Source organism: Leucoraja erinacea, unplaced genomic scaffold (genome assembly GCF_028641065.1).
Source record: "Leucoraja erinacea ecotype New England unplaced genomic scaffold, Leri_hhj_1 Leri_174S, whole genome shotgun sequence".
NCBI lineage: Eukaryota > Metazoa > Chordata > Chondrichthyes > Rajiformes > Rajidae > Leucoraja > Leucoraja erinaceus.
Genome location: NW_026576056.1, coordinates 130,802 through 197,500, shown reverse-complemented (window position 1 = coordinate 197,500; position 66,699 = coordinate 130,802). Strand labels below are relative to the sequence as shown.

General features: G+C 46.0%; 1 long non-coding RNA gene across 3 annotated transcripts; it reads left to right on the top strand.

Moving 5' to 3' along the window:
* Positions 1 to 8,739: 8,739 nt before the first annotated feature.
* LOC129716148 (uncharacterized) lies at positions 8,740 to 41,034 on the top strand. 3 transcript variants are annotated; one of them, XR_008726594.1, is made up of 5 exons: positions 8,740 to 9,096; positions 35,244 to 35,546; positions 36,142 to 36,198; positions 37,656 to 37,766; positions 39,446 to 41,034. It is a non-coding gene; the product is annotated as an uncharacterized LOC129716148 (long non-coding RNA). The 3 variants fall into 3 exon arrangements; XR_008726596.1 differs by lacking the exon at positions 8,740 to 9,096 and adding an exon at positions 11,307 to 11,471; XR_008726595.1 differs by lacking the exon at positions 8,740 to 9,096 and adding an exon at positions 30,275 to 30,377.
* Positions 41,035 to 66,699: the final 25,665 nt, after the last annotated feature.

Sequence of the window (66,699 nt, the reverse complement as noted above, 5' to 3'; positions counted from 1 at the left end):
CCAACTCGAATATATACCTGCACGTAAACCCCGTCCGGGTGGAAGACCTTGCCGTATATTACTGCGCTGCTGCCACAGCCGTATGATCGGCGGCTGTGCTGGTGAAAAACACCCGTGTGCAGTAACCGCTAGGAAAACCCAGAGGCAGAACAGCCAACATCACTTTTCCGCCAACAACAGCTCAAACTGTCGAAGCGCCAGCCGTCCCCTCTCACAAAAGGATCGCGTCAACGCAGCAGCAGAAGTGATAGAAACATAGAAATATAGAAATTAGGTGCAGGAGTAGAGGCCATTCGGCCCTTCGAGCCAGCACCGCCATTCAATATGATCATGGCTGATCATCCAACTCAGTATCCTGTACCTGCCTTCTCTCCATACCCCCTGATGCCTTTAGCCACAAGGGCCACATCTAACTCCCTCTTAAATATAGCCAATGAACTGGCCTCAACTACATTCTGTGGCAGAGAGTTCCCCAGATTCACCACTCTCTGTGTAAAAAATGTTTTTTGTCATCTCGGTCCTAAAAGACTTCCCTCTTATCCATAAACTGTGACCCCTTTTTCTGGACTTCCCCAACATCGGGAACAATCTTCCTGCATCTAGCCTGTCCAATCCCTTAAGAATGTTGTAAGTTTCTATAAGATCCCCCCCCTCAATCTTCGAAATTGTAGCGAGTACAAGCCGAGTCTATCCAGTCTTTCTTCATATGAAAGCCCTGACATCCCAGGAATCAGTCTGGTGAACCTTCTCTGTACTCCCTCTATGGCAGGGATGTCCATCCTCAGATTATGAGAGCAAAACTGTACGCAATACTCCAGGTGTGGTCTCACCAAGACCCTGTACAACTGCAGTAGAACCTCCCTGCTCCGCCGCTCGGCCGCAGATCTACCCACTTCATAGGTTCATATGTTCATAAATTATAGGAACAGAATTGGGTCGTTCGGCCCATCGAATCTACTCTGCCCTTCAGCCATGGTTGATCTAGCACTCCCTCCTAACCCAATTCACCTGCCTTCTCCCCATAACCATTGGCAACCGTTCCTAGAAATTGGCGGAACGTTCTCTTAGAGTCACAAGGTCACGGGGTCATGGGGTACTCTACCACGAATTATGCCCTTGGGTCCACCCTGTCCATGCCGAACAAGATGTCTAATCTTTGCAAATTCCAAAGTCCCGCAGTTGGCCCATTTCCCTCTAAGCCTTTCCGATACATGCACCAGTCCAAATGTCTTGTAGTTGTCGGTTAATAAGTCACATTCCTTCCAAGCAACTGGCAGTCAGCTCCTCTGGGTTTGGCATTGCCCATGGCGGAGGCCTATTCGTCCTGTCGCCCGTAAACACAGGGGCGACACAATGGCGCGGCGCATTCCACGCCGGGATATCTCATTCTGTTCGCAAATTCACTCAAATCTACACACACGCAAGGAGCATATTTACTTCATCGCACTAACTGCATATTTCAACATTTGTTATCAATCTGCGTTTAATTTATTTCCAATTTTGTTTTTATTTTTTAAATATTTTATTTTATTAGAAGTAAGTACAGTCATATGGCACCAAAGTGCCTAATATATATTTTCATAATACGTTTTATGTACAACTTCTTTTTTTTTGTTACATTGAAAAAAGATGAGAATAAGAAAAATAAGTTAGATAGTAAAGGATAGAAAGATGTGAAATGTATAGTGTGTGAAGAAAGAAAACGAGTAAATGAAGGAAGTTGAGAGAGAAAATAGAGAAAATAAAATAAAATAAAAAAGAAAGGGAGATCATTATTTATAATCTTGACCAACCCTCGTCCAGTCCTGAAACCGTTATTTTTTACAATTGTGTTGCACCACATGATTCCAAAAACACGACGAATGGAGACCAACTCGTTATGAATTGGTCTGATTTATCCATTAGGAGGAATCGCATTTCCTCAAGATGGGCGGTGTCCAACATACTTGCAATCCACATTTTAAGGGTTGGTATTGATGTACCCTTCCAAAATTTAAGTATTAATTTTTTTGCTATTATTAAACCATAGTTAAGGAATAGATTTTGAGATGTGTTCAATTTATTCCCATCTTCCATTACACCAAATATAATCATTTCAGTATTAGGTTCCATTCTTGTCTTGAATAATTTTGTAAATATTTCAAAAATATAATTCCAAAATCTATATCGTTTTATGCAGGAAACTAAGGAGTGTGTTATAGTTGCATTTTGGGCTAGACATCTGTCACAAGTGGCGGATATATTTGGATAAAATGTGTTCAATCTTGTTTTTGAATAATATAATCTATGTACAATTTTAAATTGAATTAGATTATGTCTTCCATTAATTGAACATTTGTGAATATATAGCAGATATTTTTCCCATTTAACCTTCGGAATTTTTATCATTAATTCCCGTTCCCACTCTTCTCTAAGTACCTCTGTCGATGGTAGGTCTATATTTAGAATACTATTATATCAATAGGATATTAATTTTTGTGAGTCAGCTTCAATATTCATTGCTTCTTCCAATAAGTCAGGAGTTACTTTTTGATATCCTTTTAATTTATTTCCAATTTTTAAGCTAAGCAATTCCAATTTCTCCTGCCTCATTCAAGTCCCATCCTGGGAAGGAACGTGTAATGAAAACTCTTGATTCGATCATGGTGTATGGTATAGAGCAGTTTGTTTGTGTACTTGACACACTGTCAGTTCCATGTAGGTATCCCAGGGCTTGAAATGGTTTATAGTAAAGATGCGATACTGAGGGGCCAGGACAACGGACGTCGTTAAAGGGTCTTGACCCGAAATGTCACCCATTTCTTTTATCCAGAGATGCTGCTTGCCAGAGATGCTGCTGAGTAATAACCATATAACCATATAACAATTACAGCACGGAAACAGGCCATCTCGGTCCTACAAGTCCGTGCCGAATAACTTTTTTCCCTTAGTCCCACCTGCCTGCACTCATACCATAACCCTCCATTCCCTTCTCATCCATATGCCTATCCAATATATTTTTAAATGATACCAACGAACCTGCCTCCACGAGTAATTTACTCTCTAGAATTTAGGAGATTGAGAGGGGATCTTATAGAAACTTACAAAATTCTTAAGGGGTTGGACAGGCTAGATACAGGAAGATTGTTCCTGATGTTGGGGAAGTCCAGGACAAGGTGTCACAGCTTAAGGATAAGTGGGAAATCCTTTAAAACCGAGATGAGAAGAACTTTTTTGCACACAGAGAGTGGTGAATCTCTGGAACTCTCTGCCACAGAGGGTAGTTGAGGCCAGTTCATTGGCTATATTTAAGAGGGAGTTAGATGTGGCCCTTGTGGCTAAGGGGATCAGGGGGTATGGAGAGAAGGCAGGTACGGGATACTGAGTTGGATGATGAGCCATGATCATATTGAATGGCGGTGCAGGCTCGAGGGGCCGAATGACCTACTCCTGCACCTAATTTCTATGTTTATATGTTTCGAATATGGGGTGCTGTTCCTCTAGTTCGCCAACACTTTCACTCTGGCTGTGGAAAGAAGGCCAGGACAGAAAAGTCAGTACGAGAATGGGAATGGAAGTCAAAATGGTTAGCAAACGATATATCCAACACGCCCTGGCCTACCGACCCCAAGCGTTTAGTGAATTATTCGTCTAGTCTATGCTTGGTCTCGCCGACGTAAAGGAAGGACATAGTCGTACCCCCGAAGGCAGTAAACTAGTGGCGTGGATCTCAATGTGAAGCTATATATCACCTGGAAGGGCTACTGGAGTATTGGACGGATCTGATGGTGGAGGTGGCGGGACAGATGTTACATCTCCAACGGTTGATAGGTAAAGTATCTGGGGAGAGAATGGTTAGAGCGTGAAGAGATGGATGCACCGAGGCGTTGCGGATTGGGTCTTCGCCGTGGAAAGCGGAAAGGATTACAGGTTACAGAGAAAGGTTGAACAAGTTAGGGCTTTATTCTTTGGAGCGCAGAAGGTTAAGGGGGGACTTGATAGAGGTTTTTAAAATGATGAGAGGGATAGACAGAGTTGACGTGGATAAGCTTTTCCCACTGAGAGTAGGGAAGATTCAAACAAGTGGACATGACTTGAGAATTAAGGGACTGAAGTTTAGGGGTAACATGAGGGGGAACTTCTTTACTCAGAGAGTGGTAGCTGTGTGGAATGAGCTTCCAGTGAAGGTGGTGGAGGCAGGTTCGTTTTTATCATTTAAAAATAAATTGGATAGTTATATGGATAGGAAGGGAATGGAGGGTTATGGTCAGAGCGCAGGTATATGGGACTAGGGGAGATTATATGTTCGGCACGGACTAGAAGGGTCGAGATGGCCTGTTTCCGTGCTGTAATTGTTATATGGTTATATGGTTATATAGGATTGGAGATGGGAAGATGTGATTGTTGGTGGGTTCACTCTGGACGGGGGGGAGGGGGAATGTTGGAGAACCGTGCTTTGAATGCGAAAACTGGTCGGGTGAAAGATAAGCACGAATGTTAGCCCTGCATAGATTGCCAATCTAATCACGATTGAACAATCTAATTTAGATGTGTCATTTCCGGGAGGCTGTGGACTTGGACATCAAGATCCCTCTGTTGATGCTGGTGATGGTACTGCCATTACCTATACACGTTCCGCGTAAACTCGACGTCGCAATGTGCCATGCCTCATCGGATTAAACCTCACCTGCCACTTCTCCGTCCATTTCTGTAATTGTTCTAGATAATAAAGACGCTGTCTCTGATTGAGAATTTATTTGTTCATGTTTAAAAATTGTTTGCGGCGAATTATTAATTCTGAAAATTCTGCAGACGTGAAGGCGTGAGTATTAAGGGCCTGTCCCACGAGCATGCTACTCCATGCGGCGAGCGCGACCTAACGTGATCGCTTGAGCCGTGCGGCCTCGCCGGGCCGGTCCCACTTCGATCGCCGGAGTCGTAGGGAGTTGTGCGGAGCTCGTCCCGACATCGCGCGGGGCTCCGAAAAACTGACAAGAGTTCAACAATTCCGCGCGGCGACGGCCTGCCGGCCCGCAGCCGCCTCAACGCCGTACGCCACACACTCGACGGGCGTGCGCAGCGTCTTGGCGCCGTACGCAGCGTCTTGACGCGCGGACTTCGCTCGAACTTCACGTCACTCACTCGACCTCCGCGCGCCCCCCGCTTCCGGTTCCGTCGCGCTCGCCGCATGCAGGTCGCATGCTCGTGGGACAGGCCCTTAATAAGTGTTTATAAGGGCAGAGCTGTAGATGCTGTATACTAGGACTTCAGCAAAGCATTCGACAATGTCCCACATGGTAGGCTGCTGTGGAAGGTTAGAGCGCGTGGAATTCAGGGAGAGAGAGAGCTGTATGGATAGAACATTAGCTTAATGGCAGGAAGCAGAGGGTGATGGTGAAAGGTTGCTTCCCGCAATGGAGGCCTGTGATTAATGGTGTGCCTCGGGATTCGCAGCTGGACCCACTACTGTTTGTCATCTACATCAATGATTCGGCTGAGAACATACATGGAAAGGTGACCAAGTTTGCAGAGGACACAAAAACTGGGCGGTTCTGCAGATAGTGAAGATGGGTGTGAACATTTCCAGCAGGATCTTGATCGATTTTGCCAGGTGGGCTTGAGGAATGGTCAATGCAACTTAATACAGAGAAATGTGAGGTGTTCCATTTTGCGAAGTCTAACATGGGCAAGATCTACAGAGTGAATGGTAGGGCTTTAGGGAGTGTCGTGGAGCAGAGGGATCTCGGAGTGCGGGTGCATGGATCCTTGAAGTTGGAGTCGCAGGTCGATAAGGTGGTCAAAAAGGTTTTTGGCACATTCGCCGTCATCAGTCAGAGAACTGAATATTGAATATTGGGAGGTCGTTGCAGTTGTATCACGAGGATGTCGCCAGGATGAGATGGTCTGGGCTACATGGAGAGAATTAGGCTGTAACTACATTCCTTGGAGCGCAGGAGGATGAAGGGTGATCTTATAGAGGCGTGAGATGAATAGGTCGGGTAAATGCACAGAGTATCTTAATAGTCTAACATGGGGCAAGATCTATAGAGTGAATGGTAGAGTGAATGGTAGGGCGTTAGGAAGTGTCGGAGAGCAGAGAGATCTCGGAGTGCGGGAGCATGGTTCCTTGAGTAGCTGGTGGTCAAAAAGGCTTTTGGCACATAAGCCTTCTTCAGTCAGAGAACTGAATATTGAATTTTGGGAGGTCATGTTGCAGTTGTATCACGAGGATGTTGCCAGGATGAGAAGGTTTGAGCTATAAGGAGAGGTTTAGGCTGTAACTATATTCCTTGGAGCGCAGGAGGATGAAGGGTGTGATCTTATAGAGGTGTATACAATTATGAGAGGAATAGATCGGGTAGATACTCAGAGTCTCTTGCCCAGAGTACGGGAGTCGAGGACCAGAAGACATCATCATCATCGGCGGTCACTGGAAACCAGTACGATTGGCCTCGCATGTAGGACGCCTGTGTGTGACTTTGTTTAACGTGGGGAGACTGGTGCACAGCCAACCAGCAAACGGTCCTTTGACAGGTCTGGGTCAGAATCCAGTGGTATGGAGTCCAAGACGACCGGGGACCCTTTTCTGCTTCAGCCTTCATCCGCCTTCCCAGCCGTTGTGATACTTCCCTAAATTCAGCCATCATCCCCCGCCTGTGCCAGCGGACATAGGTTTAAAGTGAAGGGGAAAATATTTTATAGGAGTCTGAGGGCAGCTTTTTTACCCAAAGAGTGGTGGCTGTAGTTAATGGCCTACCAGGGGAGGCGTTTGAGGCAGGGACTATCCCAGTTTTTAAGAAACAGTGAGGCAAGTACGTGGTTAGGCCAAGTTTAGAGAGATATGGGCCAACCGCGGGCAGATGGGACCAGTGTGTCTGGGACACGTGGGCAGCCAAAAGGGCTGTGTTCACGCTGTATCACTCTATGACTTCATGTGGATTGTGTCTGAGAATGTCCCTGCCGGAATTTGTAGGCACACCCACGAAATCGATGGATGAATAAAATTGTTGATGTGGACTGGACGATCGCATCGCACATAGAAATATAGAATCACGAAAATAGGTGCAGCAGTAGGCCATTCGGCCCTTAGAACCTGCACCGCCATTCAATATGATAAGGGCTGATCATCCAACTCAGTATCCCGTACCTGCCTTCTCTCCATACCCCTCTGATCCCTTTAGGCACAAGGGCCACATCTAACTCCCTCTTAAATATAGTCAATGAACTGGCCTCAACTATCCTCTGCGGCAGAGAGTTCCAGAGATTCACCACTCTCTGTGTGAAAAAAGTTCTTCTCATCTCGGTTTTAAAGGATACTCAGGACACAGCGTGCTGCTGCTTCGCCTTTGCACGCCCCAATCTCATTGATCGCACCTCTGGTCAGTAGTTTTCACAACCGCCCCCCCCCCCCCCCCCCCCCCCCCCCCCCTCCTTCGCTCATGCGTACAACTCCAGGATGTTTCCACTGCCTTGAGAGCACTGCGCATGTCCTCGTGTGAGTCTGTGGGCAGCTGCGAGAGAAGAGTTTTTGTATTGAGATGTTTCACTGTGGGACTGGGGTACGCACAGTGACTAAAATGCCCCGAGCCGCCGTACATAAACCTCCCTACTGCAGTGCATTGACAGCTCCACCACATCAGTTCCAATTCCGCTTGCAAGCGGAAACCTTGCGGTGTGCTACTCTTGTTCTCGCTCTGCACGGTTCCGGCTGCCTGGATATTGATGTGGGGTTTTCCCAGTGCTGAAACATTTCCGCCGGATGGAAGAACGAAGAAGAGTTGGAGCCTCTTCCACCCATTACAAACATAGAAACATAGACATTAGGTGCAGGAGTAGAGGCCATTCGGCCCTTCGAGCCTGCACCGCCATTCAATATGATCATGGCTGATCATCCAACTCAGTATCATGTACCTGCCTTCTCTCCACACCCCCTGATCCCTTTAGCCACAAGGGCCACATCTAACTCCCTCTTAAATATAGCCAATGAACTGTGGCCTCAACTACCTTCTGCGGCAGAGAATTCCAGAGATTCACCACTCTCTGTGTGAAAAGTGTTTTTCTCATCTCGGTCCAGAAAGATCTCCCCCTTATCCTTAAACTGTGACCCCTTGCTCTGGACTTCCCCAACATCGGGAACAATCTTCCTGCATCTAGCCTGTCCACCCCTTAAGAATTTTGTATGTTTCTATAAGACCCCCCCCCCCCCCCCCCCCCTCAATCTCCTAAATTCTAGAGAGTATAAACCAAGTCTATCCAGTCTTTCTTCATAAGACAGTCCTGACATCCCAGGAATCAGTCTGGTGAACCTTCTCTGTACTCCCTCTATGGCAAGAATGTGTTTCCTCAGATTAGGAGACCAAAACTGTACGCAATACTCCAGGTGTGGTCTCACGAGGGCCCTGTACAACTGCAGTACTTAAAGGGGCTGTCCCACTGCGGCGACCTAATCTGCGAGTTTAGAAGAACGTGTTCTCTTGTTTTCGCTCCGCACTGTTCCGGCTGCCTGGACATTGATGTGGGGTTTTTTCCCCAATGCTGAAACACTTCCGCCGGATGTAAGCTTCCTTGCCTCCTCCGCCCATTGGTCGCATCCCCCTCTCGCGCGGTTTAGCGTCTGGTTACTTTGCCCGTCGCTCAAGTTAAAGGTTCTGGGAAGTTTCTCTCCGTTCAATGCACTGCGCAGTGGAGCGTTCCGTCACGCGATGTTGCGGTCAGCAGCGAGGTGGAGGTTTTTGTATTGCTTTGTAACACCGTGGGTGGGATACGCACAGTAATACAAGTGCTATCAGCCGCCATACATTAACCTCTCCACTGCAGAGCCTCGCCTTCCAGTCGGTAACTTGGTTCATATTCAGCGGTATTACCAACATTAGACTTAAAGTTCCATTTAACGTTTATTTTGGGGGTTTTTTAACCATTCGTTGTCTGCGAGCGCACAGGAATCGCATGATGGTAGAGATAAACTCTCTTCCCAGACTAGTCTTATCATGGAGAAAGCAACACACACGGTTACCGGGAGATGTGGATGGAATCCGGACCGATCTACTTAAACTGAATGCAACAGGAGTGGTGCCAAGCTCACTTTTGGGGAAGGAACAACACTGTTCGTTGAACCGAGTAAGTATTTAACCTTCAACACACCCGTCTGTTATTTAATGAAAGTGGGACCACGCAGCATCATCGATCGGGTATTTGACCAGTCGTACTTGTTTGGATGAAGAAGAGTTGAGCACGGGAGTGGGGGTTGGGAGGTATCGCCGGGGAGCCGAGTACATCGTCCCAGTCTCCTGGTTACCGAGTCAAGTTGGTTCGGTGAATGTCGTGGGATGTTTTCTAATGCAGGTCTTCAACTACATTTACATGTACAGTCGAGTGACGTTTGACCAACAAGTAAACTAAAGCATGGATGGCAATTTAGAAATACATCCCAAACGCCCAATTCATGAAACAGCAGATTGCCCGTAGTCCCTTCCACCTTCTTCCAAGCCGTTGCATAGCATTGCAGTTATTAACCCGTCAAGAACCGGGCTGCCCTCTCTGCATATGATACATTGGCAACAGTAAACTGAAGGTGATCAGAGCAAACCCTGGAGACGCAAGGAGCTGTAACTGTTGAAGTTTTGAGCAAAACGCAAAGTGCTAGGGTAATTCGGCCAGTCAGGTAGTATCAGTAGACAGACTACGGTTCGGGTCGGGACCCTCATTCGGTCAGCCTGAACGTTTTTGTTTCTGGTCTGCTCTCGTTGGATCAAATGCACAAAGAAATGGCATTTAAACATGTTGCTTCTAATGAAGTTGAAAATTGTGGGTGATTGTTTAATGCAAGTTGTCTCGAAGTCCTACTGAATACTAAAATCCGACAATGTTGGGCACCAGTTCACAAATTATCGTTCTGGTTCTGCAAATTTGTCTTTTTTTACAGTAGTTTGCTTGCTACAGTGATGCATTATTCAGTTAGAAACATAGAAACATAGAAATTAGGTGCAGGAGTAGGCCATTTGGCCCTTCGAGCCTGCACCGCCATTCAATATGATCATAGCTGATCATCCAACTCAGTATCCCGTACCTGCCTTCTCTCCATACCCCCTGATCCCCTTAGCCACAAGGGCCACATCTAACTCCCTCTTAAATATAGCCAATGAACTGGCCTCAACTACCCTCTGTGGCAGTGAGTTCCAGAGATTCACCACTCTCTGTGTGGAAAAAGTTCTTCTCATCTCGGTTTTAAAGGATTTCCCCCTTATCCTTAAGCTGTGACCCCTTGTCCTGGACTTCCCCAACATCGGGAACAATCTTCCTGCATCTAGCCTGTCCAACCCCTTAAGAATTTTGTAAGTTTCTATAAGATCCCCTCTCAATCTCCTAAATTCTAGAGAGTATAAACCAAGACTTTAAGAATTCATACTGAAATGTGGGGATTGCTTTTGCAAAATACGACACTGCCTCGCACAATCTTCCTTGAACGTAGCTGCTTCGCTCAGAACCATAATTATAGGACTAGGATGTCCCTAGTTCCACTGACAAGTGCGAGGTTTATGGAAGGTTGAGGTATTTCATTGGAAAGAAACTACCATAGAAACATAGAAACGTAGAAAATAGGTGCAGGAGTAGGCCATTCGGCCCTTCGATCCTGCACCGCCATTCAATATGATCATGGCTGATCATCCAACTGAGTATCCTGTACCTGCCTTCTCTCCATACCCCCTGATCCCTTTAGCCGCAAGGGCCACATCTAACTCCCTCTTAAATATAGCCAATGAACTGGCCTCAACTACATTCTGTGGCAGAGAATTCCAGATATTCACCACTCTCTGAGTGAAAAATGTTTTTCTCATCTCAGTCCTAAAAGATTTCCCCTTTATCCTTAAACTGTGACCCCTTGTTCTGGACTTCCACAACATCGGGAATAATCTTCCTGCATCTAGCCTGTGCAACCCCTTAAGAAGTTTCTATAAGATCCCCCCTCAATCTCCTAAACCGCTTTCCAACAGCTTTCATAGAAACGTAGAAACATAGAAATTAGGTGCAGGAGTAGGCCATTCGGCCCTTCGAGCCTGCACCGCCATTCAATATGATCATGGCAGATCATCCAACTCAGTATCTCTCCATACCCCCTGATCCCTTTAGCCACAAGGGCCACATCTAACTCTCTCTTAAATATAGCCAATGAACTGTGGCCTCCACTACCCTCTGTGGCAGAGAGTTCCAGAGATTCACCACTCTCACCACATCACCATTTTCCCTTTGATATCCATGCTGATTCGTCTCTGAATTGTGATGTATGTAGCGAATGAAAACTAATCGCTTATATTGACCTTTCCTGCTATGATCTTCATACATTGTTTCATATTGGATGCAACGTGGCTCTGGGGCCTTCATGACACTGGCGTTATGAGTCTCTGCTTTGGAATAGGTTTTGTGGTGGGGGTTTAATGTAGTGCAAAGAGAAAAATTAACATTCGGCGCTGGGACTGAACTCAAGGTGCAACCAAGTGAGTAAATCAATATCAATTTCACCCTACAAACAGCTTGCAATGTTGACCGTAACATCGTTACTTGTTGTGTCATTCATTGTCCTTTACCTCTCCACATCATCGTCCCTATCTCTCCTATCCCTTATCCCCTAACCAGTCTGATAAAGGGTCTCGACCCGAAACGCCACCCGTTCCTTCTCTCCAGAGATGCTGCCTGTCCCGCTGAGTTGCATAGAAACATGGAAACATAGAAAACAGGTGCAGGGGTAGGCCATTCGGCCCTTCGAGCCTGCGCCGCCATTCAATGTGATCGTGGCTGATCATCCAACTCAGTATCATGTACCTGCCTTCTCTCCATGCCCCCTGATCCCCTTAGACACAAGGGCCACATCTAACTCCCTCTTAAATGTATGTTGGCGTGGACATGGTGATCAAAAGGCCTGATTTCTGCAATAGAATCGTACCTGCCTTCTCTCCATACCCTCTGATCCCCTTGGCCACAAGGGCCACATCTAACTCCCTCTTAAATATAGCCAATGAACTGGCCTCAACTACCCTATGTGGCAGAGAGTTCCAGAGATTCACCACTCTCTGTGTGAAAAAATGATTCCCTAAAGCAACGTATTCACTCTCATGTACCCCTCGTGTGCCGGGTGGTACATGAAGCATGCGAAAGTTAAAGGGCATGTGGCGGGGGGGGGTATAGAACTGGCCTCAACTACCTTCTGTGGCAGAGAATTCCACAGATTCACCACTCTCTGTGTACAAAATGTTTTTCTAATCTCGGTCCTAAAAGATTTCCCCCCTTATCCTTACTCCAGCATTTTGTATCTATCTTCAATTTCACTGCAATTAATGTACTTGTGCGTGTTCCCCTATTGAGAGAGGAGAAACATTGTTCGTAGGGCATCATGGAAGATTTATTTTGCTCATCACAGAAATGGTATACAGAGGAAGGATCGCATTAAACTAAGACCTTACGTCTAGGTCCAACTGTTACCCACTTGATTCCATTGGCCTTTACTCCATCTACCGCTTCCACAATCTAAGACCCATGACCTTCCAACAGCTATTCATTGCCCTTGTTAAAAATCTCCATTCCCATCCCCTTGGTAAAATCTCGCCAGCTCCCAGTCAATGGCTCTCCCATGCGTCCTGCAATGTTCAGAAGCATTTTCGGTCCATGGAATCACTTTTGACTCGGACTAATCCCATCACCCCCCCCCCCCCCCCCCCCCCCCCCCCCCCCTCCCACATGCCCTTTAACCTTCGCATGCTTCATGTACCACCCGGTACACCAGGGGTACATGAGAGTGAATACGTTGCTTTAGCGAATCATTGCAGAGCACAGATATCAGGCCTTCTGATCACCATGTCCACGCCAACATTTTTGCTGTGTGTACATCCCATTTTCCCGCCATTTGCCCGCCATAGCACCGCGTCCTTCTACGCCCTGTCCTTTCAAATGCCTACCCTGCAATAGACACGCACGAGAGGCATAAGTGGTGAATGCACCTGATTCTCCCACCTCCTCTGGCTTCGTGTTCCAGATATAAACCATCCTCTATCTCTAAAAGAAACTTACACCCCCTTCATATCTCCTTACTCTCACATTAAATCGATACCGCGGAGAATTCTACAGAGATCCGACTCTGTGGAATTCTCTGCCACAGAAGGCAGTGGAGCCCAATTTGCTGGATGTTTTCAAGAGATAGATTTATTTCTTAAGGCTAACGGAATCAGGGGATATGGGGAAAAAACAGGAACTGATTTTGGATGATCAGCCATGAGCATATTGATTGGCGGTGCTGACTCGAAGGGCCCAATGGCCTACTCCTGCATCTATTTTATTTTTTTCTATGTTTGTATTGCCTCTTTCTTGATACTCTTACATGGGTAAAATTCTCCCAGAGTCTCAATATTCGACCAAGAATCATGTGTTCCCGATGTTGGGTGAGTGCAGAACCGAGGGGCACAGTTTAAGAATAAGGGGTAAGCCATTGAGAACGGAGATGAGGAAAAACGTTTTCACCCAGAGAGTTGTGAATCTGTGGAATTCTCTAACTGAGAAGGCAATGGAGGCCGATTATCTGAATGCTTTCAAGAGAGTCAGATAGAGCTTTTAAAGATAGCGGAGTCAAAGGATATGGGGAGAAGGCGGGAACGGGGTACTGATTGTGGATGATCAGCCATGATTAAGGCAAGGCAAGGCAAGGCAACTTTATTTATATAGCACATTTCATACACGAGGCAGACTCAAAGTGCTTCACATAAAAACATGTCATACAATAAAATGAAATAATAAAATGAAATAAAATAGAACTAAAAGAAAAGAAAAGCAAAATTAAAAATGCATTATAAAAAGGGCAAAAGTTAAGAGTGCAATGTAGTTAAGATTTAGCTGAAAGCTAAAGTAAACATAAAAGTTTTCAGCCTTGTTTTAAAAGTGGTCAAAGTTGAGGCAAGTCTTAAATCTTCAGGAAGTTTATTCCAGCTATTTGCTGCATAGTAACTAAATCCTGCTTTCCCATGTTTTGTATTTACTCTGGGAATCACTAACAGATTGGTCTCAGAAGATCTTAGCGGTCTAGAAGTGATCACAGTGAATGGCGGTGCTGGCTCCAATGGCCAAATGGCTTTGTCTAGTGTCTATTGTCTATCTGTGCATGGAATTACTGCATGGAACACAACCAAGCCGACCTTTCCTGATACCCAAACTATTCGAATACAGGTAAAAGCCTGTGAAATGCTCAATCTTTCAGGGAAACCAATCTATCAGCGTTATTTCCCTGCTTCTCTTTCTATTGTAGCAAAAAATCAATGGCTGCTGACATTTATACTGACGCTCTTCAGAAATGGAAACCTGAATGGTCTACGAGACCATGGTGGGAAATTGGGACTAGCTCTGATGTGGCATCTCGGTCGTTATGGGGCCTAAGGACCTGTTTCCACGCTTTAGGATTCTAACTTCTGAATCAGAATGCTCTAAATCTTCAATACAAATCTCGCCTATCGTCATTTGGGATGAAGTTCATCAACGTGGTCACTAAAACATATCCATATTGCCAACGATAGTGCAATGCAATAGACGCGACACGTTTGCTTATTCACGCTCATTTCGTCCTTTGGGCTGGCTTCATAAGAGGTCGTAAGTGAATCATTCACTGGAGTTTAGAAGGATGGGGGGGGGGTCTTATAGAAACATATAAAATTATAAAAGGACTGGACAATCTAGATGCAGGAACAATGTTCCCAATGTTGGGCGAGTCCAGAACCAGGGGCCACAGCCTTAGAATAAAGGGGAGGTAATTTAAGACTGAGGTGAGAAAAAACCGTTTTCGCCCAGAGAGTTGTGAATTTATGGAATTCCCTGCCACAGAGAGCAGTGAGGCCAATTCACTGGATGGATTTAAGCGAGAGTTAGATAGAGCTCTAGGGGCTAGTGGAATCAAGGGATATGGGGAGAAGGCAGGCACGGGTTATCGATAGGCGACGATCAGCCATGATCACAATGAATGGCGGTGCTGGCTCGAAGCGCCGAATGGCCTCCTTCTGCACCTATATTCTATGTTCCTATGTTTCTATGTGGACTCGGTGGGCTGAAGGGCCTGTTTCCAAAAAAAGTATATTTCAATTAGTCAATGTAGTTGTGTTTAGTTGGACAGTGTCAGGGTGTAACATTCATCGTGGAGGTTACAATACACAGCAGAGGAGATACTTTGTTTAATGGCTGGTAGCCGGGCCCATTAATCCCATTTCAAGTTAATGTGTGGGCCATTAACACTGTGTCGAGCTAAGCTGATCTTCGCCGGCGGCACAAAGCTGACAGTTCTGCCAAGTAAGTGAGTTTAGCTTCCTTCAGGTCTGTGTCGTTTTCTGCTCTGTGATGTATTTTGCTTGTGGTCAGAGAAGAAGGGGGCGATCGCACAGCCGTCGTGGAACGTTAAACAGATGCTAGAATCCTGGGTTACAGTGAGAAAATGTGGCAGCAACAGGTACGAGTTCTGCATTAGCTTCCTGACAAGCGACCTATGATTGTATTCAGTCATCGAACAGGGAACGTGGAAGGGTACAGTAATGGAGCAGGCCGTTCGGCCCACAATGTCCGCGCCGCACATAATGCCATGTTCAACTAACCCACTCTCCCTGAACCTGATCAATGCCCCTCCATGTCCTGCTGATCCATTTACCTATGCAGCCTCGTATATAGAAAGCATAGAAACATAGAAAATAGGTGCAGGAGTAGGCAATTCGGCCCTTCGAGCCTGCACCGCCATTCAATATGATCATGGCTGATCATCCAACTCAGTATCTCGTACCTGCCTTCTCTCCATACCCCGTGATCCCCTTAGCCACAAGGGCCACATCTAACTCCCTCTTAAATATAGCCAATGAACTACCTTCTGTGGCAGAGAATTCCAGAGAATCACCACTCTCTGTGTGAAAATTGCCACTATCGTTTCTGCTCCTCTGACAGTGAATCCCAGGAAACCAGCAATATTGGTGTAAAAAAGCAGCTGCCCACATCTCCTTTAAATGTAGCCCCTCTCACCTTAAAGCTGTGCCTTCGGTTCAGGAGACTCGCTCAACTCTTAATTCGTGCCTTAGGTTCACAGAGCCAGTGTGTCACCGCGCGGTAACAGTACAAATAGGTAGCCCATTCTCAGAGCAGACACACTCAACGCACACTAGTATGCACACTAAGGGTACACTAATTTTCCCCATCCAGGCAAGGGGACAGTACTCCACCCATACGTGTGTGCTAAAGGGTACAAGACCAGACGGCTCTTGATTTAGCAATAACTTGATGTCAATAAATTCCCGCTCTGCTTGTTGTCAGGTAGATGCTAATTCAATCTAAACGACAAGGTGAGCATTAGGCTTAAGATAGTAGATCACTGTAAGGTGTCGTGGCTGGAGAGGGCAAAGGCACAGAGATGGGTTGCAGTCATAAGTCATAGCAGAATTAGATCCTTAAGCCCATCAAATCTACTCCACCATTCATTCTAATGGCTGATCTATCTCTTTCTGCTAACCCCATTCTGCTGTTTTCTCCCTATAACCCCTAATTAATCAAGAATCTATCTATCTATGCCTTCAATATGCCCATTGACTTGGCCTCCACATGCTACGGTTGCAAAGAATTCCACAGATTCACGGCGCTCTGCCGAAAGGCATTCCTCCTCAACTTCCCAAAGGAATGCCTTTAATTCTGAGACCATGACCTCCAGTCCCAGACTCTCCCATTAGTGGAAATATCGGTCAAATCTGTGGAAAGGGTTGCAAGTTAATGTTACAGTTCTCAGGCTCTTCGCTAGGCCCAGACACTGCCTGTTCTGCTAACTGCTTCGAGAAAGATTCAATCCAGAGCAAACAACAGTATTCATAAAGCGGCTACAGGAACATAAGGTTCACACGTGGAACGGGAGCTATGGCAGTTGGTTCATAAAGCAAGTGGGTTGTTGGGATTCCCGTGGTGTGTAAAAACATGGACGTTGTGTTGCTCTTACAAATGATTACTTAGGCCATCGTGAAGTCTCAGAGCCATTCAGCACAGCCTCATTCACGCTAGACCCACTTCGACAGAGCTGACAGATGCATTATGAGGGGCAGTGATAGGGTGGATAATTAGGACCTTTCCCCGGGATGGAAACATCAAATGACAGAGGATACAAATGTAAGGTACAAAGTTTAAAGGGAGTACAGGGAAGGTTCACCAGACTGATTCCTGGGATGTCAGGACTTTCATATGAAGAAAGACTGGATAGACTCGGCTTGTACTCACTAGAATTTAGAAGATTGACGGGGGATCTTATAGAAACTTACAAAATTCCTAAGGGGTTGGACAGGCTAGATGCAGGAAGATTGTTCCCGATGTTGGGGAAGTCCAGAACAAGGGGTCACAGTTTAAGGATAAGGGGGAAGTATTTTAGGACCGAGATGAGAAAAACATTTTGCTGAATTGGAAAACAGTCCTGGGATATAGTAATGTTTGCACCAGAACTCGTCTCAACGCCTCCAATTTGCGAGGCGCTCCCTCTCCGCACCTTGACCCAGAGTAGACCAGAGAATGCTCCACAATATTTGTGCATTATCACTTTCGAATATCTGTCGGCCCACATTGTCGACGAGGAATATGATGCTAGGTTAAAGTAATCTCGGCCTGCACGTGATCCATATTCCACCATTCCCTGTATATCACATTGCCTATCTAAGAGTCTCAAGCACCACTATCGTATCTGCCTCCTCCGTGACCGCTTGCAGAGAATTCAACGCATCCACCACTCGCTCAGTTTATAAAACGTTACCCGCTCATTCCCTTTCAGTTTGGCCCCTCTCACCTTCGAGCTGTGCCTTCTAGCCTTTGTCATTTCCACCCTGGGGAAAACTGCTTCTGACTGTCAACCTGTTCGCGCCGCTCATAATTGTTTGTTAAAACCTATCGGCCTTCATCCGATACATCTCCAGTGAAATCAACGTTCATGCAAACCATCACCTGTGGACCAGGGCAACATCCCAGCGTGTGACACTCGTAAACATAGAAACATAGACGATAGGTGCAGGAGGAGGCCATTCGGTCCTTCGAGTCAGCACCGCCATTCATTGTGATCATGGCTGATCATCCCCTATCAATAACCCGTGCCTGCCTTCTCCCCATATCCCTTGACTCCACTAGCCCCTAGAGCTCTATCTAACTCTCTCTTGAATCCATCCAGTGACTTGGCCTCCACTGTGCCCTCTGCGGCAGGGAATTCCACAAATTCACAACTCTCTGGGTGAAAACGTTTTTTTTCTCACCTCAGTCTTAAATGACCACCCCTTTATTCTAAGACTGTGTGTGGCCCCTGGTTCTGGACTCGCCCAACATTGGGAAGATTTTTTCCTGCATCCAGCTTGTCCAGTCCTTTTATAATTTTATATGTTGCTATAAGATCCTCGTGATGCAAATTCCTACAAGGTCTACACTGTCATGCCTCAACCCATCTCTTCTCCACCACCACCCGCCGAGTATGGACTGCATGTACATGTCATTGTTTAGCTGACGGGGCAGTGATACCCTCGGAACAAAGGAGCTACTCTGCCACGGTAGAAAGGAGAAGATGGCGGAGGAAGGGCAATATATTCGATTAGAAAGGAGATGAGGAGGAATGTATTTAGTCCAAAGGTGGTGAATCTGTGGTATTCCTTGCCGCAGACGGCTATCGAGGTCCAGGCAATGGATAGTTTTAAAAATGTATATTGACAGATTCTTAATGATTGAGGGTGTCAAGGGTTTTGGGGTAAACGCAGGAGAATTGGGTTGAATGGTATGTTAGCTTTCATAGCGAAAGGATTTGTGTATAGGAGCAGGGAGGTTCTACTGCAGTTGTACGGGGTCTTGGTGAGACCACACCTGGAGTATTGCGTACAGTTTTGGTCTCCAAATCTGAGTAAGGCCATTATTGCCATAGAGGGAGTGCAGAGAAGGTTCACCAGACTGATTCCTGGGATGTCAGGACTGTCTTATGAAGAAAGACTGGATAGACTTGGTTTATACTCTCTAGAATTTAGGAGATTGAGAGGGGATCTTATAGAAACTTACAACATTCTTAAGGGGATGGACAGGCTAGATGCAGGAAGATTGCTCCCGATGTTTGGGAAGTCCAGGACAAGGGGTCACAGCTTAAGGATAAGGGGGAAATCCTTTAAAACCGAGATGAGGAGAACTTTTTTCACACAGAGAGTGGTGAATCTCTGGAACTCTCTGCCACAGAGGGTAGTTGAGGCCAGTTCATTGGCTATATTTAAGAGGGAGTTAGATGTGGCCCTTGTGGCTAAGGGGATCAGAGGGTATGGAGAGAAGGCAGGTACGGGATACTGAGTTGGATGATCAGCCATGATCATATTGAATGGCGGTGCAGGCTCGAAGGGCCGAATGGCCTACTCCTGCACCTAATTTCTATGTTTCTATGTTTCTATGTTTCTATGAGAGGGGAATAGATCAGCCACGATAGAATGGCGGACCCAATTGATGGCCCGAATGGCCTAAGTCCACTCCAAGAACTGATGAGCATGAATCGCTGTCGCTTTCCAAGTAAATGGAGTGCACGTCAATGTGCACTCAAAATGAATTGCTCAGCAAACCTTTAAGAAGGAACTGCAGATGCTGGAAAATTGATGGTACACAAAAAATGCTGGAGAAAGTCAGCGGGTGCAGCCGCGTCTAAAGATGCTGCTGCACCCGCTGAGTTTCTCCAGCATTTTTGTGTACGCTCAGCAAACGTTGATGGGCCTGCTCGTGTGGGAATATATGTATTTGTAGCACCTGGTACCACAGTGTTTCGTAAGCTTGTCTTTGGTGGCGGAACTACCCTCACCGTGGAACCAAGTAAGTCATCACCTCCCCCCCTCTCTTCACATGTATGTATTTAACAGCCTCGTGTGCTAGAAGGAAATAGGTCCTTGCCTGCTCAACCTCCCCTGTAGCTCAGCCACTCGAGTCTCGTAAATATTCACTGTACTCCTTCCAGTTTCATGACATCAATTCCAAAGTTCCCCAGCGTTTTAATTGAAGCTTTCTGCACGTTGAATGTCACTCAATAAGTTGGCTTCACTGCAGCTTGCCACATTTACTCCTTGAAGGCCGCTTAACAGCCCCAAAGCGGGAGAGACACGGGTTCGAGCCGATCTCCTGGCGGTGCTCTCTGGGTTGAGTAATGCCCCTGTCCCACTTAGGAAACGTGAACGGAATCCTCCGGAGACTTTGTGCCCCTCCCAAGGTTTCCGTGCGGTTCCCGGAGGTTTTCGTCAGTCTCCCTACCTGCTTCCACTACCTGCAACCTCCGGCAACCACCTGCAACCTCTGGGAACCTTGGGTGGGGCGCAAAGTCTCCAGAGGTTTCCGTTCAGGTTTCCTAAGTGGGACAGGGGCATTAGTCAACCCAGAGAGTGACTCCAAGGATGGACATATTTCCTTGGAGCACTCGAGGCTGAGGGATGATCTTGTAGAAGAAACTAAAAGTATGTGGGAATCGATAGTCTGGGTTTACAGAGCCTTTTCCCTGGGCAGAAAAATTAAGAACTAGATGGTCTGGGATTAAGGAGAGAGGGGAACGTGTAATTGGAACTTGAGGAACAACGGTTTCAGACCGAGGTTGGTGGATATATACAATAAGCTTTGCAGATGAAGTGGCTTGTGCCTGGGACAAGATCAATGTATAAAATACATGTTACATGTTAAGACAAGTAAACGCTTTTACATAGAAACATAGAAACATAGAAATTAGGTGCAGGAGTAGAGGCCATTCGGCCCTTCGAGCCTGCACCGCCATTCAATATGATCATGGCCGATCATCCAATTCAGTATCCTGTACCTGCCTTCTCTCCATAACCTCTGATCCCCATAGCCACAAGGGCCACATCTAACTCCCTCTTAAATATAGCCAATGAACTGGCCTCGACTACCCTCTGTGGCAGAGAGTTCCAGAGATTCACCACTCTCTGTGTGAAAAAAAGTTCTTCTCATCTCAGTTTTAAAGTATTTCCCCCTTATCCTTAAGCTGTGACCCCTTGTCCTGGACATCCCCAACATCGGGAACAATCTTCCTGCATCTAGCCTGTCCAACCCCTTAAGAATTTTGTAAGTTTCTATAAGATCCCCTCTCAATCTCCTAAATTCTAGAGAGTATAAACCAAGTATATCCAGTCTTTCTTCATAAGACAGTCCTGACATCCCAGGAATCAGTCTGGTGAACATTCTCTGCACTCCCTCTATGGCAAGAATGTCCTTCCTCAGGTTTGGAGACCAAAACTGTACGCAATACTCCAGGTGTGGTCTCACCAAGACCCTGTACAACTGCAGTAGAACCTCGCTGCTCCTATACTCAAATCCTTTTGCTATGAAAGGTAACATACCATTCGCTTTCTTCACTGCCTGCTGCACCTTCATGCCTACTTTCAATGACTGGTGTACCATGACACCCAGGTCTCGCTGCATCTCCCCTTTTCCTAGTCGGCCACCGACTTTTACATGAAGTGGGAGAATGGAGAGCCAGGTGGCATGTTTAAGATGAATGGCGAAAGAAGATCTAATTGGAACCTGAGGGGCACCTCATTTACACGGACGGTGGCAGGCACAAGGAACGAGCTGCCGGAGTTAGTTGAGGCAGGCACTATCGCAACGTGTACGGAACATTTCGGGAGGCAGGTGGATAGCAACGATTTACAGGGATTTGGGCCAAACCTCAGACAGGTGGGACTAGTGTAGATTGAATATGTTGGTCGGTGGGGGCAAGTTGAGCCGAAGGGCCTGTTTCCACATTGCATAACTCTATGGCGCTACGACATTTGAGCAGGAATGTGGATAGCAAAATATTGATGGGCCGAATGGCCTAAATCCACTCCAAGAACATATGAGCATGAATGAATGAATGATATCTTTATTTCGAACGATTAAAAAAAAAGAAGAAAAGAAAAGATAAAAATGTATAAATAGAATGAAAATTATATATATACATATATATATATATATACATAAATACATACACACATACATACATATACATGTACATATATATATAACATACATATACACATATACACACATACTTCAGAGTCTGAAGAAGGGTTTCGGCCCGAAACGTTGCCTATTTCCTTCGCTCCATAGATGCTGCTGCACCCGCTGAGTTTCTCCAGCATGTTTGTGTACCTACACACATACACATATACATAACATATATGTACATACATAAATTAAAAAATCAAAAGCCAATTTCAACATAATACACATTAGACTCGTTCGAAAAGGGACCGGAGGAAGCCTATGCTTGTCAAGTCCTACCCCCCATTCTTCGCCATTAACAAATGCAAAATTCAATAAACTAAAACAGACAATTCAAATAAAATTACTCCAATCAAGCTATTAAGAAAAAAAGAACAAAAAAATAAAAGAACAATAAGAACAATCACCAATAATTACATCTGTGAGATTTACATTCTCCTTCCTCATTACTGGACTTTTCAAAGATATATCTGTTGTACATTTTTTAAAATTGCATTATATTCAGACTTTGTTTAATCGTTTCGTCACGACCATTCCACAAAACCACCCCACAAATGGAAATACACATACTTTTTAAATTGGTCCGAGCATAATGCTGTTTTAAGTTTAGTTTTCCTCTAAAGTTGTAACCCCCCTCTCTGTCTTGGAACAGTTTTTGTACGTTTACAGGTAGCAATTTATTTTTTGCTCTATAAATTATTTGTGCAGTCTTAAATTCTACCAGATCCTTAATCTTTAAGTTGTGTAATTTTAAATACAGTATATTGGTGTGTTCATGATATCCTACATTGTTTCAAGTTCAAGTTCAAGTGAGTTTATTGTCATGTGTCCCTGTATAGGACAATGACATTCTTGCTTTGCTTAAGCACACAGAAAATAGTAGGCATTGACTACAAAACAGATCAGTGTGTCCATATACCCTGATCTAAATATAAACACACATGAATAAATAACTGGTAAAGTGCAAATAACAGAAAGTGGTTGTTAATAAAAACAAATCAGTGTGTCCACATACCACAATATTAATATATACACACATAAACAAATAAAAGTGCAAATAGCAGATAATGGGCCACCAATAATCAAAGAGTTTTGTCCGAGCCTGGTTTAATAGCCTGATGGCTGAGGGGAAGTAGCTATTCCTGAACCTGGTTGTTGCAGCTTCAGGCTCCTGTACCTTCTACCTGAACGTAGCAGGGAGATGAGTGTGTGGCCAGGATGGTGTGGGTCTTTGATGATACTGCCAGCCTTTTTGAGGCAGCGGCTGCGATAAATCCCCTCGATGGAAGGAAGGTCAGAGCCGATGATGGACTGGGCAGTGTTTACTACTTTTTACTATACGAATACTACGTTTTACTATACGCAGTGTTTACTATACGAATAGCTCTTTTTTGTAATGTGCTTAGTGGTTGTAAGGTGGTTTTGTAGGTGGTGCCCCATACTTCCACACAGTAATTTAAATACGGTAACACAAGTGAGCTGTACAGAATATACAGTGCTCTCTCATTCATAGAAACATAGAAACATAGAAATTAGGTGCAGGAGTAGGCCATTCGGCCCTTCGAGCCTGCACCGCCATTCAATATGATCATGGCTGATCATCCAACTCAGTATCCCGTACCTGCCTTCTCTCCATACCCTCTGATCCCCTTAGCCACAAGGGCCACATCTAACTCCCTCTTAAATATAGCCAATGAACTGGCCTCGACTACCCCCTGTGGCAGTGAGTTCCAGAGATTCACCACTCTCTGTGTGAAAAAAGTTCTTCTCATCTCGGTTTTAAAGGATTTCCCCCTTATCCTTAAGCTGTGACCCCTTGTCCTGGACTTCCCCAACATCGGGAACAATCTTCCTGCATCTAGCCTGTCCAATCCCTTAAGAATTTTGTAAGTTTCTATAAGATCCCCTCTCAATCTCCTAAATTCTAGAGAGTGTAAACCAAGTCTGTCTAGTCTTTCATCATAAGACAGTCCTGACATTCCAGGAATCAGTCCGCTGAACCTTCTCTGCAGTCCCTCTATGGCAATAATGTCCTTCCTCAGATTTGGAGACCAAAACTGTACGCAATACTCCAGGTGTGGTCTCACCAAGACCCTGTACAACTGCAGTAGGACCTCCCTGCTCCTATACTCAAATCATTTTGCTATGAAAGCCAACATACCATTCGCTTTCTTTACTGCCTGCTGCACCTGCATGCCTACCTTCAATGACTGGTGTACCATGACACCCAGGTCGCGCTGCATCTCCCCCTTTCCCAATCGGCCACCATTTAGATAATAGTCTGCTTTCCTGTTTTTGCCACCAAAATGGATAACCTCACATTTATCCACATTATACTGCATCTGCCAAACATTTGCCCACTCACCCAGCCTATCCAAGTCACCTTGCAGTCTCCTAGCATCCTCCTCACAGCTAACACTGCCCCCCAGCTTAGTGTCATCCGCAAACTTGGAGATATTGCCTTCAATTCCCTCATCCAGCTCATTAATATATATTGTAAATAGCTGGGGTCCCAGCACTGAGCCTTGTGGTACCCCACTAGTCACTGCCTGCCATTGTGAAAAGGACCCGTTTACTCCTACTCTTTGCTTCCTGTTTGCCAGCCAGTTCTCTATCCACATCAATACTGAACCCCCAATGCCGTGTGCTTTAAGTTTGTATACTAATCTCTTATGTGGGACCTTGTCGAAAGCCTTCTGGAAGTCCAGATACACCACATCCACTGGTTCTCCCCTATCCACGCTACTAGTTACATCCTCGAAAAATTCTATAAGATTCGTCAGACATGATTTACCTTTCGTAAATCCATGCTGACTTTGTCCAATGATTTCACCACTTTCCAAATGTGCTGCTATGCCATCTTTAATAACTGACACGAGCAGTTTCCCCACTACCGGTGTTAGACTAACTGGTCTGTAATTCCCCGTTTTCTCTCTCCCTCCCTTCTTAAAAAGTGGGGTTACGATTGCTACCCGACAAAACATGCCTTGCTTTCCCCATCACTCCAATACTCCGTGCTACTTTTGCTCTCACATGTTTTATATGGGTTTTCCAGCAGATTTTGTGATCAAGAATCGCACCCAGAAACTTATTTTCGTACACTCTTTCTATTTCAACATTATTTGTCATTACTTTTACTTGTGTATTTATTTTGCGTTTTCCAAACAGCATAAGTTTGGTTTTGTTTAAATTTAATGATAATTTATTCAAATCAAACCATGTTTTTAGTTTACTCATCTCTACTGTGACCACCTCCAAAAGCTGCTGCAAATTGACCCCATCACAGAAAATATTAGTGTCATCTGCAAATAACACAAATCTCAAGAGGTTTGACACCCTACATATATCATTAATATACAAAATAAATAATTTGGGGCCCAAACCCGACCGCTGTGGGACTCCACAAGTTATTTCTAAGCATGTTGATTTGCAGTCCCCTATTTGCACAAACTGATGTCTTTTACTTATGTTGTACAGTTGTACAGGGTCTTGGTGAGACCACACCTGGAGTATTGCGACCAGTTTTGGTCTCCAAATCTGAGGAAGGACATTATTGCCATACAGGGAGTGCAGAGAAGGTTCACCAGACTGATTCCTGGGATGTCAGGACTGTCTTATGAAGAAAGACTGGATAGACTTGGTTTATACTCTCTAGAATTTAGGAGATTGAGAGGGGATCTTATAGAAACTTACAAAATTCTTAAGGGGTTGGACATGCTAGATGCAGGAAGATTGCTCCCGATGTTGGGGAAGTCCAGGACAAGCGGTCACAGCTTAAGGATAAGGGGAAATCCTTTAAAACCGAGATGAAAAGAACTTTTTTCACACAGACAGTGGTGAATCTCTGGAACTCTCTGCCACCGAGGGTAGTTGAGGCCACAGTTCATTGGCTATATTTAAGGGGGAGTTAGATGTGGCTCTTGTGGCTAAAGGGGATCAGAGGGTATGGAGAGGAGGCAGGTACGGGATACTGAGTTGGATGATCAGCCATGATCATATTGAATGGCGGTGCAGGCTCGAAGGGCCGAATGGCCTACTCCTGCACCTAATTTCTATGTTTCTATGTCTATGTGTCTAACCCCTCTGATTCCATACTTTTCCAGTTTTTTGATTAGCAAATGATGATCAATTGTATCGAATGCATGTTTTTTTCAAATCTATAAATACACCCACTGCATATTTCTTTTTATCTATAGAACTGGTAATGTCTTTAATTTACTCCATTAATGCCACGGATGTCGACCTGTTTGACCTGAATCCATGTTGACTATCAACTAGCAATCCGTGCATCTCGATAAAGTTATCTAATCTACTTACATACAGTTTTTATAATATTTTTTTTGAGAACTGAGCGAGTAACGACAGTAATGAATCGCTGTCACATTCCAAGTAAATGGAGTTGACCTCAAAGCGCGCTCAAAATTAAATGCTCAGCAAACGTTGACGGGCCTCTTCGTGTGGGAATACATGTATTTGTAGCACCTGGTACCACAGTGCCTATGATAAGCTTGTCTTTGGTGGCGGCACTACCCTCACCGTGGAACCAAGTAAGTCACCACCTCCCCCCCCAAGCTTTACATGTATGTATATGAATGATCATCGTAAATTCCTCTCAGCTTTTACGCGTGAAGTACTGCTATGATATAAGATATTGTTTGTGGAAGGTTGTGGTTGTTGGAAGTGGGATGAAGTGGGACCGGAGGCCACAGCCTCAGAATAAAATAACGTACCTTTAGAAAGATGAGGAGGACTTTATTTGGTCCCGATGTTGGGGAAGTCCAGGATAAGGGGTCACGGTTTAAGGATAAAGGGGATATCCTTTATGACCGAGATGAGAAAACATTTTTCACACGAGAGAGTGGTGAATCTCTGGAACTCCCTGCCGCAGAGGGTAGTTGAGGCCACACAGTTCATTGGCTATATTTAAGAGGGAGTTAGATGTGTCCCTTGTGGCTAAAGGGATCAAGGGGTATGGAGAGAAGGCAGGTATGGGATACTGAGTTGGATGATCGGCCATGATCATATTGAATGGCGGTGCAGGCTCGAAGGGCCGAATGGCCTACTCCTGCACCTATTTTCTATGTTTCTATGTTTCTATGTCAGAGGGTGGTGAATCTGTGAAATCCATTGCCAGAGAAGGCTGTGGAGGCCGGCAATGGATATAGTTAAGGCAGAGATGGATACATTGTTGATTAGTGCGGTGGAGATGTGGGGAGAAGGCAGGAGAATGGGCTTAAGGGCGAAATATAGGTCAGCCGTGATAGACTGGCGTAGTAGACTTCATGGGCCGAATAGCCTAATCTTGCTTCGGCAACTTATGAAGTTATGAATCACCTGCCATACAGCTGAACCCACCAAGAAAGGCGAAATTCCCAATAGAACCATTTGCAAATTGACAAATATTCCCCCTCGTCCATGAAGATTTTGACTTTGAGCGGAAGACACTGACTTTGGTGCCTTCCCTCACAGTGGGAAACGTTTGATTCTGCAGTGTGGGGATGTTTTATGTTGAACTCTATCATGTGCTGTGTTCTTTATTTTAATGTATAGCTGTATGGTGATCACATTTCACTCTGCCAACAGGCACATGTGACAAATAAATGTGTCATGTATCTTGATCTTGTAGATTCCATATATAACTTTTTCTTGCTGTTGCCAGAAAGGGAATGGGGTGTTCTTTAAATCAGGACGGCTTGAATGCAAGGGGGTCCCTCAGTGGAATATTTTAATTCTGGGTTTGTTTGGATCGGTGGAGGTCTGTGTCTCTGCCATTGTTGGCGTGAATTTACAATCCTGTGAAATTAACTTTCGGCGGCGGAAAGCAGCTAACAGTTAGAAACGTAGAAACATAGACAATAGGTGCAGGAGTAGAGGCCATTCGACCCTTCGAGCCTGCACCGCCATTCAATATGATCATGGCTGATCATCCAACTCAGTACCCTGTACCTGCCTTCTCTCCATACCCCCTGATCCATTTAGCCACAAGGGCCACATCTAACTCCCTCTTAAATATAGCCAATAAACTGTGGTCTCAACTGCCTTCTGTGGCAGGGAGTTCCATAGATTCACCACTCTCTGTGTGAAAAATGTTTTTCTAATCTCGGTCCTAAAATATTTCCCCCTTATCTTTAAACTGTGACCCCTTGTTCTGGACTTCCCCAACATCGGGAACAATCTTCTAAATTCTAGCGAGTACAAGCCGAGTCTATCCGGTCTTTCACATATGAAAGTCCTGACATCCCACGAATCAGTCTGGCGAACCTTCTCTGTAAGCCCTCTATGGCAAGAGTGTCTTTCCTCAGATTAGGAGACCAAAACTGTACGCAATACTCGAGGTGTGGTCCCACCAAGACCCTGTACAACTGCAGATGCTGGAAAAGTGAAGGTACACAAAAATGCTGGAGAAACTCAGCGGGTGCAGCAGCATCTACAGATGCTGCTGCACCCGCTGAGTTTCTCCAGCATTTTTGTGTACGCTGAGCAAACATTGACAGGCCTCTTCGTGCGGGAATACATGTATTTGTAACACCTGGTACCACAGTGTCTACGAAAAGCTTGTCTTTGGTGGCGGCACTACCCTCACCGTGGAACCAAGTAAGTCACCACCCCCCCCCCCCCCCCCCCCCCCCCCCCCTCGCTTTACATGTATGTATATGAACAATAATCGTACATTCCTCTCAGCTTTTACGCGTGAAGCGCTGAAATGATACACAATATTGTTTGTGGAAGGTTGTGGCGGTGGAAGTGGGATGAAGTGGGACCACAGGCCACAGCCTCAGAATAAAAGAACGTACCTTTAGAAAGTTGAGGAGGGGTTTATTTGGCCAGCGGGTGGTGAATCTGTGAAATCCATTGCCAAAGAAGGCTGTGGAGGCCGACAATGGATATAGTTAAGGCAGAGATGGATACATTGTTGATCAGTGCGAGGGGGGGGGTTATGGGGAGAAGGCAGGAGAATGGGATTAAGAGGTCAGCCATGATTGACAGGCGGAGTAGACTTCATGGGCCGAATAGCCTAATCTTGCGGCTGCAATTTATGAAGTTATGAATCACCTGCCATTCAGCTGAACCCACCAAGAAAGGCGAAATTCCCAATAGAACCACTTGCAAATTGACAAATATTCCCCCTCGTCCATGAAGATTCTGACTTTGAGCGGAAGACACTGACTTTGGTGCCTTCCCTCACAGTGGGAAACGTTTGATTCTGCAATGTGGGGATGTTTTATGTTGAACTCTATCACGTGTTGTGTTCTTTATTTTAATGTATAGCTGTAGGGTGATCACATTTCACTCTGCCAACAGGCACATGTGACAAAAAAATGTGTCATGTATCTTGATCTTGTATCTTGTAGATTCCATATATAACTTTTTCTTGCTGTTGTCAGAAAGGGAATGGGGTGTTCCTTAAATCAGGACGGCTTGAATGCATGGGGGTCCCTCAGTGGAATATTTTAATTCTGGGTTTGTTTGGATCGGTGGAGGTCTGTGTCTCTGCCATTGTTGGCGTGAATTTACAATCCTGTGAAATTAACTTTCGGCGGCGGAAAGCAGCTAACAGTTAGAAACATAGTCATAGAAAATATGTGCAGGAGTAGAGGCCATTCGACCTTTCGAGCCTGCGCACCGCCATTCAATATGATCATGGCTGATCATCCAACTCAATATCCTGTACCTGCCTTCTCTCCGTACCCCCTGATCCCTTTAGCCACAAGGGCCACATCTAACTCCATCTTAAATATAGCCAATAAACTGGCCTGAACTACCTTCTGTGACGGGGAGTTCCAGAGATTCACCACTCTCTGTGTGAAAAATGTTTTTCTCATCTCGGTCTTAAAAGATTTCCCCCTTATCTTTAAACTGTGACCCCTTGTTCTGGACTTCCCCAACATCGAGAACAATCTTCCTGCATCTAGCCTGTCCAACCCCTTAAGAATGTTGTAAGTTTCTATAAGATCCCCCCTCAATCTTCCAAATTCTAGCGAGTACAAGCCGAGTCTATCCGGTCTTTCTTCATATGAAAGTCCTGACATCCCAGGAATCAGTCTGGTGAACCTTCTCTGTAAGCCCTCTATGGCAAGAGTGTCTTTCCTCAGATTAGGAGACCAAAACTGTACGCAATACTCCAGGTGTGGTCTCACCACACTGGTCTCAACTGCAGATGCTGGAAAAGTGAAGGTACACAAAAATGCTGGAGAAACTCAGCGGGTGCAGCAGCATCTATAGATGCTGCTGCACCCGCTGAGTTTCTCCAGCATTTTTGTGTACGCTGAGCAAACATTGACGGGCCTTTTCGTGTGGGAGTATATATATTTGTAACACCTGGTACCACAGTGTCTACGAAAAGCTTGTCTTTGGTGGCGGCACTACCCTCACCGTGGAACCAAGTAAGTCACCACCTCCCCCCCTCGCTTTACATGTATGTATATGAACAATAATCGTACATTCCTCTCAGCTTTTACGCGTGAAGCGCTGAAATGATACACAATATTGTTTGTGGAAGGTTGTGGCGGTGGAAGTGGGATGAAGTGGGACCACAGGCCACAGCCTCAGAATAAAAGAACGTACCTTTAGAAAGTTAAGGAGGGGTTTATTTGGCCAGCGGGTGTTGAATCTGTGAAATCCATTGCCAAAGAAGGCTGTGGAGGTCGGCAATGGATATAGTTAAGGCAGAGATGGATACATTGTTGATTAGTGCGGGGGGGGGGGGGGTGGGTGGGGGGGGGGGGGGTTATGGGGAGAAGGCAGGAGAATGGGATTAAATGGTCAGCCATGAGTGACAGGCGGAGTAGACTTCATGGGCCGAATAGCCCAATCTTGCTTCGGCAACTTATGAAGTTATGAATCACCTGCCATTCAGCTGAACCCACCAAGAAAGGCGAAATTCCCAATAGAACCACTTGCAAATTGACAAATATTCCCTACTCGTTCATGAAGATTTTGTGACTGACTTTGAGCGGAAGACACTGACTTTGGTGTCTTCCCTCACAGTGGGAAACGTTTGATTGTGCTGTGCGGGTATGTTTTATGTTGAACTCTATCATGTGCTGTGTTCTTTATTTTAATGTATAGCTGTATGGTGATCACATTTCACTCTGCCAACAGGCACATGTGACAAATAAATGTATCATTTATCTTGATCTTGTATCTTGTAGATTCCATATATAACTTGTTCTTGCTGTTGCCAGAAAGGGAATGGGGTGTTCCTTAAATCAGGACGGCTTGAATGCATGGGGGTCGCTCAGTGGAATATTTTAATTCTGGGTTTGTTTGGATCGGTGGATGTCTGTGTCTCTGCCATTGTTGGCGTGAATTTACAATCCTGTGAAATTAACATTCGGCGGCGGAAAGCAGCTAACAGCTAGAAACATAGAAACATAGACAATAGATGCAAGAGTAGAGGCCATTCGGCCCTTCGAGCCTGCACCGCCATTCAATATGATCATGGCTGATCTACCAACTCAGTATCCTGCACCTGCCTTCTCTCCATACCCCCTGATCCCTTTAGCCACAAGGGCCACATCTAATTCCATCTTAAATATAGCCAATGAACAGGCCTGAACTACCTTCTGTGACAGGGAGTGCCAGAGATTCACCACTCTCTGTGTGAAAAAAAAAATTTCTCCTCTCGGTCCTAAAAGATTTCCCCCTTATCCTTAAATTGTGACCCCTTGTTCTGGACTTCCACAACATCGGGAACAATCTTCCTGCATCTAGCCTGTCCAACCCCTTAAGAAGGTTGTAAGTTTCTATAAGATCCCCCCTCAATCTTCTAAATTCTAGCGTACAAGCCGAGTCTATCCAGTCTTTCTCCATATGAAAGTCCTGACATCCCACGAATCAGTCTGGTGAACCTTCTCTGTAAGCCCTCTATGGCAATAATGTCCTTCCTCAGATAGGAAACCAAAACTGTACGCAATACTCCAGGTGTGGTCCCACCAAGACCCTGTACAGCTGCAGATGCTGGAAAAGTGAATGTATATAGATCTATAGATGCTGCTGCACCCGCTGGTTGATCATCCAACTCAGGTATCCCGTACCTGCCTTCTCTACCATACCCCCTGATCCGTTTAGCCACAAAGGGCACATCTAACTCCTTCTTAAATATAGCCAATGAACTGTGGCCTCAACTACTTTCTGTGGCAGAGAATTCCACAGATTCACCACTCTCTGTGTGGGGGAAAAAATGCTCATCTCTGTCCAGAAATATTCCCCCTTATCCTTTAACGATGTGACCCCCTGTGCTGAACTTCCCCAACATCGGTAACAATCTTCCTGCATGTAGCTTGTCCAACCCTTTAAGAATTTTATACCAAGTAAATGTACGATTCGTCTCAACTGATTGACGTCTTATTTTTTGGCCAGCCGCCATCTGACTCTGACTTGGCCACCAGCCGCCAAGAAGCTAAGACGGTAACGCAAACGGAGCCAGAAGGCCTTTTGATCACAAATCAACTGCAAGAGTCAGTCACCCGGCCACTTCCTCGACTTTAACAGCCTCATGTGCTAGAATGAAACATGTCCTTGCCTGCAAAATCTTTCCCTGTAGCTCAGCCACTCGAGTCCCGTAAATATTCTCTGTACTCCTTCCAGCTTAATGACACCAATTCCAAAGTTCTCCAGCGTTTTCATTGAAGCTTTCTGTACGTTGAATATTAATCAATAAATTAGCTTCACTGCAATTATGCTTCACATTTACTCCTTGAAGCCTGCTCAACAGCATCAAACCTCCGGAGACTTTGTGCCCCACCCAAGGTTTCCGTGCGGTTCCCGGAGGTTTTTGTCAGTCTCCCTACCTGCTTCCACTACCTGCAACCTCCGGCAACCACCTGCAACCTCCGGGAACCTTGGGTGCGGCGCAAAGTCTCCAGAGGTTTCCGTTCAGGTTTCCTAAGTGGGACAGGGGCATTACTCAACTCAGAGAGTGCTCCAAGGATGGACATATTTCCTTGGAGCACCCGAGGCTGAGGGATGGTCTTGTAGAAGAAATTAAAGTATGAGGGAATCGATAGTCTGGGTGTACAGAGTCTTTTCCCTGGGCAGTAAAGTTAAGAACTAGATAGCCTGGGATTAAGGAGAGAGGGGAACGTGTAATTGGAACTTGAGGAACAACGGTTTCAGACCGAGGTTGGTGGATATATAGAACAAGCTTTGCAGATGAAGTGGCTTGTGCCTGGGACAAGATCAATGTATAAAATACACGTTACATGTTAAGACAAGTAAACACTTTTACATGAAGTAGGAGAATGGAGAGCCGGGTGGCATTTTTAAGACGAATGGGGAAAGAAGATCTAAATGAAACCTGAGGGCCACCTCATGTACACGGACGGTGGCAGGTGCAAGGGACGAGCTGCCGGAGTTAGTTGAGGCAGGCACCAAACATTTCGGGAGGCGGTTGGATAGGAACGATTTACAGGGATATGGGCCAAAACCCAGGCAGGTGGGGCTAGTGTAGATTGAATATGTTGGTCGGTGCGGGAAAGTTGGGCCGAAGGGCCAGTTTCCACGTTGCATAAGTCTATGGCGCTACGACATTTCAGCAGGCATGTGGATAGCAAAATATTGAGAGGGATATAGGCGAACCTCTGGCAAATAGGATAGCTTGGATGGGCCGTCTTGGGGGGGCATGGATGAGGTGGGCCGAACGGCGTGTCTCCGTGCAAGTCTGCAGCTGGAACACGCGGTCATCAGCGTTCATGTGTAGGTGGCAATTTGATTCCCTTCATTCGGTGAATTGTTTTCCAATGAGATATAATAGTAAATACCGCCTTCATAGAAACATAGACACATAGAAAATAGGTGCAGGAGTAGGCCACTCGGCCCTTCGAGCCTGCCCCGCCATTCAATATGATCATGGCTGATCATCCAACACACACACACACACACACACGCGCGCACACACACACACGCACGCACACACACACACACACAGACACACACACACACACACACGCACGCACACACACACACACACACACACACACACACACACGCACACACACACACACACACACACACACACACACACACACACACACACACACCACACACACACACACACACACACAATATATATATAAGCTGGGCAAAAGTACAACTTTCAATCCACCACCTCATCACCAGAATCATATATATATATATCAAGATAACGCAATGATATTGCTTCTTTGACAGCAAATTCCAGAGAGGACCTAGCCTATGACGGAAAAGAGGTTGTTATAGAGACATATGGGATACTTGTCTATTATGAGATAATGACAATAAATTTAATCCAATCCAATCCAATAGAATCATAGAGCGATACAGCGTGGTAACATCACCCTCGGCCCAACTTGCCCACACCGGCCAACGTGTCCCAGCACCCTTGAGTTGCCCAGTGTTCCACTTACTCTGTCCCTCATGCCCACGGACACGTCAATCGGCTCGCCCGCCAGTCTATTTCACTCCAAGGAAAGAAGCCGCGCTCATCCTAATTTTTCCTGCAACGCAATCCTGGAAGCCCATGTGCCATTTTGAATTATTGGCATTAAATGATAGTACTTGCACTAGCTTGTACTCACTAGAATTTAGAAGATTGAGGGGGGGTCATATAGAAACTTACAAAATTCTTAAGGGGTTGGACAGGCTAGATGCAGGAAGATTGCTCCCGATGTTGGGGAAGTCAAGAACAAGGGGGTCACAGTTTAAGGATAAGGGGGAAATATTTTAGGATCGAGATGAGAAAAAAAAATGCACACAGAGAGTGGTGAATCTGTGGAACTCTCTGCCACTGAAAGTAGTTGAGGCCACAGTTCATTGGCTATATTTAAGAGGGAGTTAGATGTGGCCCTTGTGGCTAAAGGTATCAGGGGGTATGGAGAGAAGGGTATGTACAGGATACTGAGTTGGATGATCAGCCATGATCATATTGAATGGCGGTGCAGGCTCGAAGGGCCGAATGGCCTACTCCTGCACCCAATTTCTATGTTTCTATGTTTCTATGTTTCTATCATATTGAATGGCGGTGCAGGCTCGAAGGGCCGAATGGCCTACTCCTGCACCCAATTTCTATGTTTCTATGTTTCTATGTTTCTATCATATTGAATGGCGGTGCAGGCTCCAATGGCCGAATGGCCTACTCCTGCACCTATTTTCTATGTTTCTATGTAACTCAGCACCTTTGGGGAAAGGAAACGGGTGATGTTTCTCTCACGAGCAAAACCCCATTGGTTGATTGTGATTAATTGTATCTTTCTTTTTTCTGGATGTTCTAGAGGAGAAAGCTGAACGAGAGCCAACATTGTCAATCTACTACCCGCCAGTGGGCCAGAGTAAACAAACTAACCAAGCGGCAACGGTGTGTCTTCTCGCGCCGTTTTACCCCAACAAAGTCACTGTCAACATCACTCTGACGGAAACAACCGAGGTCAAGACTGGAAACGTGCTAACCCAAGATGGCTATTACAGAACTTCCGGTTTTCGCGAGTTCCCGCACGCCCCTCCGCCAAAAACCATCGGGTGTTCTGCCACGTACGGTGGTCGACTTATCGAAAGGACAGAAAACATAAGCGCACTTGGTGAGAGTTACGAATTATAAAATCAATCGTTTGTACAACCCTTGCTTTTAAGACGGACATTCGCATTATAAGGGTTTCGGCCCGAAACGTTGCCTATTTCCTTCGCTCCATAGATGCTGCTGCACCCGCTGAGTTTCTCCAGCTTTTTTGTGTACATTCGCATTATATTGGCGGTTCAAAACAAAGCTTAAATTGCACATGGTTTATCTGCAACAGAGTTACCTGATCCAAAGCGAGAAATGTATTTGGCACTGGGTATCTCCGGTATTAAAACACTGCAAAGACGGGATGGTTCCAAGAGGGTGGAGCGGGTCCAGGGTTCGAACCTCTTGCCCGATCGCTAGCAGTTCTCTCAGCGTTGCCGTGTATGCCGCTCTCTGCCATCATCAACTCAGAGACCAGTTTGGGACTAAAAAAACCTTTCCCAATGATCTCGGATTGAACTGAATTATAAAAGAGGAATCAAAAGCGCGGCTGAGTTATTACTGCCATACAATGCAGATAGACAACCGTTAGAGCGTTAGATGGGAAATCTAAAGTCAGTACCGAAAATTACATCATGGGCCCGATTAATAATTCATATGTTCTTTTACAGATAAGCCCCAGCCATTGATCTGCGAAACAGGAACGAGCAGCAACTATACTGTAACAGGTAATCAGGATAGACAGACAGACAGACAGACAGACAGACAGACAGACAGACAGACAGACAGACAGACAGACAGACAGACAGGCAGGCAGGCAGGCAGGCAGGCAGACAGACAGACAGACAGACAGACAGACAGACAGACAGACACAGACAGACAGACAGACAGACAGACAGACAGACAGACAGACAGACAGACAGACAGACAGACAGACAGACAGACAGACAGACAGGCAGGCAGGCAGGCAGACGGACGGACAGACGAATTTGATGAACGAACGGACGAACAGGCGGACGAACGAACTGAGAGAGAAGCAGCCAAGCAGCTATAGGGAGCGAGGAAGAGAGAGAAAGGACATATAGATGCGGACATAACCAGGCCGTTCGCCGTTCAGGCAGAGGTTTGTGGGTGATCAGCCTATCAAGGATACAAGATGATTGATTAGGTCGGTTATATATATGTACATACAGGCGGGCATGAGAAGAGAGGGGTACAGTGGTGCACTGGCACGTATCCACGCGTTACATCAATACATTACTATAAAGTCATACATGCAGCATATACTGATATACTCTTAGGGCTAGCGGAATCAAGGGGTATGGGGAGACAGCAGGAACGGGGCACTGATTGTGGATGACCAGCCATGAGTGCATTGAATGGCGGTGCTTGCTCGAAGGGGGGAATGGCCTCCTCCTGCACCTGCTGCCTGCGCATCTATGTATCTGTGTAATTGAGTCATAGAGTGATAGAATGACGTGGTCCCTTTCAACCCAACTTGCCCACGCCGGCCAACATGTGCCAGCAGCATTAGTTCCACCTGCCCGCGTTTGATCCATATCTCCTCCAAACCCGTCCTATCCACGTACCTGTCTAACGGTTTCTTAAATGTTGGGGGTCGTAGAGAAAATGTTGGGATAGTCAAGATAGGCAAGAGACTCTGTGCATCTACCCGATCTATTTCTCTCGTGATTTTATACACCTCTGTAAGATCACACCTCATCCTCCTGCACTCCAAGGAATAAGAGTCCCAGCCTACTCAACTCTTCCTATAGCTCGGACCCTCTAGCCCTGGCAACATCCTCGTGAATCGTCTCTGTGCCATTTCCGCTTGACAATAGTAACTATGATTCTCAGTTTGAGAATAATAATAAATAATAATACATTTTATTTATGGGCGCCTTTCGAGAGTCTCAAGGACACCTTGAATCATGGGTGCAAGCGCCTGACATGCAGAAAATGGCACATTCACACTCCTATCATTTTTATATATCTTACAAAAACTCACAAAATTCTTAAGGGGTTGGACAGGCTAGATGCAGGAAGATTGTTCCCGATGTTGGGGAAGTCCAGAACTCGAAGGGCCGAATGGCCTACTCGTGCACCTATTTTCTATGTTTCTATGTTTCTATGTTTCACAAGGACCCATTCGACTAAAGGGACGATTTTCTTTTTTGATATACAGATATACCCGAGACCAATTTTATGACGTTGACGGTGATGGGTTTGAGGATTCTGTTTGTTAAGAGCGTTGTCTTCAATGTCTTGATGACGGCCAGGGCCTGGGTCTTCTAAGGTGAGTTTACACCCCAGCGGTGCGAACATTAACTTCGACAACTTCAAGTAACCCTTGCATTTCCTCTCTCCCTCCATCTCTCTCCCCTTCCGATTTCCCGACCAGTGTTACTGTCTCCGAAGACATTTTATCTCTGTTTGCGTTACCTTCTCCCAACCAACAAGGATCTATTCTACTAACAAGGATCACCATTCCCTTTTTCCTATTTTCATACATCACATCTAGGGTTAGGGTATGCTAGCTTTCATTGCAAAAGGATTTGAGTATAGGAGCAGGGAGGTTCTACTGCAGTTGTACAGGGGTCTTGATGAGACCACACCTGGAGTATTGCGTACAGTTTTGGTCTCCAAATCTGAGGAAAGGACATTATTGCCATAGAGGGAGTGCAGAGAAGGTTCACCAGACTGATTCCTGGGATGTCAGGACTGTCTTATGAAGAAAGACTGGATAGACTTGGTTTATACTCTCTAGAATTTAGGAGATTGAGAGGGGATCTTATAGAAACTTACAAAATTCTTAAGGGGTTGGACAGGCTAGATGCAGGAAGATTGTTCCCGATGTTGGGGAAGTCTAGGACAAGGGGTCACAGCTTAAGGATAAGGGGGAAATCCTTTAAAACCGAGATGAGAAGAACTTTTTTCACACAGAGAGTGGTGAATCTCTGGAACTCTGTGCCACAGAGGGTAGTTGAGGCCAGTCCATTGGCTATATTTAAGAGGGGGTTTGATGTGGCCATTCTGGCTAAGGGGATCAGGGGATATGGAGAGAAGGCAGGTACGGGATACTGAGTTGGATGATCAGCCATGATCATATTGATTGGCGGTGCAGGCGCGAAGGGCCGAATGGCCTACTCCTGCACCTAATTTCTATGTTTCTATGTTTCTATATAGTAGCTGGATGATGAGCAGATGTTCATTATGTACCGAACACAAAATATAACGGACGAAGGGAGACAAAAATGATGGAGAAACTCGGCGGGTGCAGCAGCATCTATGGAGCGAAGGAAATAGGCAACGTTTCGGGCCGAAACGTTGCCTATTTCCTTCGCTCCATAGATGCTGCTGCACCCGCTGAGTTTCTCCAGCATTTTTGTGTACCTTCGATTTTCCAGCATCTGCAGTTCCTTCTTAAAGACATATAATGGACGAAGCGTTGGAACTTGGGATAACATAATGTGGAGCTACTTAGGAAAGTAGACTACACATTGTTTGAATCTAAGAGCAGCAAGAGGTTGGGCTGCAGTCCCAAACAGTGGCGGACCTAACACTGCCTCGCTACTCCGGCGTTGATTCCTGGCCGACCGCACAGTCTGTGTGGCAATAGAACTCACGGCAGATGGAAAGTAACGAGATTGAGAAACATAGAAACATAGAAACATAGAAAATGTGTGCAGGAGTTGGCCATTCCGCCCTTCGAGCCTGCACCGCCATTCAATATGATCATGGCTGATCATCCACCTCAGTATCCCGTACCTGCCTTCTCTCCATACCCCATGATCCCTTTAGCCACAAGGGCCACATCTAACTCCCTCTTAAATATAGCCAATGAACTGTGGCCTCAACTACCTACTGTGGCAGAGAATTCCACAGATTCGCCACTCTCTGTGTGAAAAAAAGTTTGCATCTCTCTAATTGAACTTCCTTCTAATTCGTTGCACCGTCTCCCTCTTCCCATTCCAGGCTCCAGTCATCGCGCGAGTGCCTCTTCCCCGAAGAAGTCTTCGCTCCGCCAGAGTGGATTCGTGGCGTCAACAGAAACAATTGGGGAATCGGTTCCGGAGACCTCACATCCGGCACCAAAGACGCGCCTTCGCTTAACGCAAAACAGAAGATTTTAAACCGAAGCTTCAATAGTTTGGAACGCGGCTAACTTTTATCCACTGGGTAATGTTGTATCCAGTGTCCGTTTAGTTTATTGCCACGTGTACCGAGGTACAGTGAAAAGCTTTTGTTGCGTGCTATCCAGTCAGCAGAAAGACGACACATGATTACAATCGAGCCATTTTAGTTATTCAAGTTCTTGTGTTGCAGTTGTCTAATATCTTATACCCGGCAAATTAATTAGATGCGTCATAGCTGAACGTACATAATGTCCGGATTCATCTTGTAGTGCTTAGACCGGTGGAAATCGTGTTTTAAATCGCTTATCACATTCACGCGATACATGTGTGGAGTTTATATATCCTGCTTGGAAATAATGTTACTGCTATAAAAAAAGTCATTAAATCAGCTGTCCTCACACTTTCTTTAGTTTAGCTGAAATATATAGTCTGGAAACAGGCCCTTCGGCCCACCCTGTCCATGCCGACCAACAAACACCCCGATGCCAGTTTTATTATGTAGTCAAAGGCCAATTTACAGAAGCCAATTAACCGTCAAGCCCGCACGTCTGTGGACTGTGGGAGGAAACCGGAGCACCCGGAGAAAACCCACGCGGGTCACAGGGTGAAAGCTCAATGTCCGACCAGACAGCACCCGTAGCCAGGATCGAACTTGGGTCACTGGCGTTGTAAGACAGCACTGTGCCGCCCAGCGCAGTGTTAGAAACATAAAATATAGGTCATGGAGTAGGCCATTTGGCCCTTCGAGCCTGCACCGCCATACAATATGATCGTGGCTGATCATCCAACTCAGTATCCTGTACCTGCCTTCTCTCCATACCCCCTGATACCTTTAGCCACAATGGCCACATCTAACTCCCTCCTAAATATAGCCAATGAACTGGCCTCAACTACCTTCTGTGGCAGAGAATTCCACAGATTCACCACACTCTGAGTGAAAAATGTTTTTATCATCTCGGTCCTAAAAGATTTCCCCCTTATCTTTAAACTGTGACCCCTTGTTCTGAATTCCCCAACATCTACCCACCCCGATACATATCGTTCCATTCCCTGCATATTCATATACCTATCTAATCTGCTCTTCTGCACAGAAGGCGGGCAATTGGGGTCCCTGTACCAGCGCCATATTCCCTCCCTGCCTGTCATGTCACCTCCAATGCAAGACGGCACTTGATGCCAAACAAAGATTTTAACATTTAATTATAGAGGCGTCGCTCACGACGTGAATTTTGCGAGTTACTCTGCCAGCTTTTTATTACAAACGTGAATTTAACCAATATTAATGTTTGCCGAGCTGCAAATCATTGATGTATTCAGTGCATTGCGCGGATAGAGTGTGTGTGCTACCTTGGGTTACAAGTGAAGATTGAGAACCTTGTATTGAGCAAAGGCTGTCGCTGTTACTGTTTTAAATTCAATTATCAATAAAAAAAATACTATCTTTAACGGTGCGTTGTTAGCACGTCTCTCTTCCTCAAATAGAATAGCCTTCCGCAATATGGACAGCCGGATATTTAGAATGCATGCAACCTAGTGATAGATTATGGAGCAAAATGGAAAGGTTGGAGGCTGATGGTGAACAAGGTAGTGCTGAGGCGCCTTGCTGACCTTTCTCACCAAAGTCTTCCACAGTGCACCAGGCCAGGAAACATAGACATAGAAACATATAAATTGGGTGCAGCAGTAGGCCATTCGGCCCTTCAAGCCTGCACCGCCATTCATTGTGATGATGGCTGATCGTCCCCTATCAGTAACCCGTACCTGCCTTCTCCCCATATCCCTTGACTCCACTAGCCCCTAGAGCTCTATCTAACTCTCCCTTAAAGCAATCCAGTGATTTGTCCTCCACTGCCCTCTGTGGCAAGGAATTCCATAAATTCACAACTCTCTGGGTGAAAACGTTTTCACGGAAAATCTTCTGGATGGTTTGAATATAAAGCACCACATTTCACAATCCAACTGCTCTGGTGCCCATTATTTTCTCCTGAATACAGCACCTAAAATCGATCTTCAATGTCAAGACTGAAGAGTGTGGTCCGCTTGCAGAGGTTCGCCGTGTATAAAATCATCAGATGTCTCTTCCCCCAGAGTAGGGTAATCAAGGACCAGAGGTCATAGGTTTAAGGTGAAGGGGAAACGATGAAATATGAATCCGAGGGTTCACATTTGACACACTCCGGTGGGTGTTGGGAACGAGCTGCCAGAGGAGGTAATTGAGGCAGGGACTATCGCAACGTTCAAGAAACTGTTAGACAGGTACATGGATAGGACATACCTCCGTAGGACATGTACAAACGCCTCCGTTGCCATGCTGTGAGAACGGAGAGGTTGAGAAGGAGTTTCTTCCCAGAGGCCATTAGGACTGTGGACACCTATCTCACCAGGGACTAACTTTACTGACCCACTCGGCTGCTTTTTTTTAATTGCTTTTTTATTCCCTTTTTCCCTTCCGCTCAAAATATTTAATATGTAAAAGAATATGTGGTTCTGTTCCATTCTGTTTCTAGTTTGTTTGGTTGTTTGTTTGTTTGTCTTTTCAAACCAAGTCCGCGAGCATTACCACTTTTCATTTCACTGCACGTGTGTATGTGACGAATAAACTTGACTTGACTTGACTTGACTTGTTTGGAGCGATATGGGCCGAACGCATGCCGGTGGGACTAGTGCAGCTGGGACATGTTGATCGGTGTGGGCAACATAGAAACATAGAAACATAGAAATTAGGTGCAGGAGTAGGCCATTCGGCCATTCGAGCCTGCACCGCCATTCAATATGATAATGGCTGATCATCCAACTCAGTATCCCGTACCTGCCTTCTCTCCATACCCCCGATCCCCTTAGCCACAAGGGCCACATCTAACTCCCTCTTAAATACAGCCAATAAACTGGCCTCAACTACCCTCTGTGGGAGAGAGTTCCAGAGATTCACCACTCTCTGTGTGAAAAAAGTTCTTCTCATCTCGGTTTTAAAGGATTTCCCCCTTATCCTTAAGCTGTGACCCCTTGTCCTGGACTTCCCCAACATCGGGAACAATCTTCCTGCATCTAGCCTGTCCAACCCCTTAAGAATTTTGTAAGTTTCTATAAGATCCCCTCTCAATCTCCTAAATTCTAGAGAGTATAAACCAAGTCTATCCAGTCTTTCTTTATAAGACAGTCCTGACATCCCAGGAATCAGTCTGGTGAACCATCTCTGCACTCCCTCTATGGCAATAATGTCCTTCCTCAGATTTGGAGACCAAAACTGTACGCAATACTCCAGGTGTGGTCTCACCAAGACCCTGTACAACATGGGCCAAAGGGCCTGTTTCCACGCTGTATGACACTATGACTCAAAGACTCTAAGTCATGTGATTCAACCCCTCTACAAACGTGGGGTGTGAAGGACGATTCCGTTGCTGTAGATTTATTTTCCAATTAGCAATCTGAATTTAAGTACCCAAGGAGCTGGGGACTGGATCGGCTCAAGGGATTTCTTCGAAAATACATTATTGTGAAATCAACCAGCAACTGGGCTGTTCATTTTAAAAACTAGGTTGCTGGTTGTTTCGATAGAAACAGCGCCCTGATAAGAACACGCCATCGGCTGAAACCAGAGGACCTGTTGACATGACAACCAACGGCAGCAGGATGTGCGTTGGAGGTGCGGTTTCAGCAAACGCGCTCGCAGAATGAGTCTGTTTGCGCAAACAGAGGTGACTGCGGTTACGGTGCCTCTGACTGGAAACTAGAGAAGCGAGGTGGCAGTTAAGGAGAGTGGAGGGGGGAGGGGGGAGGGATGCAGCAGTGAGCAAGAAAACAAAATATTTGCAAGATCAAGCAGGCGTGTTTCTGAGCACGGGAGCCTGCAAGCCAATTTCATTTCTAAGCCGCAGACCCGTCCATTCTTAGACAACAACGAGGGGGGGGGGGGGGTCAGTTATCACACGGTTAAGTTACCGTGCCATGAACCACATGGATAGGACAGGTTTGGAGGGATATGGACGAAACGCGGGCAGGGGAGACTAATGTAGCTGGGACATGTTGGCCGGTGTGGGCAAGTTGGGCTGAAGGGCCACGTTGTATCAATCCATGACTCTAACCACAACATTTATTTTAGTTTCCTGAATACAGTGTTGTCCCACAACCGTGTTCTCCAAACGTTTATGACTTTCATTACTTGAAAAAACCTTATCTACACTAATGGTTTGTTTTAACTGAGCCTGCAGTCCATTTGAACACTCTAACTGCCCAACCCATCCCCATGCTGATGTTTCCACTGTCCACTGTCAAAGTGAGGCCACAAGCAAATTGGAGGAACAGCACCTCATATTTCGCTTGGGCAGCTTACACCCCAGCGGTATGATTCTGATTTCTCTCATTTCAATCTCTTCCACGGCCAACTATGGACCATTGTGGGCTCCACCTGTTCTTGCTCATCGGCTCTGCTTTGTTCTGAGCCTTTTCATATCCCTAATTTCCCTCTTCTATGACTTCCAGTCTGAAGGAGGGTCTCAACCGGAAACGTCACCTATTCCCTTTATCCGGAGATGTTGCCTGACCCGATCAGTTACACTCGCATTTTTGTCTTTACCTTGCTAGAATTCTCTGCACTCATAGGCTGGGTGAAATGTTACCTGCATGCTGGGGTAAACTTTCCAAATCGAGGTCCTTTGAGCACATAGTGTCGAGTTTCATTCCCCAACCCCACGCTCCCCCCCTCCCCCCTCCCCCCCTCCCCCCCCCTCCCCCCTCCCCCTCCCCCCTCCACCTCACCGGCACGTTGTATTTTGTTCAGAATTACAGCATCTGTAGTTTGAACATATCCCTGGGTATAAAGGATGTAATTCACGAGATCACAACATATAATGGGCAACATGGTGGCGTGGCAGATAGTCATGGAATTGTACAGCACGGAAACAGGCTCTTCGGCCAACCGTATCTGTGCCCGCCGTCAATCACCCAGCCATTGTGTTTTTTATGTTTAATGCTAAACTCCATTATCATGTGATGTTGTATTCGTATTAATGTGCCACAGAATGGCAATGGCAACTCGAATTTCACGATACCAATTGGTATATGTGACAATAAATGAACCTTTGAACATTAATCCGAGAGACGATAGCGACTAGATGGACAGAACAGACACTTCCTGTGTCATGAGCAGATATGGCAACCTGTGGACGAGCGCGTTACCTTTTAGTTTAGTTTAGTTTAGTTTAGTTTAGTTTAGTTTAGTTTAGTGTAGTTTAGAGGTACAGCGCGGATTCAGGCCATTCGGCCCACCGAGTCCGTATCGACCAGCAACTTTGTTGCGTTTTAATCAATTCTTCGTGCGAAGAAGAGCTTTCCTTAGAAACATAGAAACATAGAAACACAGGTGCAAGAGTAGGCCATTCGGCCCTTGAAGCCAGCACCGCCATTCAATATGACCATGGCTGATCATCTAAAATCAGTACCACGTTCCTGCTTTTTCCCCATATCCCTTGATTACTTTAGACCTGAGAACTAAACCTAACTCTCTCTTGAAAACACCCAATGAGTCGGCCTCCACTGCCTTCTGTGGCAGAAAATTACACAGATTCACAACCCTCTGGGTGAAAACGTTTTTCATCATCTCAGCCCTAAATTGTTAAACTGTGACCCCTGTTTCTGGATTTCCCAGCATCGGGAAGCATCTAGCCTGTCCACTCCTTTAAGAATTCTATATGTTTCTATAAGATCCCCTCTCATCCTAGTATATTTCAGTGAATAGAAGCCCAGTCGACCCATTTTTTCATCATATGACAGTCCCGCCATCCCGGGAATTAACCTTGTAAACCTACGCTGCACTCACTCAATGGCAAGAATGTCCATCCTCATGTTAGGGGACCAAAACTGCACATAATACTCCAGGTGTGGTCTCACTGGGGCCATGTACAACTGCAGAAGGGTCTCTTAGCTCCTCTGCTCGACTCCTCTTCTAATCAAGGCCAACATGCCATTCGCTTTCTTCAATGCCTGCTGTACCTGCAATAGCAAGAATGTCCTTCCTCAAACTAGGAGACCAAAATTGCACACAATACTCCAGGTACGGTCTCACCTGGGCAACTGTACAACTGCCTCCTTGCTCCTAAACTCAAATCCTCTTCTCATGTTATTATTTGTTATCAATATCATTCAGTCCAATCAACATCGAACCTGGAATTTATAGAATCATGCATACAGGAAGCATCCCCTTCGGCCCATTGTGTCAATGCCATCCATCAATTTCCTACTGGTACATTTGATTTCGAAGCGCTTGGTGTGAGGGCCTCTATGCCTGGCCAACTTTTGTTTCAAGTGCCCAACTTCGAATTTCTTAAATGTTGTGAGAGTGCATGTCTTCACCGGCCCTTCAAGCGGTGCTTACAACCACGTTCAATCAGTTCAGTTCCGTTTACTTTATGTTGACGTGTAACAAGGAACGATGCAAACCATTTGTTGGGTGCTATCCAGTCAGCGGAAAGACAATACGTGATTACAATATATAACTACAGGCTCTATACGTCGCTGGTAAGGCAGCATTGCGAATATCATAATCATTTTTGGATACCATTTCTGAGGAAGGATGTGCTGGCTCTGGAGGGAATCCAGGGGAGGTTTGGAAGACTGATCCCAGGACTGTGTAGGTTTAACGTATAATGAGTGTTTGCCGGCACTGAGCCTGTACTTGCTGGAGTATAGAAGAGAGAAGGGGTCAATAGACAATAGACAATCGGTGCAGAAGTAGGCCATTCGGCCCTTCGAGCCAGCACCGCCATTCAATGTGATCATGGCTGATCATCCACAATCAGTACCCAATTCCTGCCTTCTCCTCATATCCCCTGACTCCGCTACTTTTAAGAGCCCTACCTAGCTCTCTCTTGAAAGCATCCAGAGAACCGGCCTCCACTGCCCTCTGAGGCAGAGAATTCCACAGACTCACCACTCTCTGTGAGAAAAAGTGTTTCCTCGTCTCCGTTCTAAATGGCTTCCTCCTTATTCTTAAACTGTGGCCCCTGGTTCTGGACTACCCCAACATCGGGAACATGTTTCCTGCCTCTAGCGTATCCAAGCCCTTAACAATCTTATATGTTTCAATGAGATGCCCTCTCATCCTTCTAAACTCCAGAGTGTACAAGCCCAGCCGCTCCATTCTCTCAGCATATGACAGTCCCGCCATCCCGGGAATGAACATTGTAAACCTACGCTGCACTCCCTCAATAGCAAGAATGTCCTTCCTCAAATTAGGGGACCAAAACTGTACATAATACTCCAGGTTTGGTCTCACTATGGCTCTGTACAACTGCAGAAGGACCTCTTTGCTGCTATATTCGATTCCTCTTGTTATATAGGCCAACATACCATTCGCTTTCTTCCCTGCCTGGTGTACCTGCATACTTACTTTCATAGACTGATGTACAAGGACCCCCAGATCCTGTTGTACTTTCCCTTTTCCCAACTTGATTCAATTTAGATAGTAATCTGCCTTCCTGTCTTGCCACCAAAGTGGTTAACCTCACATTTATCCTCATTAAACTGCATCTGCCATGCATCTGCCCACTCACCCAACCTGTCCAAGTCACCCTGCATCCTCATTGCATTTTCCTCACAGTTCCCACTGCCACACAGCTTTGTGTCATCTGAAAATCTTCAAATGCTACTTTAAATTCCTTCATCTAAATCATGAATGTATATTGTACATATATGCAGTCCCAGCACCGAGCATTGCGGTTCCCCACTTATCACTGCTTTAAGGCAGAGATAGATAGATTCTTGATTAGTACATGGCAGGGGAATGAGGTTAGGAGGGGGAGATAGATCAGCCATGATTGATAGACTTGATGGGCCAAATCTACTATAACTTACGACCGTACGACTTTATGGCAATCGAACGATTTACATTGCAGAGGTACTTGACGAGGGCATAAGGTTTAGTTTACCAAGATCATAGTTTGTTTGTTTTTTTGGGGGGGGGGGGGGGGGGTCCGGGGGGGGGGGGGGGGGGGATATCTGCATATCATAGCCCAAACCAGTACAGGCTTTGTTTAACGGTTACATATTAAATACCCAGGTTTCCAGGGACCCAGTTACCAAAGAAGTTGGGATCTCCTTTATCGGTTACATATTAACATGGCCTCTAATTATTTATTTATATTTATGACATATAACCATATAACCATATAACAATTACAGCACGGAAACAGGCCATCTCGGCCCTACAAGTCCGTGCCGAACAACCTTTTTCCCCTTAGTCCCACCTGCCTGCACTCTGTTTTTTTCACACACAGAGTGGTGAATCTCTGGAACTCTCTGCCACAGCGGGTAGTTGAGGCCAGTTCATTGGCTATATTTAAGAGGGAGTTAGATGTGGCCCTTGTGGCTAAGGGGATCAGGGGGTATGGAGAGAAGGCAGGTACGGGATACTGAGTTGGATGATCAGCCATGATCATATTGAATGGCGGTGCAGGCTCGAAGGGCCGAATGGCCTACTCCTGCAACTAATTTCTATGTTTCTATGTTTCTATACCATAACCCTCCATTCCCTTCTCATCCATATGCCTATCCAATTTATTTTTAAATGATACCAATGAACCTGCCTCCACCACTTCCACTGGAAGCTCATTCCACACCGCTACCACTCTCTGAGTAAAGAAGTTCCCCCTCATATTACCCCTAAGCTTCTGTCCCTTAATTCTGAAGTCATGTCCTCTTGTTTGAATCTTTCCTATTCTCAAAGGGAAAAGCTGGTCCACATCAACTCTGTCTATCCCCCTCATCATTTTAAAGACCTCTATCAAGTCCCCCCTTAACCTTCTGCGCCCCAGAGAATAAATACCTAACTTATTCAACCTATCTCTGTAACTTAGTTGTTGAAACACAAGCAACATTCTAGTAAATCTCCTCTGTACTCTCTCTATTTATAGATAGGAAAACTAAATAAATAAGAAATAAATTATAAAAATGCCATAAACTATCAATAATACAACTTGGGAGATAGGTCCATAGGTCAGAGAACATAATTATTCATCTAGTCCTGGGTTCAGGCTGCAGTCCGGCCTCCGCGCCGGTCCGATCTACCCCTTCAAGTAATCTAAAAACGATGATCATAGTTAAGGTGAGAAATGTTGCTGTGGGAATAGACATCTAACAGGGTGGAACGATTGTAATATGTGATAGTAGAATTACATCTGTGGTTAGCACTAAAATAGACGCCTAGGTTGGGCGTCATCCGTGACAACATACATCTAACAAGGATAGGTGAATAGAGAAAATGTAGAAGGAAGAGTGAAAAGGAACTGCAGATGCTGGTTTAAACCGAAGATAGATACAAAAAGCTGGAGGAACTGAGCGGGTCGGGCAGCATCTCTGGGGAGAAGGAACGGGTGACGTTTTGGGTCGAGACCCTTCTTCAGGATGGACCTAGAGGATGCGGCCTGATGCTCCCAAATGCGGCAAAATGGGAGCAGTGTAGAAGGGCAAAATGGCTACCAGTGGCGGGAAGGCCGAAGGGCCCATTTCCCTGGTTTGGAGCTCTAAGACCAGAAATTACATGACGCTGGGTTTATTCTTAGTGAGCGTGGAAGGCTGAGGGGTGACATTACATCGGGTTATAAAATATACATATTTTACCCTATAGAGGATAGAGGATAATATATTTTATAATAGAATAGAGTCTTTCTCCTTGGGCAGGGGAGTCCGAGACTAAAGGGCACACGTTGAAGGGGAAATCTTGAACGTAATTTAAGAGACAGAACTGTTTGATAGAATCTCGTCTCCTCTTTTAAGCTAAATCGTAAGAAAAGTTCAGCTTGGTTTTAGTTTAGTTTAGTTTATTGTCACGTGTACCGAGGCACGGGGAAACTATCTTGTTGCGTGCTATCCAGTCAGCGGAAAGACGATACATGATTACAATCGTGTCATTTCGACTCCACGTCCACGAACCTGCGTTGCTGCCTTTAGGCGAGGCTCCTCGCCACCGGTGTATTGAAAGAAACAGCATGGAATCTGCCCCTTCGACTATGGACCAACCAGTCCACGTTCACCATCGATCATCCGTTCACAATCATGGCTGATCTATCTCTCCCTCCTATAGAAAAATAGAACCATGGAAAATAGGTGCAGGAGGAGGCCATTCGGCCCTTCGAGCCAGCACCACAAATATGATTCATTGTGATCATGGCTGATCGTCCCCTATCAATAACCCGTGCCTGCCTTCTCCCCATATCCCTTGACTCCACTAGATCCTAGAGCTCTATCTAACTCTCTCTTAAATCCATCCAGTGACTTGGCCTCCACTGCCCTCTGTGGCAGGGAATTCCATAAATTCACAACACTCTGGGTGAAAACGTTTTTTTTCTCACCTCAGTCTTGAATCCCTAAATAAAACGCCTTTTGTTCTAAGACTGTGGCCCCTGGTGCTATCTCTTGTCTTCTCCCCCATACGCACTGACTACGGTGCTAATCAATAATTTATCTATCTATCTATCTATCTATGATTTAAAATATCCATTGACTGCCTCCAAAGCCTTCTGTGGCAATGAATTATATTGATTCATCACTCTCAAGAAATTCCTGCTCATCTCCTTCCGAAATGAAGGTAGACAAATATGCTGGAGAAACTCAGCGGGACAGGCAACATCTATGGAGAGAAGGAATATGCGACGTTTCGGGTCCAGAACCTTCTTCAATGAACGTGCTTTAATATAGAAATATAGAAAATAGGTGCAGGGGGAGGCCATTCGGCCCTTCGAACCTGCACCGCCATTCAATATGATCAGGCTGATCATCCAACTCAGTATCCTGTACCTACCTTCTCTCATAGAAACATAGAAACATAGAAACATAGAAATTAGGTGCAGGAGTGAGCCATTCGGCCCTTCGAGCCTGCACCGCCATTCAATATGATCATGGCTGATCATCCAACTCAGTATCCCGTACCTGCCTTCTCTCCATACCCCCTGATCCCCTTAGCCACAAGGGCCACATCTAACTCCCTCTTAAATATAGCCAATGAACTGGCCTCAACGACCCTCTGTGGCAGAGAGTTCCAGAGATTCACCACTCTCTGTGTGAAAAAAGTTCTACTCATCTCGGTTTTAAAGGATTTCCCCTTTATCCTTAAGCTGCGACCCCTTGTCCTGGACTTCCCCAACATCGGGAACAATCTTCCTGCATCTAGCCTGTCCAACCCCTTAAGATTTTGTAAGTTTCTATAAGATCCCCTCTCAATCTCCTAAATTCTAGAGAGTATAAACCAAGTCTATCCAGTCTTTCTTCATAAAGACAGTCCTGACATCCCAGGAATCAGTCTGGTGAACCGTCTCTGCACTCCCTCTATGGCAATAATGTCCTTCCTCAGATTTGGAGACCAAAACTGTACGCAATACTCCAGGTGTGGTCTCACCAAGACCCTGTACAACTGCAGTAGAACCTCTCTGCTCCTATACTCAAATCCTTTTGCAATGAAAGCTAACATACCATTCGCTTTCTTTACTGCCTGCTGCACCTGCATGCCTACCTTCAATGACTGGTGTACCATGACACCCAGGTCTCGCTGCATCTCCCCCTTTCCCAATCGGCCACCATTTAGATAATAGTCTGCTTTCCTGTTGTTGACACCAAAATGGATTAACCTCACATTTATCCACATTATACTGCATCTGCCAAACATTTGCCCACTCACCCAGCCTATCTAAGTCACCCTGCAGTCTCCTAGCATCCTCCTCACAGCTAACACTGCCCCCCAGCTTAGTGTCATCCGCAAACTTGGAGATATTGCCTTCAATTCCCTCATCCAGATCATTAATATATATTGTAAATAGCTGGGGTCCCAATACTGAGCCTTGGGGTACCCCACTAGTCACTGCCTGCCATTGTGAAAAGGACCCGTTTACTCCTACTCTTTGCTTCCTGTTTGCCAGCCAGTTCTCTATCCACATCAATACTGAACCCCCAATGCCTTGTGCTTTAATGCCTTGTGCTTCTCTCCATACCCCCTGATCCCTTTAGCCACAAGGGCCACATCTAACTCCCTCTTAAATATAACCAACGAACTGGCCCCAACTCCCTTCTGAGGCAGAGAGTTCCAGAGATTCACCACTCTCTGTGTGAAAAAAAAGTTCTCATCTCGGTCCTAAAAGACTTCCCCCTTATCCTTAAACTGTGACCCCCTTGTTCTGGACTTCCCCAACATCGGGAACAATCTTCTTGCATCTAGCCTGTCCAACCCCTTAAGAATGTTGTAAGTTTCTATAAGATCCCCCCTCAATCTTCTAAATTCTAGCGAGTACAAGCCGAGTCTATCCAGTCTCTCTTCATATGAAAGTCATGCCATCCCAGGAATCAGCCTGGTGAACTTTCTCTGTACTCCCTCTATGGCAAGAATGTCTTTCCTCAGATTAGGAGACCAAAACTGTACGCAATACTCCAGGCGTGGGGGAATAAGTAGAGAACAGTGGAGGGAAGGCCTATGCATTGAGCCTCGAGCGTCGCTGTGGCGATGGTTATTGAGCCCACAATGCTTATTTCAATTCACACGCTAACAGGATTAATGCATGGAATAGGTACTGAGAGGTACCAGGGATTCAATGCAGTGCTCCAACGTGTGTCTATGCATTCTGTTGCACTGGACATGCCCCCACCGTGCATTGACAGCTGCTCCCTCTGGTGGAAGGTCTGCGCGTGTCATTTGTACATTACTCGTTCTTCCGCCCTATGAAAGGTGGTCGACTCTGGCGGGTTGCGGGGGGGGGGGGGGGGGAGGGGGGAGGGGCGGAAATACCGTGAATGTAGTTCCTAGCCCCATCCCCGAACTGACCGTTTCCTTTAATTCCCATTATCGTACAAGGCTCGGCAACCACCCCTTTGCAGCGTGTGCCAGGCACCCACTACAATCTGTGTTGAAAACGTGACCCGCTCATCTCCTACTGGCAGCCGGTGGAGTGAGGCCAGTATGTGGGTAATATGGTCCCTCTTCCGGGTACCTGTCAGGAGCCTGGCTGCGGTTCTATCGCATGATAGTTCTACGTTCGTCACTCCACATGTAACCTGTCATAGAACATAGAAAATAGGTGCAGGAGTAGGCCATTCGGCCCTTCGAGCCTACACCGCCATTCACACGTCGTACCCCTGCTGTAGATGTCCACCCACCTACCCTCCATCTCATCACCCTCGGTAACCCCGGGCGGAAGGATATCTTTGCCACAGAGGGAGTACAGAGAAGGTTCACCAGACTGATCTCTGGGATGGCAGGACTTTCATATGAAGAAAGACTGGATAGACTCGGCTTGTACTCGCTAGAATTTAGAAGATTGAGGGGGGATCTTATAGAAACTTACAACATTCTTAAGGGGTTGGACAGGCTAGATGCAGGAAGATTGTTCCTGATGTTGGGGAAGTCCAGAACAAGGGGTCGCAGTTTAAGGATAAGGGGGAAATATTTTAGGACCGAAGTGAGAAAAAACATTTTTCACACAGAGAGTGGTGAATCTCTGGATTCCTCTGCCACAGAAGGTAGTTGAGGCCACACAGTTCATTGGCTATATTTAAGAGGGAGTTATATGTGGCCCTTGTGGCTAAAGGGATCAGGGGGTATGGAGAGAAGGCAGGAACAGGATACTGAGTTGGATGATCAGCCATAATCATATTGGATGGAGGTGCAGGCTCGAAGGGCCGAATCGCCTACTCCTGCACCTATTTTCTATGTTTCTATGTTTCTATATCTGGCACCCTTTGAGCAAAATAATTCCAAGGATTCTCCTTGGGTCAGAAGCCTGAGGCAGCAGAGTAGCACCGAAAAACACCAATATCTCATTGCCACCAAAGTGACCACTGGGGAATCCATTAATGAGCGAAGTGGCTCAAGCAGTAGAGACACAGCATCATAGACCAGGGTTTAATCCTGATCTCATGTTGCATCTGTGGGGAGTTTGCGCGTTCCTTATGTGAATGTGCAGGTTTTCTCTGGGTGATCCAACTTAGTGCTGCGCCTTTTATCGTTTGACACTTCAATCCTGGGGGAAGACGGTCTGACTGTCTATCCTATCTTTTCCTCTCATAATGTATATACGTATCCTACTGCCCCTGTCCCACTTAGGAAACCTCAGGAGACTTTGTGCCCCACCCAAGGTTTCCGTGCGGTCCCCGGAGGTTTTCGTCAGTCTCCCTACCTGCATCCACCACCTGCAACCTCCGGCAACCGCACGGAAACCTTGTGGGGGGCGCAAAGTCTCCAGAGGTTTCCGTTCAGGTTTCCTAAGTGGGACAGGGGCATTACTCTACCTCCAGGTCCCTCAGGTCGGCCGACTTGGGGCTCCTGGCTGTCCCGCTAACTACAATTAAGCTCAGGGGTGACCGTGCCTTTGCTGTTGTGGCCCCTAGACTGTGGAACAGCATCGTCCCCTCGCTATCAGATCTGCCCCCACCATCGACTCTTTTCAGAGCATCAGAGCATTGAGTATAGAAGCTGGGATGTAATGTTAAAATTGTACAAGGCATTGGTGAGACCAAATCTGGAGTATGGTGTACAATTTTGGTCGCCCAATTATAGGAAGGATGTCAACAAAATAGAGAGAGTACAGAGGAGATTTACTAAAATGTTGCCTGGGTTTCAACAACTAAGTTACAGAGATAGGTTGAATAAGTTAGGTCTTTATTCTCTGGAGCGCAGAAGGTTAAGGGGGGACTTGATAGAGGTCTTTAAAATGATGAGAGGGATAGACAGAGTTGATGTGGACAAGCTTTTCCCTTTGAGAATAGGGAAGATTCAAACAAGAGGACATGACTTCAGAATTAAGGGACAGAAGTTTGGGGGTAACATGAGGGGGAACTTCTTTACTCAGAGAGTGGTAGCGGTGTGGAATGAGCTTCCAGTGGAAGTGGTGGTGGCAGGTTCGTTGGTATCATTTAAAAATACATTGGATAGGCATATGGATGAGAAGAGAATGGAGGGTTATGGTATGAGTGCAGGCAGGTGGGACTAAGGGAAAAAAAGTTGTGTCGGCACGGACTTGTAGGGCCGAAATGGCCTGTTTCCGTGCTGTAATTGTTATATGGTTATAGTTATATATGGTTTTCAGTCCAGGCTCATAACTTATCTTTATTCACTGGCGTTTGAATCCCCCTGATGTGGCTGATCTTTGTTTCGTGTCTTTAAGCAGATTATTTGTACCTATTTGCTGTGTGCATTCCTGTGTATGTCTGTTCATTTTTGTGACTTTAGCTCCCTGCTCTGGTCTGTACAACACTTTGTACTTTGTGTGTACAGCACGTTGGTCAACGTGGGTTGTTTTTAAATGTGCATTATGAATAAATTTGATTTGATTTGATTTGATGAGGCAAAGGGGAATGTGATTGTCGTGCGCATGGCGGAAGTGACGTCACAGGGCGCCACATGCAGAAGGCTCAATTATCTGTTAGTGAATTTACAGGTTACAGCTTAGTTTATTGTCACGTGTACCGAGGTACAGTGACAAGCATTTGTTGCGTGCTATCCAGTCAGCAGAAAGACAATACATGATTACAAACGTGCCATTCAGTGTATAGATACATGATCCAGAACAAGGGGTCACAGTTTTAGGATAAGGGGGAAATCGTTTACAACCGAGATGAGGAAAACATTTTTCACACAGAGAGTGGTGAATCTCTGGAATTCTCTCCCGCAGAAGGTAGTTGAGGCCAGTTCATTGGCTATATTTAAGAGGGAGTTAGATGTGGCCCTTGTGGCTAAAGGGATCAGGGGGTATGGAGAGAAGGCAGGTACAGGATACTGAGTTGGATGATCAGCCATGATCATATTGAATGGCGGTGCAGGCTCGAAGGGCCGAATGGCCTACTCCTGCACCTATTTTCTATGTTTCTATGTTTCTATAAGGCAATAACGTTTAGTGCAAGGTAAAGCCAGCAAAGCCTGATCAAGGATAGTCCGAGGGTTACCAAGGAGGTAGATAGTAGTTCAGCACTGCTCTCTGGTTGAGGTAGGATGATCCAATTGCCTGATAACAGCTTGGAAGAAGCTGTCCCTGAATCTGGAGGTGTGCGTTTTCACACTTCTATACCACATGCCCCAATGGGAGAGGGGAGAAGAGGGAGTGGCCAGGGTGCGACCAGTCCTTGATCATGCTGCTGGCCTTGCCGAGACAGCGTGAGGTATAAATGGAGTCAATGGAAGGGAGGTTGGTTTGTGTCATGTTTACTGGATTTCTTGCGACTCCGAGGAATGTTATTGAAATTTATACTATGTTACCACCTTAATAATAACATTAATATTAACGTGTTAACGTTAATGTTATTAGAATTTAGAAGATTGAGGGGGGGTCTTATAGAAACTCACAAAATTCTTAAGGGGTTGGACAGGCTAGATGCAGAAAGATTGTTCCCGATGTTGGGGAAGTCCAGGACAAGGGGTCACAGTTTAAGGATAAGGGGGAAATCCTTTAGGACCGAGATGAGAAAAACATTTTTCACACAGAAAGTGGTGAATCTCTGGAACTCTCTGCCGCAGAAGGTAGTTGAGGCCGCAGTTCATTGGCAATATTTAAGTGGGAGTTAGATGTGGCCCTTGTGGCTAAAGGTATCAGGGGGTATAGAGAGAAGGCAGGTACAGGATACTGAGTTGGATGATCAGCCATGATCATATTGAATGGCGGTGCAGGCTCGAAGGGCCGAATGGCCTACTCCTGCACCTATTTTCTATGTGTCTATCTTTCTATGTAACATGGAAAATGTCATGGTAATCACGGTACAACTAGAGAAAATGGCACGGCCATTTAGCAAATCGGCCAAAAAAAAGGCTTTGTGCACTCGATCGTGAAAAGGGCATTATCTTGGTGAAATCATCAAAAAAGGCACGAAAAGACACGTGGCATTTATGGCAAAATCCTGGCTTCAGTAATGATACAGCCTATGGGCTCTGCTGCTCTCTGGCGGCGGTGCGGCGCTCCTTCAATACGTCGTTGGAGCGGGAGGGTTTTTGGCAACGGAATTGTTCGTTTTGCTGTGACACTATCAACTGCGTGGTACTTGATCCAAGAACACAACCGATCAACAAGCCGTCACCATTTCACGCCCGAGAATAAACGCCAGTTGCACCGGGCCCCAATCCTGCACTGCTTTGAGACACGCTGCCCCTCGGAAACTTCCCAGTCCGCGTCGAACCGGGGGTCCAGAGACTGAGACGGCAGGATCCGCCAACTCTCACTTGTAGGAAGGAACTGCTGATGCTGGTTTACACCGGAGATAGACACAACATGTATTGTATTGTATTGTATTGTATTGTATTGTATTCAAATTTATTGTCATTGTCTCAATTTGAGACAACGAAATGAATTTTCCTTACAGGCAGTATCATAAAAAAATCATTAAAAAAAATAAAAAAATAATTTAAAAAAATAAATAATAATAATAAATAAATAATAAAACATATTAAAAATAAAATTGAAATTGAAATTTAAACAAAGCACAAACACAGAAAATCCACGACACAACATAACATAAATGGCACCAAGGTGAGGATGGCACCATAGTCCAGCCAGCCTCCCCTCCGTGTTCATCCGTGGTCGGGGCCTTCGGAGCACCCGCAGTCGCCGCCCCGGGTTTAATTTAACACACTCACACCTGCACCCGAATACTTTCCCATTCTGGGGATAATAGCTTACCTTAGAACAAATATGCTAATGTAGATCATGATATTGAAGTGCCGGCGACGCGTATGGAAAATATATTCTTTAATCGAATTTTACTCCGATTATTTACATTTTTTTTTAAATAACAAATGCATTGCTTGAAATGTATGGTTATGGTAGTATTTATTTCTGGTGTTCCCAGTGAAATTGTTCTTCGATGGTATTCAATATTTTTACTCTAATATAGCGAGAATAAGTGTGCAGTTAGAGGGTGGTGAATATGTGGAATTCATTGCACAGAAGGCTGTGGAGGTCAATCAATTGATATGCTTTCGGTGGAGATTGATACAGGGAAAGGAATGGAGGGTTATGGTATGAGTGCAGGCAGGTGGGACTAAGGGGAAAAAAAGTTGTTCGGCACGGACTTGTAGGGCCGAGATGGCCTGTTTCCGTGCTGTAATTGTTATATGGTTATATGGTTATATGGTTATGGGGCTCAGCGCGTAGGTGGAATCTGGACATAACACACAAAGTTGTGGAGCAGTTCAGCATGTCAGGAAAGCATCTCGGCATCTCTGTGAAACATGGATAGGTGATGTTTCTGGTCGAGACCCTTCTTCTGGAATCTGGCACAAGCTCTCGACCAGGAGGCTGGGTGGGCGGTGATGGAACATTTCCGAAGCTGCGGTGAAGGCATCAGGGCGTGGAATTGGAAAGTTGCTCTTCCACCGGACTGCAGACGTGGTGCACTAAGTGGTCTACACGGGAAACTAAACGGGAAATTAACGGACGGCCTGTTAAATAAACATCACGTGCCGGAGTAATTCAGCGAGTTATGCCCCAGTCCCACTTAGGAAACCTGAACGGAAACCTCTGGAGACTTTGTGCCCCACCCAAGGTTTCCTTGCGGTTCCCGGAGGTTCCCGGAGGTTTTTGTCAGTATGCTTCCACTACCTGCAACCTCCGGCAACCTCCGGGAACCGCACGGAAACCTTGGGTGGGGCGCAAAGTCTCCAGAGGTTTCCGTGGAGGTTTCCTAAGTGGGACAGGGGCATAAGGCATCATTTGTGGAGGGAATGGATGGGATGGGCGACGTTTCGAGTCGAAACCCTTCGACAGGCTGGTCCTGGAGCATCCGGCTTAAAACAAGTGGCCGGTTAGTTGTCGTTCAAAATGCAAACATTTGGGACTAGTTTAATGCCATGTCCTGAATTCCTAGCCTGGTTTTATTTTAGCTTTGAATTGTAGACAGTTAGTCTAATATCTGACCTCTTACCAAGGGGTCGGACATTTTGATACACCAGTGTTCACGGAAACGGAAACGCAATGATGACAAGGGACATGACTCCAGAACCAGGGGCCACACACAGTATAAGAATAAGGAGTAAGTCATTTAGAACGGAGACGAGGAAACACTTTTTCTCTCAGAGAGTGGTGAGTCTGTGGAATTCTCTGCAGGTTCTCTGGATACTTTCAAGAGAGAGCTAAATAGGGCTCTTAAAGATAGCGGAGGCAGGGGATATGGGGAGAAGGCAGGGACGGGGCATTGATTGGGGTTGATCAGCCACGATCACATTGAATGGCGGTGCTGGCTCGAAGGGCCTCTTTCCGCGCTGTATTTAAACTAAACTAAAACCTGCTCTCTCGTGTGTTCAGAATATCGCGAAAATGAGCACGGGACTCGATAGAGGTCTCAACTACCCTCTGTGGCAGAGAGTTTAGAACAAAGACGACGAAACACTTTTTCTCACACAGAGTGGTAATTGTGTGGAATTCTCTGCCTCGGAGTGCAGTGGAGGCAGGTTCTCTGGATGTTTTCAAGAGAGAGCTAGATAGGACTCATAAAAATAGCAGTCAGGGGATATGGGGAGAAGGCGGGAACGGGGTACTGATTGGGGATGATCAGCCATGATCACATTGGATGGCGGTGGAGGCCGAATGGCTCGAATGGCCGAATGGCCTACTCCTGCACCTATTGTCTATTGTCTATTGTTTATTGTCTATTGACAACCAGTAAGCGGGGCAAAAATCTACGGAAAGTAGGGATTTTGAAAATTTGTCGTTAAGTTATATTTTAAGGGAGATTTGCAATTTCTATGGACTTTGAATAGCTCTTTTGTTACGTTTTGAAGTTGCCAGTTATTCGACAGGCATTCGTATGTCCGTGTGTTTGTCACCCTGCCTGTTACAGCGGGTCCCATGGAAATCAACCAATCACTCAATCAATCAATCACCTCCACATAAAGTGCAAGTGAAATGAATTTGCCAGCAGCGGTACAATGAAAAAGAACACACAAAAACGCAACAACAACAAAAAAAAAATTATCACAAACATCCACCACAGCATTCATGCCTGTGGTGGGAGGCACAAAATTTGGCCAGTCCTCCTCCATTTTCCCACGTGGTCGGGACCTCAACCCTCCGCAGCCTCCGCTGCGGGCGTCCAGATGTACAGACAAGGCAAAAGTCCAGGTAAGTCTGGAATCGGTGCCTCTCCAGCGTAACGAAGTCATCTTCGTAAGCGAGACGGAGTTGTCAATGCAACTCAGTAGATCAATGATATGAGCTTTTTCCATTTACGCCGCAGTCCGGGCGATGCCAAGTTAGACTAACCCCTCTGCCTGCACATAATCCATATCCTCCATTCCAAATATAGAAACATAGAAACATAGAAAATAGGTGCAGGAGTAGGCCATTCGGCCCTTCGAGCCTGCACCATTCGCCATTCAATATGATCATGGCTGATCATCCAACTCAGTATACTGTACCTGCCTTCTCTCCATACCCCCTGACCCCTTTAGCCACAAGGGCCACATCTAACTCCATCTTAAATATAGCCAATGAACTGGCCTCAACTACCCTCTGTGGCAGAGAGTTCCAGGGATTCACCTCTCTCTGCGTGAAATGTTAACATGACAACTCTCCCCGCGATACTAAAGAGCGGAAACTGCCGCCATTTATCCATATTTAGTTTGCAGAGTTCAGGGGGAGGGGAGAGCTTGACCGAAGAAGCGGGTTCACATCAGAGAGTTCAGGGGAGAACGTGCGGGATTGTGATGGGGATTATCCCGGTGTGGCTGTGAAGCTTTGAAGATTGCTCAAGACGCAGAGAGGATCTGGGCGATAACAATATGGGCATCACAAGTAGAGTTGGCGACAATCTATCGAGTCCCGTGCTCATTTTCGCGATATTCTGAACACACGAGAGAGCAGGTTTTAGTTTATTTTAAATACAGCGCGGAAAGAGGCCCTTCGAGCCAGCACCGCCATTCAATGTGATCATGGCTGATCAACCCCAATCAATGCCCCGTCCCTGCCTTCTCCCCATATCCCCTGCCTCCGCTATCTTTAAGAGCCCTATCTAGCTCTCTGTTGAAAGCATCCAGAGAACCGGCCTCTGAGGCAGAGAATTCCACAGACTCACCACTCTCTGTGAGAAAAAGTGTTTCCATGTCTCCATTCTAAATGGCTTACTCCTTATTCTTAAACTGTGTGTGGCCCCTGGTTCTGGACTCCCCCAACATGTTTCCCGCCTCTAGCGTGTCCAAACCCTTAATAATCCTATACGTTTCAATAATATCCCCTCTTATCCTTCTAAACTCCACAGAGTGCACAAGCCCAGCCGCTCCATTCTCTCAGCATATGACAGTCCCGCCATCCCGGGAATTAACCTTGTAAACCTACGCTGCACTCACTCAATAGCAAGAATGTCCTTCCTCAAATTACGGGACTAATACTTCGATTATGTTGACTGCCATTTTGAGGCAGAGGCTCAAGATGTTTTTTTTTTTGATGGTTGGGAGATCCGAGGAGTGTATACCCCTCTCTTTTAATTCCTGGTCGCGATGAAACCAATCAGTATGCTATTTCCAGCAACCCACAGAACGTCCATAGAACATCCGGCCACATAGCGAATTCCCTCAACCTTCAAGAAGCAAATAACGCGGTATCACCCAACATACCAGTTACTACCGAAGATAGACACGAAATGCCGGAGTGTCTCAGTCGGTCAGGCAGCATCTAATGGATTTAAAACCATGCACAGCACGGAGTCAGCATTGCTAAGGGTTTTTACGACATCCTCCTGGCTAATGATTCTGGGGATTGTGTGGTTCTTGTCCTGCTGGACTTGTCTGCCGCCTTTGATACGGTGGACCATAATATCTTATTATCTAGGCTACAGCAGTTAGTGGGCATCTGCGACAGTGCCCTGGGATGGTTCAGGTCCTATCTGGCAGACAGAACCATGTGTGTTAGCCTTGCTGGTTTGAATCCTCTTCCGCTCCCCTGTCATATGGGGTTCCACAGGGTTCGATTCTGGGGCCCCTGCTTTTCTCGCTGTACATACATCCTCTGGGTTCCATCCTTAGAAAGCATATCTCCTTCCACTGTTATGCAGATGTGCTGAGGGGGGAAGATGCCTTTTCTGTAAAATCGATTTCTGTCTTGTTTTGATGACATTAAGTCCTGGTTGGCCCTAAACTTTCTTGGATTTAATGAAAAGAAAGACAGAGGTGATTTTATTTGATCCCAATGGCTGCCGTGAACCTCCATTTGTTGATTTAGGTCCATTGTCAAGGTACGTGAAGCCTACAGTTGTGAACCTGGGTTTTAGGATGGACAGTGACTTTATATTAGATCGCCAAATATGCGCGGTGGTTAAGTCCAGCTTCTTTCGCCTAAGGAAGCTGGCGAAGGTGAAGCCCATTCTCGAGCGGCAGCATTTTGAGACAGTAATCCATGCCTTTATTACATCTAGGCTGGATTACTGTAACGCGCTCTATTTTGGTGTTGCTCGTTCTTCACTGGCTCGTCTCCAGTTGGTTCAGAATGCTGCTGCTCGCCTTTTAACAGGGACTCGAAAGAGGGACATATCGCCAATTCTGGCCTCCCTACATGGCTCCCGGTGCACTTTCGGGTTCATTTTAAGTTACTGTTATTTGTTTTTAAAATCTCTGAATGGGCAATACCTCTCTGAGCTGCTCCAACCATACACTCCTGCCCGGTCCCTCAGGTCAGCTGGTCAGCTGCTCCTGGAGGTACCGAGGTCTAGTCGGAGACTCAGAGGGGATAGAGACTTCTCTGTTGCTGCTCCGGCACTCTGGAACACCCTGCCGCTGCACATCAGACAGGCCCCCTCACTGTCCATCTTCAAATCCAGTGTTAAAACGCATTTGTACTCCCTGGCTTTTGACCATGCCTGAGGCTTTGCTTCTGTTTGTGGTGTTTTTGATGTTTCTTTATTTTACATGTCTTTTCCTACTATTTCTTTTGATTGTTATTTTTGGTGTGTATTAACTTTTTTGTCAATGATTAGTGATGTACAGCACTTTGTTGCAGCTATGTTTGTTTTTAAAGTGCTCTATAAATAAAATTATTATTATTATTATTATTATCTCTGGAGAAAAGGGACAGGTGACGAGGTGTCGGTTCGAGACCGTTCTTCAGCCCTATTATTACCATTGAGTTAAGAATGGACGGTAATAATCGCGAAAGGCTCGCCCACTTCTAACCAGCAATACCAAGTCAAGTCAAGTCAAGTCAAGTGTATTCGTCACATACACATACGAGATGTGCAGTGAAATGAAAAGTGGCAATGCTCGCGGACTTTGTGCAAAACGTCAAACAAACAAACAACCAAACAAACTATAAACACCATCACACATTCTTTTACATATTAAATATTGTGGGGCGGAAGGAAAAAACGTTCAGTAAAGTTAGTCCCTGGTGAGATAGGCGTTTACAGTCCGAATGGCCTCTGGGAAGAAACTCCTTCTCAACCTCTCCGTTCTCACAGCATGGCAACGGAGGCGTTTGCCTGACCGTAGCAGCTGGAACAGTCCGTTGCAGGGGTGGAAGGGGTCTCCCATGATTTTATTGGCTCTGGAGTTGAACCTCCTGATGTATAGTTCCTGCAGGGGGGCGAGTGAAGTTCCCATAGTGCGTTTGTTCGGCCGAACGCACACTACTCTCTGCAGAGCCTTCTTGTCCTGGGCAGAGCAATTCCCAAACCAGATGGTAATATTTCCGAACAAGATGCTTTCCACATCGTGGGGTAGTCGGATGTTTAAAAGGGCTGTGGCTGGTGCTAAGTAAACGACTCTACGACACGGGGCAATGCACTATGTTGACGCTTTCATTGGATTCGATGCATCAATTGGGGTTTTTGTAAGGGTCTTCCACGCCGTGTGAGTTACGGTGGATCGGCCAACAAGTTAACGTTTGGAAAGGGGACGATTCTATCAGTGAACCCCAGTAAGTACGAATAAGTTATTTGATGGCAGCTATGCAACTATATATAAAATGCATCCCCTTAGGTTAAAACTATGGGAGATCACACCGAGACGTGAGAAATGCATTTCGCTGCGTGTTATTATTGGGGCTTGCAATATCAAATTGTATGTGGCACATGCAACTCTGAAATCAGCCTTTATGGGGCGAAAGATTCAGTCAAGTCAAGTCAAGTGTATTCGTCACATACACATACGAGATGTGCAGTGAAATGAAAAGTGGCAATGCTCGCGGGCTTTGTGCAAAAAGACAAACAAACAAACTACCAAATAGAACAGAATCACATATTATTTTACATATTAAATACTGTGGGCGGAAGGAAACTCCTTGCAAGAATAACTTTAATGTGTGTGTGTGTGTGTGTGTGTGTGTGTGTGTGTGTGTGTGTGTGTGTGTGTGTGTGTGTGTGTGTGTGTGTGTGTGTGTGTGTGTGTGTGTGTGTGTGTGTGTGTGTGTGTGTGTGTGTGTGTGTGTGTGTGTGTGTGTGTGTGTGTGTGTGTGTGTGTGTGTGTGTGTGTGTGTGTGTGTGTGTGTGTGTGTGTGTGTGTGTGTGTTGTTTGGGTGGAGTGGGGGCGGGTGGACGGTGGGGTGTTTCGCGCCAATCCATTTGCTGGGGCCAGGGTATAATGGCGGGAAATACAAGGGGAAGATTTGAAATTCTGAACGCCGGTGGCGCCCTTGCCGAGCCGCTGGGCGGACTCTATTCTTGCAATGCGCTGAAACACTGTGTGCCATCGGGCGGGGGGTCGTTACCGCTCACCTTCGGCGGTGGCACCAGGTTGCTGGTTGAACCAGGTGAGTAGTCAAATGTCAAAGTAAGTCGTGGGAGGGAGGAACTGCAGATGCTGGTTTACACGGAAGATGCTGGAATAATCCAATGAATGAAAGGAACAAAAAAGTGCTGGAATAACTCAACGGGACAGGCAGCATCACTGGCTAGAACCAGTGGGTGACATTTCGGGTCGAGACCCTTCTTCAGACCGAGGGTCAAGGGGAGAGGGAGACGCGGAGATGAGGAAGTGTAAGGTGTGAAAACGATACATCAACAGAGATGCTGCGTCCAGAAAAATATAGAGTCGATCATTGTTAGCTGGGGCAAGGTGACAGCGAAGCAAACAGAGATATAATGCAATCGGAGAGGACAGTCAGCCTGGACGGGCAACTGGGAAAGGGGGGGGGGTGTGGATGGGGAGAGAGGGAAAGCAAGTGTTACTTCAAGTTAGAGAAGTCAATGTTCAGACTTCTGGGGTGTAAGCTGCCCAAGCGAAATAGGGGGTGCCATCTCTCCAAATTGCGCTGGGCCTCACACTCTGACAATGGAGGAACCAAAGGAAATAATGACTTTTTGACTACGTCACCCATTCCTTCTCTCCAGAGTTACCGCCGAGTTACCCCAGCACCTCGTGTCTATCTTTGATGAGAAGAACCGAGATGAGAAGAATGCTTTTTTCACACAGAGAGTGGTGAATCTCTGGGACTCTCTGAATCTCTGGAACTCTCTGCTACAGAGGGTAGTTGAGGCCAGTGCATTGGCTATATTTAAGAGGAGTTAGATGTGGCCCTTGTGGCTAAGGGGATCAGGGGGTATGGAGAGAAGGCAGGTACGTGATACTGAGTTGGATGATCAGCCATGATCATATTGAATGGCGGTGCAGGCTCGAAGGGCCGAATGGCCTACTCCTGCACCCAATGTCTATGTTTCTATGTTTCTATAGAATTTCAACGTCTGTAATACCAATTAACATAGAATGGTAGAAACATATCTCCTACAAGAACGACACCAGTTCCACGTGGTTGCACAAATCTAAAATAGATTGCCACTCTTAAGTCTCCGTTGTCCGACCAGACCACTGGGTTGTGAGCAGCCCAAGCGAGATATGAGGTGCCGTTCTTTCAATTTGAGTTTAGCCTGGAGGAGGCCCGGGACAGAAATGTCTGTGTGGGAATGCGAAGGGGAATTAAAATGCTTGGCAAGCGGGAGATCAGGTCGGTCCAGGCGGACTGACCGAAGGTGTTCAGTCACGTTGCTGTGGGCCGGTTGCAGAGTTCGCAGTTCCCCCCTGGTATGCTGATGGGTTGGGGGAGGGGGGGCGGTTTTTGTCGGGTTGTTCACCGCTGTGTGCAATGGCAGGAGTTGACAAAATTATATTTGGCTCTGGAACTAAACTCACCGTGACACCGAGTAAGTAATTTCAATTCCTCCCAACGCTAAGTCTGGGACAACCTTGCAGAATGGAGCATAAAATAAAAGACGCGCGGTGATTCAAGACAGCGAATTGGCTGCATCAGAGAATAGTTGTTAGAAGGCGAGATGGGGGGAAACTTGGATAATGTCATCTGGAACATCGGAGGCTGATGGGAAGGATCCGATTTCCACCGAGTATGGTCGCCAAATTATAGGAAAGATGTCAACAAAATAGTGAGAGTACAGAGGAGATTTACTAGAATGCTGCCTGGGTTTCAGCAACTAAGTTACAGAGAAAGGTTGAACAAGTTAGGTCTTTCTTCTTTGGAGCGCAGAAGGTTAAGGGAGGGCTTGATAGACGTCTTTAAAATGATGAGAGGGATAGACAGAGTTGACGTGGATAAGCTTTTTTCATTGAGAGTAGGGAAGATTCAAACAAGAGGACATGACTTGAGAATTAAGGGACAGAAGTTTAGGGAGTAACATGAGGGGGAACTTATTTACTCAGAGAGTGGTAGCTGTGTGGAATGAGCTTCCAGTGGAAATGGTGGGGGCAGGTTCGATTTTATCGTTTAAAATTAAATTGGATAGGTATATGGACGGGAAAGGAATGGAGGGTTATGGTCTGAGTGCAGGTAGATAGAACTAGGGGAGAATAAGTGTTCGGCACGGACTAGAAGGGCCGAGATGGCCTGTTCCGTGCTGTAATTGTTATCTGTTATATATAAGGTAGACACAAAATGCTGTAGTGACTCAGCGGGTCAGGCAGCATCCTTGGAGAAAAGGAATAGGTGATGTTTCGGGTCGAGACACTTCTTCAGACTGAGACTCTCGCTTGCTCCTTGTCTCCATGGATGCTGCTTGACCAGCCGAGTATCCCCAGCATTCTCTATCCATCTTCGATGGATATACAATGGCATTTTGAAGGAAATAGATCGGGTAAACGGAGCCCTTTGTCCAAGTGTAGCAACGTCCAAGACGAGATGGCATAGCTTTAATGTAAAGGGGCCGTTT